General features: G+C 38.8%; 2 pseudogenes; one reads left to right on the forward strand and one right to left on the reverse strand.

Moving 5' to 3' along the window:
* Positions 1 to 33,872: 33,872 nt before the first annotated feature.
* On the reverse strand, positions 33,873 to 35,167 carry LOC143387764 (RNA polymerase II subunit A C-terminal domain phosphatase SSU72 pseudogene; annotated as a pseudogene).
* Positions 35,168 to 43,360: 8,193 nt separating this feature from the next.
* LOC143391220 (small ribosomal subunit protein eS24 pseudogene) lies at positions 43,361 to 43,751 on the forward strand (annotated as a pseudogene).
* The last annotated feature ends 28,338 nt before the right edge of the window (positions 43,752 to 72,089 follow it).

Raw genomic sequence — 72,089 nt, forward strand, 5'->3', positions numbered from 1 at the left:
TCTCAAAGTTCTTATGTTGAAATCTAATCCTTAATATGACAATGTTTGAAGGTAGGACTTTCAGGAGGTGATTAGGTGAATGTATCCAGCTTCATGGAGAGCAGCATATTTGTTTTGAGTACTGTATTTATCTATATGGTCTTAGTGCATTTAGGCTACTATAACAAAAATACCATGGACTGGTGGCTTATACAACTAGGAATTTTTTCCTCTCAGTTCTGAAGGTTGGGAAGTTTAAGATCAAGGTGCCAGGAGATTCAATGTCTGGTAGTATTCTACTTACTTGCCTATAAATCATCTTTTTGCTTTACCCTTACTTGACAGAAGGGGGTTATTATACTTTGGATATGAAGCATTCCCCAGAGGCTCCAGTGTTGAAGGCTTAGTCTACAGCATAGCAATGTTCAGAAGTTGGGCTTTTAGGAAGTGATTGGATGATGAGGCCTCTAACCTCAATGGTGGATTGATCCATTAATGGATTCCTAATTTGGTGGAATTATTAGGAAGTAGTGGAAACTTCAGGAGGCGGCACCTAGTTAGAGAAGGTAGGTCACTGGGCATGCCCTGGAAGAGTATATGTTATCCCTGGTCGCTTCCTTGCTCGTCTCTCTGCTTCTGGCTATCATGAGGAAAGCAGCTGTGCTCCACCACACCCTTCTGCCACGATGTTATACCTCACCACAAGCCCATAGCAACAGATGCAGTCAATCATAGACTGAAACCTCTGAAATCATGTGCTAAAATGAACTTTTACTGCTTTAAGATGATTTTCTTCAGTATTTTGCTACAGTGGCAAAAAGCTGACCAACACAGAGGGCAATGAGTTTTCTGGGGTCTTTTATAACAAATCTAATCTTACTCACCTAATCACCTCCCTAAAGTCCTACTTTCAAACGTTGACATATTAAGGATTAGATTTCAACATAAGAACTTTGGGACAAAAACATTCAGTCTGCAGCTCACATCTATATCATATACCAGTTTATCTATCGAAATGTTAATTTATCAACCTACCTATCCATTCACACTACCTGTGTCCCTGATACAATGTAGGCACTTACAGATTTCTTAAATGAACAGATGAATGGTTAGAAAAATGACACCCTACATGGACATGCATCTCATAACTTGCTCTCTCTCTCTCTCTGAGATGCAAAATCCCATGTGATTCTGACTATATTCATAAGTATGATGCTTGTTAGTAAGTATTTTTAGTCAGAGATCAAACATGGAACTTCCTTTCCCCCTTGCCCCACTTTCCCTAAGCAATGCCTCTGCCTTCCTAGTTTCACCTATTACTGGGTAGGTAAGTCAGACTGTGTCTAACTTGTAGGTTCATCTCTCTTTAATTCATGAAGAAAGTGAGCAGCCACATATTGGCCCCAAATGCCTGTTTGGTTCTCTACTCAACCTTTACTAGAAAGTCATGCATTTTGAAAATTACAGAGCAAGCCTCAGCAAAGGCCATCCTTTGATCCCCCTTGACACCTGGGTGTTTATGAATGTTGGTGGCAGTGGTTCAGATACTATATGAGATTGTGCTCTGTAAAAGAAAAGTCTTGTTAAATAAAAACGTGTCAGTCAGGGGCCTATGCTTCTCTGCTCTGGGACTATTCCCTGAGGTAGGTTGACACAAGAAAGGGAAGTGAGTTCTTTCACTGGGTGGAATAAAAAAAAAATCACCAGAAACCTAGATGGAGGCAACCCAGATGTTGGTGGTCTAGGAGAGGTTGGCAGGAGCACGGAGCACGGAGCATGGACTGTGGTACATCAGGGCACAGAACTCCAGGGAAGTGAGCCAGCAGGAGGCCCAGCACAAACAAACAACAGGGAGGAAATTCGGGGGTGACAGTTTCACAGAAGAGAGTTTCTCAGATGCTGTGAGCTCTGCTTCCATGTGAGGCAGTCAACTCACTCCTTCCCTAAAGGTTCTCGGAGGAAGCACAAACTTTTCTAGGCTCATGAACTTGTGGTGACCAAGGGACTTTCCAGCTGCTTCATGAAGGTCCCCTTAAAAAGACTCAGAAATATTTAAGGGTGGATACATCTGAAATAAACTGGACTATCCATGTGAACAGGTGTGAAGCCCAGAGCTAGTGAAATTTAAGAAACATTATTGTAAATGTTAATGCTTTTTCTCACCCACCAGCTGGTGAAGCTGGATAGATGTCAGTTGCACTCGCTGATTGACTGAGCTGTGATCCCATCATCGTGGCCACTGAACCATTCCATCTGGCATTTAGACTCGGTGATTGGGATTGTTTGGGAAGATGGCCAAAGTGATCATATCCCACTCACTGCAGTCTGCTTCAGCGGCTGCATGTAAACCCAGCCCATGCCCCAAAATATATTAATCCAGACAAAATAAATTTTATTTTGGGTTTGATTTAGAAAAGATAACATCAAAGATGGGAACATTTTCCATGAATGAGTGAACATAATCAGTGTGCTAAATTAGAAAGTTCAACTTATGCTATTTAATTGACGACTGTTTAAAATCATGGAAATTCCATATGGGATCATATCTCATGATTATCATACAAAAAAATATAAAACCAAATTACAATTCACACTAATAAATGCTGCATTAGGTAAAGACACTCCAAGGTCATGAAATTTAGCAATGTGTAAAACTTGCCAGGGCTAAGATGAGAGAGCGGATTTCTTTTGTTTCTTTTAAAAAAACAACTTTTACCGACCATGTCACCAAATGAGCAATTAATATGAAGACACATCATTAAACTCTGCTCTCAGGTAATTTATATGCCACAGTGTTCATTGTTCATAACCCAGGCTTTACTTAGTGAATCATAACATTGTCTTAATCATCACTGTTAATTGGTTCCCCCCCACTCTAGTCCAGGAATGAGTTTTAAACCAAGCCTTTGAACTGTTTTGCAAAGCATGTACCTTACTTAGATTTCACTTGGGTTGTCATCGTAGGAGCAAATTAACTCAAGTTTTCCCTCACAGTGTGCTAGGTAAAAGAGTCCCAAATGCCAGAAGCAACAATGAAAAAAAAAATTTCTTTTTCTACCACAATTACCACAAACTCTTCAGACACTCAGCAATCCACAGTTTTTTGTTCTGGATTTTGTAAAGAAATAATTCAAAGCTTAACATTGCTAGAACCCCGGGAGACACAGAGTCTCATGAATATGATCTGTGCTGGAATTGCTCTCCTAGACAAATAGGCTGCAACCGGTTTATGCAAGTCTGACTTTGTGCTAGGTTTGCTTTATTGTGATAGAGGGTAAGTTAGATGTGGAGTGTCCTTCTGGCCTGGCCTTAAAGAAGGATGCTGGCTGTAGCTATTCATACAACTACTGTGAATAAGGGAATTTCTTTTGAAATGTAGACTTTTTTTTCTTAAAAGAGTCCTTTGGTACGATCTTTTTATCAGGTAATTGGCCTACTTGAATTGGACATTTTCAACCAGTTGTTTTGTTATATAAACCCAGTCAGAGAGAAATAAATAAACTTTACCTTAGCTAATCCTTCCTCAGGGCTGTGGACAAAGGACTAACTACCATTTTTACACTGAATGGATATACTTGAAAGGTACCTGGGCAGAGAAGATGAATATAATCTAGGGCAATGCTTCTCAGACTTTAACGTGCATACAAATCACCTGTGACCAAGTTAAAATACAAATTCTGATATAGCAGATTTGGAGTGGGGCCTGGGATGCTTTATTTCTAGCAAATTTTCAGGTGATACTGATGGTGGCATCCAAGGACATAGACACAAGTTTAGTTATCCAGCTTAACTAGAACCCCACATGAACTTGAGACAGGTGAGAAACACTAGATAATAATTTGGAACACAAGTCAGTAGCTGAAAAGACCTAGGTTTAAATCGCAACTCACTACTCAATGACCAATAGACTTAAGTCACTTAAACCCTTGGAGTCCCATCTGCAACATGTGACTAATTATACCCATCCCAGAGGGCTACTGTTGTACAAATGAAATGTATAAATGGCATTTTATATTTCAAATGCATAGCTCAGAGCTTTGTATGGAGAAAGTGCTTAATAAATGCATATTGAGATTTTTACCCCTGTGATTTAACATGGTTATGATGGCCAAGATGTGACTGGGAGTCATCATCTACATTGTTTTAACCAGAGAGAGTTAACATTCAACCCCAAACCAACAATTTGTTCATTTTTTTTCAGTTTGAATATGTGAATGTTTAATATACTGCTTCTTATAATTTCCAGATACCAAAAAGTAAATGCAATCATAAAGTAAATGAACTTCAAGGGCATATTATATTGGCATATAACTAACATATATGCTCCTGTAATTTGTTTTTAGAAATTATGAGTTGCAATGATTTCTAAATATCATTCCATGGATACATTCATGGCCCCCAAAGTGATGAGATAATTTAAAGCCTCCATTGAGGGCAGTGCATTTGGAGGCCTGTATATCACATGCATAACTGAAAGCATCAGCTTTCATCTTGTTCTCAGCTGTGGCTGCTCCTGTACTCTGCACATTGCAGTCTCTTCTGCTGCTTCTGGCAGGACCCTGGTGGTGCCTCTGCTAATATTCCATGTCTATTGAGTCCCCTCGCTCTGTTGGCCCCTCTACCAATTCTCTGAGCTCTGATTGCTGCAGAACTCTTCAGTAGCAGAAGAAGGAAGGAAACTGGGTGGAGAGAGAATGGTGGCAGTCTCCCATGTATTGAAGGTGACACTGAGCACATCCATCTCCTGATGAATATAGAATTTAATGAAAAAGATGCTTTTTTTACAGGCCCTTTGTTCTAGATTCAGATATTTGGAAAACAAAACAAAACAAAACAAAATTGTGATCAGCATTTTCTATAACAGCCTTCCCCTTGGATGATGAACTTTGCCCAGAGTTGACTCAGCTCTTGCCTGATGCTGTTCAGTTTCACAAGTACCCCAGGTTGCTTGGCTGCATCCAATTTCAGTGGCACAAAGCTGACTTCTTTCTCAGAGGCTCCTCAGACCCTTTTACAGGCTTTATGATGGTAGTTGGCTAGCCTCATGGGCTGCTAGATGTTTGGAGACATGTCTGAGTATCCTTACTCAGCCCTACTTATTTTCATACTCCCAGTCTGAATATTTGTCAGTTAAAAAATTTTTTTTAAAAAATGAGGTTCTCAGATTTCCTGATGAGAAAACATTAAGGGAAAGAAAAGAAAAGAAAGCAACATGTATTCAATGTATTCATTACTTAATATATGAAGGCACAGGGTAATTTCTTTACATACAACTTTTATCTATACAACAATCAAATAAAGTACTTGGTTTTCTATCCCTATTTTGAAGCTGCAGAAATTAAAGATTAGAGGCATTAACTAACTTGTCCAAAGTAACCAAGTTAGTAAGTGTCCAAGTTGACATTTAAGCCCAATTTTGGCCTCAAAGAACATGCTATTTGTACTACACTGCAAAGAACTATAAATTAAGAACAGAAGTATCCACAGAAGGACAAACTACTAATGTGCTGAATGCTAATGAACATTAGTCAGTTGATGGACATTAGCTGTGACACATTTGTCAAGAATACGACCCTCTTTTTGCAAGGAGTCTTGTACTTACAGCTGTAAAATTGCTTAATCAAGTTCTGTCCGTATAATTTATTAATCACACTTTGGTACAGCATTGTTAATTTCTAAAATCTAATAGTGTACTATCCTATTTGCATGATGTCAAAGAACTGGTTAGAAAGTGAAATAATGATGTCATTTAAACTATTGTTTACCATATATGATATAATTAACAGATTGACCATTTCTGAATTTTTATAGAATTAACTGATTTTTTTAATTAAGTAGATGAAATCAACTGGTTGATTTAAACTCTGAAATTCCAAGAACCTAAGGTTTTATTAGTTTTTACAAATTTTTTAGTAAAAAAAACACACTAATACCTATTGTCCTTGACTCTTTTTTTTAATATTTAAATATTTTTCTTAATATTTATTTTTTAGTATTTGGCGGACACAACATCCTTGTTTGTATGTGGTGCTGAGGATTGAACTCAGGCCTCACGCATGCCAGGCAAGCGTGCTACTGCTTGAGCCACATCCCCAGCCCTGTCCTTGACTCTTATGGAGAAAAAAAGGATTGCTTAAATTTGTATTAAGAAAATCAAAATAATACAGTACAAGATGTTTAAAAAAAAACCACACAGTAGAAAGGCAAGGAAATGCAGAAAGGTGGGTCAAAGTGTAAGTAGCAGATACTCAGGACAGGATGAAGAAGTTAGGAGATCTAATGCCCAACATGAGGACCATAACTAGAAATATTGTCCTGATTGTACTCAGGAGTTTTGCTAAATGGGTAGATTTCAGGTTTTTTTTTTTTTAACCACACACACACACAAAAAAAATAAATATGTATGTGAAGTGATGAGTATATTAGTTATATATAATAAAATTTGTTTTTAATTGCTTAGAGAAGATCATAATGAGAACCAATAATTTTCCATGTCACTTTTTATAGTTACCAGTAAATTCGGTTTGAAATTTCAGAAATACAGTTAAAACTGGCTTTAAAAATTAAGAAGTACATTATCTCACATATTGAAGTCCATGTGCAGGACAGCCTCCAGGTGTGTCTCAGGATTTTGACTCCACCACCCTTGGTGATTTTGACTCCACCATCCTTGGAGCCTTGGTGGGCAGCCTTCTGTTCTCATTGGCACAGGATGGCTGCCAGTCATCCTCAGGGCAGTGGAAGGAAGAGCTCATCTCCCCAGTAAAGGAACTGGTTCCTTTCCTTCAGTTTGGTTAGGCCATCTTGGGTCACATCATGACTAACCATGGCCAATGAAATCTCAGGCATTGATTCTTCAGATAAATGATTCCCCTCCACTCTAATGGATCCAGTGATTTTTTTTAAACAAATTTTTAATACCCTGCTTTTTCCTAGTCTGATAAGATGTGATGGGCACTGTAACCCATCCACACACACAATTTCAGAAAGTACTTACATTTTCAAGGTTTTCTAGACAATCTCAGTTATGTCCAGACCTTTGGGCAAAATATAAATAAAGCACACTCCTCCCCAAGCCCACATCCATCGGGTGTACATATCCTATCTATTTCTTTCAATTCTCTCTTTGCTTTTTCTATTTTGAGTAACATGGGAGGTCTCTGGGGCCATCCTTGGGATTTGTTGTTGCCTAAGCCATAGCAGAGGAAATATCCTTTGGGGGCAAAAATCTTGAGGTGTTAGACTATTGTTTACCATACGGTATAGTTAACAGATTGACCATTTCTGAATTTTTATAGAAATTAACTCTCTTTTTCTGTTGGACTCTTTAGTACTAAATGACTCTGACCCATTTAACTTGGCACTTTGAGATAGCTTAAGGAATTGCTCTTCAAGTGAGTGAGCAATATGAGGAAACTCAGACTCAGGGAAGGAAATATACACAAATGTAGATGGAGATAACACAGTTCAACATTAGAGGTCTCAGGGTTTCAGATTTCCTAAAGTCAGTCTTTACCAGAGTCACATTTTCTCTACCTCACTCAAAGGGAGAAAGGGGAAGAGAATGAACATTCGGTAAGCTCCTGCTGTGTGTGACATGCTGTTCAGTGCTCACTAGACCATTTTGGGCAGCTGTTCCTACACTCACCCTACACCCAAGACTGAGTCTCTTATGGGCAGAGCTGGAGTATGAACTGAGACCTGTGTGAGTCCAAAGCCAGCCTCTTTGTAGACATCCATAAAGTCACTCTCACCTTGTTTGACATCTAGTTTTTTCTTTCTTTCCTTCTTAATTACAGAAAAATACAGCTACTATAGTCTCCAACTGTAACCTCCACATTCATCTTAAGTCCCATTGCCTTTGATCACCTCTCCCGGCTTAGACACATCAGTACTGGGAATTCCTCTGCCTTGGGGGCCACCTGACTCACCTTAAGATGCATTGATTGCTAGAAAGAAAACTCTCAACAGCTGTACCAGAATTTGCCTCTCCGAGGGTTGGCTTACTTGTACTAATTCTGATCTCTGAAGCCTCCTTAGAAAATGTGATTTTTATTTCACAAAGTGGCCCTACAAGTATTTGAACCAAAGTCCATTTGCTCTTTTTTGTAAGTGGACATTGAGTGGATCTACTTGAGGTTACTTTATTAGTATTTGAGATATTATTCCTTGGTGCTCAAGTCTCCCCATTTTCTATTCTTCTTCAGTGCTTTGTCTCATGTATCCCTTAAAAAATGGTTCTTATTTTCTAGCTTCCCCTAACTTCCCATTCTTATTCTGGCCTCTAACTATTTTTTCTCCTATATCTAGATCTTATTTTTTTCCCATTATTATTAAGCTTCAAAGTGTCCCTTGTGCATTTGCACACTTCCACTTATCAACATGAGCATTTCTTTGAGTATGTCAGAAGGGACATCTGACAATAAGGGAAAAAATCTACAAAAAAACAATTTGATTCTCTTTTCCTGCCATAAAGTTTACTTAGTAGAGACAATAGGAGAAAACTGTACTTTACAAATTAGTTTTTGAGTCTCAGAAATAGTGCAGAAGAGAGCAAAGAGAAAATTCATGGGATCACATTTGAGTTTAGATGTTATAAAACACTTGTTCTTGAGGTGTTTCCTGGACTAGCAGCATTAGTATTATATGGAAATTTGCTAAAATGCAAATTTTGAACCAGTCTTGGATCGACTGAATCAGAAACTCTGTAGTGGGGTCCAATAATCAGTGTCTTAACAAACTCTCTAAGTAATTCTGATGCACACTGAAATTTCAGAATTGCTTCAAACTAAGTAGATTTTTGTTCTTGATCTTAACACACACTCATATGCACTCTCACACACAATTAACGTCTTCAGCATTCTTTATTAATTTGCTAAGCACTATCCCATACATTATTCAGACTTTCTGGATTCTCATACCCTTTAATGAAAAATAATGAAGTTGAAGTACATCATGGATGGCAAATAAATTTATCAGTTATCAACTCTGACCTATTAGTAGTGATTATCTGGAGAATAATAGTTTCAGATTTTAAATGTCTGTTTCTTCATCTGTAAGGAACTACATTGCTGCCTACCTACACATATGCAGGCTCACTGGGGAAATGTGAATCATTTGGTGATGGCTGCCATGAGCAACAAAGAAGACCGGGGAGACACTCGGGCATGTAGCTGCTTATTCTGGAAAAAAGTGCTCCACTCAGCTCTAGCTATAATTCAGGGGAAGGAGTTTAAGGGAGTATATCCTTTATTTAAACAAAATTCATTCAGTGTTGAATAGAGAAGAGTTCCTTTAAAAATATGTCATTACATCATTGAGTTCCAAGAAGATATTGAACAAACTTGGGAAGAAAAAAAAATCTTCTTGTCTCAATACTCCTATTGGGAGCCAGATATTTAAAAGAAAGAAAGAAGGAAAGAGAGGAGGGGAGGGAGGGAGGAAGAAAGAAAATAAAAATATACAAACAGTTTAAAAGTTACCACTTTATTAAAATGCAATTTTCTGATCCTGAAATATTCTAAAAAATGAAGCAAAGAACTATCCAATGTCTTAAATATTATATTAAGACAAAATTATAATTCTAAAATGGTAACCATGGTCTAATCTAGAGATTGATGTAAATGCCCAGATGATTCTCTGGGGATTCTTTTCTTCCAGTTTCATATACATGTCCTGATATCATCTATCCCACATCTAAGGGCTGATTTACATAATATTTTATTCTTTTAGTAAAAACAACCCAAACTTGGGCTAGGGATGTAGCTCAAGCGGTAGTGCGCTCTCCTGGCATGCATGCCGCCCGGGTTCCATCCTCAGCACCACATACAAACAAAGATGTTGCATCCGCCAAAAACTAAAAAAGAAATATTAAAAAAATTCTCTCTCTCTCTCTCTCTCTCTCTCCCTCTCTTTCTCTTTAAACAAATAAACAAACAAACAAACTTAAATCCCCCTATATAAAACATTCCTCATTCATTTGGACCTTCCCTCTCAGTTTTGTTTTCTAGTTTAGCTCATTATTGACAAAATGAGGTGATGATTGATGTCTTTGAGTCCCAGTGGATAATTTAAGCTTTGCTGGGTCAGATAATCAGGCTATTGAATACCTGTTAAATAATTTAATAAATCCCTAAGTTACATATAAGTATATATAGCCTATATATACATACTGAGAATTTATTTTATAAAAGTCTACAAATTATACTTTCCCTGTATAATAATAGCTGAATCAATTAATAAAAATAGACCACAGAAATATAGTATATAGTAGGAGATTGGGCAGTTTCTAATTGGTCCTATCAGTCACTCTTCCAAGTAAGATACTGCAGAACATACTGGGAATTTTGAACATGCCCTTATTAAAGGACAATGAATATGCCATTTTCAATATAAAATTACCTAGTCCACAAGAGACCTCTGTGTGGACACAGCTTGAGTTTCCAAAGTAATAGGAGTGGAAGTTAAGTAATTAAGAAAAGAACATTGGATTGGGACTAGGAAGCCTGGACTTGACCCAGGATCAACCTTCAGTAATTTACTTAATTGCTTATAATCTCATTTTCCCTAAACCCTTCTCAAAGCTGCTAAAGCATGCTGCAGTTTAGACCACAAAACTCCATACAGATGATTATGCTCTCATATTGGGTGCTTCACTACAGATATAACTAAACCCCGAAATCATCTTTTGAACCATAGTTAGTATAATGACACTGTGGAATACCATGAGATTTGGATTTTTTTTATAGCTGTTATTCTATATTTTTGTTTGGTTTTTGTAATGTTCTAATCAAGCAGGAGGTTGGGTACTACAGCAATTTGCTGATGGATAGACAAGCATGGGAAATTCTACAAGAAGGACCTCTTTTCTAGATACCTCTCCCTTTAAGCCACAGATGTAACCCTGTAACCTGGGTATTTCTCCAGATCACTGGCAAACAATGAGTGTCCGAGCACTAGAATAGCCGGGGTATATGGGCAACTCCAGGCCAGAAAATCTTGGCTAGTGGAGCAGCTCCAGTTAATCTCACCTAAGCAGGAATTTATACTGTTGGGTGTTCAGCAGCATGTACAAAAGACTCACTGTGCAGAAAGCTAAAGATGCTGGAAGACATGACAGGCTCCTCTCATCTATTGGCCCCCTGCCCAGAGCATCAGGCTACTTACTGACTAAGTGATGTCACTTAAAAGGGGACAGGACAACCCACCTGTCTCTAAATATATCACCCACAGGGCTTGGCCCTTTGAAACTCATTACTCTAATGAGATAATGGCATAATGCACACAATATCCATGACATAATTTATATAGAACTCTTAGCATAGTGTCTGGCACATAATGAGAAGTCAATAAATTTAACACATAGGAATATTATGGTTAGTTGTCCATATGAGGTAAGTCTTAGGAGCTGCTTTAAACAAGGAGTAGCATTTTAACCATGAAGTCATTAATACTCCATTAAATACTGGCTCTTTAGATTCAATATTGACCCCAGGTAGGACCCTAGGAATAGGATATGGAGGAAGTGGGGTGGGACACTTGAGCGATATAAGAGGTTGATAGGGGCTGGCAGGATCAGATGGTCGTTGTAATAGAGAAAAGATGAAGGGTCCGGTTGGGAAAATAAGATTTGAAAGTGGAGGGGGGAAAATGAAATACATGGAGCAACAGAAAAATACCTGTTCAAAAAATCAGGAGACATAGAACTCATCTAAACTTAGGCCCTCGGTAGCTGATGACTTTTCCAAATCATTGAGCCTCTCTGGGTGTTAGTGTATTCCATATAAAGGGATACATGGAATTAGATTACTCCTGAGGACCTTTCCAGGAGTACAAAAGGCAAAGCTTTCCTAACCATTCTCTAAACAGTCTGTATATGTAATAAATTCATAGTATGGAAAGATTTTTTGAAAATTTCTGTAAATGTAAACACTCATAAGGTGACTTACAAACCAGTCAAGCTTAAAATATACATCATATAAAATCAAATACAGTATTTGTTGTCCCAAGGCTCCAATAAATCTTATCCATATCCTGTATTCTTTTGCAGCTTAAAACCTATAAAGATATCTTGTGAATGATATTTTTAAATAAATATGTTTTAGCCATTAATAAAGGACCATGTCAGAACATATGCAAGCCTTCAGTTTGAAATATATATATATATATATATATGTGTGTGTGTGTGTGTGTGTGTGTGTGTGTGTGTGTGTGTGTATTCTAACATTATATAGTTTGTTTTTATTCATGACACACTATTTTGAAATTTTAAATCATGTTAAAGAAGGGCATGAAATTATGCTTATAAAAATTAGAAGGTGAGTTATCATAAAGAAAAAAGAACTTCATGTTTAAGGCAAGGATATTTTTATTTTTCTTTTACTTTTTATTAAGGAAATTAAAAGCTTTCTATAAGCATCTGTGTTTTAATAAAATAATGTACTTAAAGTTTTGAAAAGTTCATATGAAAGTGAAATAAAAGAGTTCTAAAATTCTCCCAATCTGAACCCAATGATTTATACTGATAGATATGGGATTATGAGATTATGAGGCCCTTAGCTAGACTTCTGAGCCATTTCTAGAAAGTTGGAATGAAAGAAATGAGCAATCAATGAAACACTTGTATATAAATGAAATACCCTTGGAATCCACCTGAGCTTGAAAAAATAATAATCTCCTCCATCCCACATACACCACCACCATCATCAACCTACATGCAGGGGAGCTTTGGCATTGGGTACAATTTGATGTGTGCAGCATTCATCCAATTTTTTTACATAAGGAGGCCAATACTGTACTTCTATCCCTAGAGTATTTGCTTTGAGTTTGCTAACCTGGGTGATGGATGGGTTTGCAATCATCTATCCCCACTCCCTGATCCAGGAGCAAATGTATTTGATCATGAGCATAAATGTGAAGGCAGCTACTTAAGGTCAGAACTATGGTCTATGGTCCAGCCTCAGGGTAAGGCTCAAGTCTCTGCATGAGGATGCGTATAACCAACGTGGAGGTCAACAGTTCTTCTGATCATTCTTCTAAAACACCTCTTTGTTCCTTTTATTACCCTAGTCTTAAATCTCCCATGGTTACAAGATAACAGATCAATATGAAGGGAAGAGAGGAGGAATAGAAATAGGAAAGACAGGAGAATGAAGTGGACATAACTTGCCTATGTTCATATATAAATACACCACCAGTGAAACTCTACATCATGTACAACTACAGAATACGATCCTAATTAGACAAGTCATACTTCATGTGATATACAGTAATATATTGATATATGTATAATGTATTAACGCACACTGTACTGTCATGTATATCTAAAAAGAACCAATTTTTAAAAACAATCAATATGCAAAAGCAAAATTCATCCTGTATACAGCAGAGAATGATAAGCAGATGGAATTTAAGAACACCATTTAAAATAATATCAAAAAATCATGGAATAATTTGAGGAGAATTGGTATTAATTCTTCTTAGTAGGTCTTGTAGAACTCAGCTGAGAATCCATCTGGTCCCAGGCTTTTCTTGCTTGGTACACTTTTGATGGTGTCTTCTACTTTCTTACTTGAAATTGATCTGTTTAAATTGTGTAAGTCCTTCTGGTTCAATTTGGTCAGATCATATGCCTCTAGAAATTTGTCGGTGTCTTTGAAGCTTTCTATTTTACTGGAGTATAAATTTTCAAAATAGATTCTAATTTGTCTTCTGTATTTCAATAGTGTCTGTTGTGATATTTCCTTTTTCATCACAAAGTTTAGTAATTTGGATTTTCTCTCTGGATCTTTTCATTAGGGTGGGTAAGGGTTTGTCAATTTTACTTATTTTTTTCAAAGAACCGGCTTTTTGTTTTGTCAATTTTGTGAATTGTTTCTTTTGTTTCAATTTCATTTCGGCCCTGATTTTAATTATTTCCTGTCTTCTACTACTTTTGGTGTTTTTTTTTTTTTCTTTTTCTAGAGCTTTTAGTGTCAGGTCATTTATTTGTTGACTTTTTCTTCTTTTAATGAATGAGCTTAATGCAATGAGTATTCTAGAAATTTTGATATGTTGTATCAGAGTCCTCATTTACCTCTAAGAATTATTTTTATCTCCTTCTTCATGTCTTCTGTTATTAATGCATCATTCAATAGCATTCTATTTAATCTCCAGGTGTTGGAGTAGCATCTATTCTTTACTTTATCATTGATTTCTAATGCATTCCATTATGGTCAGATAGAATGCAGGATAGTATTCTATATTTTTTGTATTTGCTAAGACTTGCTTTGTGGAGTCTATTTTGGAGAAGGATCCATGTGCTGCCAAGGAAAAGGTCTATCACTCATTGATGGATAGAATAGGATATATATCCATTAAGTGTAGATTATGGATTGTTTTATTGAGTTCCATAGTTTCTTTGCTTAGTTTTTATTTGGAAGATCTATCCAGTGGTAAGAAAGGTGTGTTAAAGTCACCCAGTATCATTGTCTAAAGCTTCTTCTCAGCAAAAGAAACAATGAGGTGAAAAGAGAGCCTACAATTTGAGAGCAAATTTTTGCCATATGCATGTTGCCATATGCTAATCTCCAGGATATATAAAGTACTCAAAAAACTTAACACCAAAAAAACCAACAACCCAATTAATAAATGGGAAGGAACTAAACAGACATTTCTCAGAAGAAGATATACAATTGATTAACAAATATATAAAAAAATGTTCAACATCTCTAACAATTAGAGAAATCCAAATCAAAACTTCTCTCAGATTTCATCTCACTCCATTCAGAATGGCAGTTACCAAGAATACAAGCAAAAAATAAGTGTTGGCGAGGATGTGGAGAAAAAGTCACGCTCATACATTGCTAGTGGAATTGCAAATTGGTGCAACCACTCTGGAAAGCAGTGTGGAGATTCCTCAGAAAAATTGGAATGGAATGACCATTTGACCCAGCTAATCCACTCTTTGGTCTATACCCAAAGGACTTAAAAACAGCATCCTGCAGTGACACAGCCCTATTAATGTTTATAGCAGCACAATTTGCAATAGCCAAACTGTGGAACCAACCTAGATGCCCTTCAATGAATGAATGTATAAAGAAACTGTGGCATATATACGCAATGGAATATTACTTAGCATTAAAAGAGAATAAAATTATGGCATTTTTAGGTAAATTGATGGAGTTAGAGAATATTGTGCTAAGCGAAGTAAACCAATTCCCCAAAACCAGAGGCTGAATGTTTTCTCTGATAAGTGGATACTAATCCACAATGGAGAGAGGGACTTTGGATGGGCCAAGGGGGAAGGATGGGAGGGAAGGGGGCATGGGACCAGGAAAGATGGTGGAATGAGACAGACATCATTACCCTAGGTACATGTATGATTACACAAATGGTATGATCCTACTTTGTATACAAACAGAGAAGTGAAAAATTGTGCTTCATTTGTGTACAATGAATCGAAGAGCATTCTGCTATCATGTATAACTGATTAGAATAAATAAATAAATAAATAAAAATCAAATACTTGGGAATAAACTTTTTTGAAAAGATATTCAAGTCCTGAAAATTATAAAATATTGCTATGAGAAATTAAAGAGAAACAAAATATGTGGAATGATGTATCATCTTTTGAATTAGAAGATTCAGTATTACATTACAAAGTTATCAGTTCTCTCCAAACTGATCCACAGATTTAATGCAATTCCAATAAAAATTCAGGGTTGATTCCAAAGTAAATATAAAAATGTAATAAGCCTCAGCAGACAAAATAATTTTTGTAGATAAATGGCAAGTTTGGGGACTCATGCTACCTGAATCCAAAATGAATTTCAGTGCTGTAGAAATCAAGCCAATTTGAAAGTGGTATAAAGCTAGACAAACATATCAATGGGATAAACTTAAAAATATAGAAATAGAACAAAACATACATTGTTAATTGACTTGTAAAAAATCTACCAGTAATTCAATGCAGGAAGAAACATCTTCTTAACAAATAATGCTGTAACAAATGGAGATCCTGTAGGAAGAAAAACAATAACAAACAATAAACTTCTACCCTTCTTTTACACCCCACACAAAAGTCAGGTTTAGGTGAATCATAAATGTAAATATAAAAGCTAAAAATAAAAAATTTCCAAAAGAAAACCTAGGAGAATATCTCTGAACTTTGGAATAGGTGAAGATTAGACAGGATCCAAAGAGCTATTCCCATACAAAATAATATTGAACTTTCAAAGACACTATTAAGAATATTAAGAGACAAGCAACAAATTGTTCAATGCTATGTTCACTACATATCTAATAAAGAATTTTAAATCAGAAGAATTTCTATAATTCAATTAGAAAAAAGACTAATAGCCCAATAAAAATAGGTGAGCGTCAAAATGCTTGAATGTTTAACAATAACAACAAAAGAATCTATGTGAACGATTACTAAGCCATGAAAAGGTACTTGCTATCATTAATCATGAGAAGAATTAAAATTAAAAGCATGTTCAGATAGCACTTTACACCCACTGATGGGTGTAAACATCATAAAGACTGATAAGATGTAATGTTAGCAAGGATGGAAAGCAATGAGAGCTCTCATACTGATGCTGGGAATGTAGGAGTTCAACCCCTTCAGAAAAATAGCAGCTTCTTGTAAGTGCACAACAGCTAATGTTTAATCAGTAATTCCATTCTTGAGTTACATACTCAAGAGAAATAAAAGCACATGTTCACAAGAAAACTTGTACAAAAATGTTTATGCCAGTTTTATAAGTAACAGCTCCAAACTAGAAACAACTAAATGTTCATCAACAGGGAGAAGGGATAAATAAACCATGGTATATTCTTACAATGAAAAACTAGTCAATAAAAAGAACAAACTATTGAGACATATGCCAAACATGGATGAACTTCAAAACATTGTGCTGGATGAAAAAGGGCGGACAGGAAAGAACATTTCCTGTAGGGTTTCAATTACATGAATGAAGTTCCAGAACTGACAAATCGATACATGTCGAAGAAAATCCTCGCACTGGATGCCTACTGGGAGGGGCACATTGTCTGGAATGAAGACTGATGGGAAAACGCCCCGTTTTGTTTAAAGAGTTGATTATGTGGTGTATACGTTTGTCAGAAGTCATAGAATTTTACACGAAAAGTTTATGCATTTCACTGGATACAAATTTTACTTCTTGTTAAGATCATGAAAAAAAAATCATGGTTTTTCAAATCAGACAGATCTGAGTTCAAATCCCAAATCTGTCATTAAGTAGCTGAATGTTCCTGGATGACCCTCTTATCCTCTCTGAGTGTTAGTTTTCTCACCTGTACAATGGAAATGGTAATAACAATTTCACAGGGCAAACAGGAGTATAAAAATAAGATTATTTTTAAAGCAATAAAAATGTGGCCATGCAATAGATTCCAAGGCTATTTTTATACATTAAAAAAGAAAACTTTCAACTTTACAGTCAAGACCTTCATATATTGGTAGATAGATAGATAGATAGAAAGATATATATATATATATATATATATCTTTCCATTTTTTTCTCCAAGTACCCTTCTAACATCTGTGCATTTTGTTCATAACCATGATACTAGAAGATAGAATGCATTCCCCCTCCCTAATGTTCCCAACTCCTGCTTTCTCCTCTTTATTTGTATAACCCCAGAAAAGTCATTTAAACTCTCTGAATTTCAGAGGCCCCATTTTTAAATTGGGATCATAAAATCCACCCTATAGGGTTGTTTTCAGGATTAAAGAAAGTACATATATTTCAAACAAACCTAGCAGAACGTATGAAACACGATACTGAAATACAGAATGTGCTCCTTAGGGGGACATTCTCTCTGTTCTCCCTCCTCACTACCTATCTAGCTCTGGATCCCTCACTATAGATACAGTGTGTCCCCTATGGTGTCTTAATGCATACCTGTTGAGTGGATAAAATGGCTCAGAATTAGGAGAAAGGATGTTAAGGGCTCCTGGAGAAGCATTTAGTGACATAGGTGACAAGCTATGGTTAGAAACTCAGCTCACTAGGTTGAGTCCCTAAGCAAATTAGGGAGGCCCTGTTTCTAAATAAAGAATAAAAAGGATAGGGATGTGGCTCAGTGATTAAGCAACCCTGGGTTCAACCCCTGTTACCAAAATAAGTTTATTAATGCACATATCTGTGTATATATATATCCCCCCCCCCCAATAAAGAACATATATCACTTGGGCAAAACTGAAAGACTTTTCCATCTCTGAAAGAAATCAACTTTTTGTTTGAAAAAAAAAACAAAAACAAAAAACAGAGCTGTCTAGGTACTTTGACTTAATAGTAATTTGTGTACCAAGAGAATACAAACTAAACATTTTGTTCAAAAACAATAAGAACAATTTAGATTTTTCTGAAAGTAGCAAGCTTAGCAGAAAGAACACTGGTGGGAAGTTCAGAAACACTTTTCAGTATCCTGGCACCATTGCTAACTGGTAATGGTAACTTATACAAGAAATTCATTATCTCCAGACCTGAGTTCCTTTAGAAGTCACACTAATTGATCTTCTGCCTTCAACATTTCCATGATAGAACTTCTATTCTACTTGTGAACTAGAAAAGCTACCCAATCTTGTTACTGATAACAATAAGTACTGAAGGGAAGATGTAATTTAGACCAAGTTCCTTGAGCATAATACAATTAAGAAAGCACAAAAGGTGGCTAGAAAAAGTCTGTACATTTGTAAATTAAGAAATGTATAGGTCAATGTTTACAGCAGCACAATTCACAATAGCTAAACTGTGGAGCCAACCTAGATGCCCTTCAGTGGATGAATGGATAAAAAATGTGGCATATATACACATTGAATTTTTACTCAGCAATAAAAGAGAATAAAATCATGGCATTTGCAGGTAAATAGATGGTGTTGGAGAAGATAATGCTAAGTGAAGTTAGCCAATCCCCAAAAAACAAATGTGAAATGTTTTCTCTGATATAAGGAGCTGGCTCATAGTGGGGTAGGGAGGGGGAGCATAGGAGGAATAGATGAACTCTAGATAGGGCAGAGGGGTGTTAGGGAAAGGGAGGGGGCAGGGGATTAGTAAGGATGGTAGAATGTGATAGATATCATTATCCAAAGTACATGCATGAAGACACAAATTGGTGTCAAACATACTTTATATGCAACCAGAGTTATGAAAAATGGTGCTGTATATGTGTAATAAGAATTATAATACATTCTGCTGTCATTTATTTTTCAAAAAATCAATTAGAAAAGAAAAAAAGAAATGTATAGATCAAAGAAGAAATAAAGATATAATTTTAAAAAGGATTTATAATTAAGCATTAATGAAAATATTATTTTTCAGAACAAATAGATGTAGATAAAGAGATTTGGGTGAAATAATTTGTAGACTAAATTTCACAAATGAAGTACAATATTTGAAAATTAATGAATTAAGCATCAAAATTAAGAATTATAAAAAAAATAGAACAAACATAAAGATGATAGAAAAAGTAATAAAGATCAGAAATAAAGAGAAGACCTACAAAGCAAAAATTTACTTATTGGATAATAAAAACCACAAATCATTGGCAAGACTGAGAAATAAAATAAAATAAAGAAGGTAAATGTTAAAGGCATCACACCACAGACTTGGAAAAAATTTTTTAAATAGGATAAAAAGAACTGTGTGCCAAAAATGGGAAGGGTTAAATAAAAAGGAAAAACCCCTAAGAAAAACTAATTTACCTAAAGAGAAAAAAAAAAAAAAATGAGACTATAACCACTAAAAGCCATTTAAAAAAAATCTTCCCATACAGATAATGCTGGAAAAGTTTTACCAAACATTAAAAAGGAGAAGTAATTAGAAACATATGCAATCTAGTGTCTTTTTTTTGAGGCCTGCTAAATCTTCAGTTAAACTGATGACATGATAAAAAAAAAATTATGGGTCAGTCTCATTCATGCAATCAGTTTTAAGAAATCCAAAGTAAACTTCTGGCAAACTAAACTTAGCCTTGTATCACAATGCCTAAAATGATAATATATTAAGGCTCTTTGGTTTTGAGTTCTTCCTATTTATTGGTTAAGGATGGCTAATTTCTATAAAAATTCTAAAATGTATACTGACTCACATGATAAAAGTTTAATTTTTGCTCATGAAAGTCCCCAAATGGGCAATTTCCTTCTACAGAGAGATGGAGAGTCCAGATGCAGTTCATTTTCTGTCTCTGTTATCTTCAGTAAGTGGCTTCTGATTTCCCATGCTCAGGCACGTCAATGTGTGGAAGAGCAAGAAGGGATGAGGGAAATTGAGGATAGTTAAGTCCAGGTCTGGAAGGGATGCCTATCACTCACAATCCACTGCACTGAACTCAGTCACACATACTACATGACTGCAAGAATGACCAGGAAGTATAGTTTAGCTGTGTGCCCTGGGAAAAGAGGAAATGGGTTGGCTAGCCTGCATCTACAACATCCCAATGACACACTATAATTTTTCACATTATGCTTGTAAAAGGAGCAAATCCATATAATCATCAAAACACAAGCAGAAAATAGATATGAGCAATTTATCATGGTTTATGAAAAAACGTATCAAACTAGGAAAAAAAAATAACTCTCTCTTTGACATAGAGTCTCTGCAAAAAGGATAACTGCAAACATGCTGAAATTTCCCAGTAGGATCAAGAGAACTAAGATCAAGGTAAGGATTCTTATGGTCACACATTTATTTTCCATGCTATATTGTAGATCATGAGTGACACAGAAATAATACAAAAATATATAAATAATATGTGCAAGATTGGAAAACAAGTAAGAAAACTAAGATTTTCACATATGATCAGCTACATAAAATATGCAAGGGATACACACAAAAACATAATAAGATAATTTAGCAGGTTTTGTGGATTAAAAAAACTAATAAAAAATCAGTTGCATTTTACATACCAACTATATAGATAAAAAACAAACAATAAAATGCCAAAAGTATACAACACACAGGAATAAATCAAATCAGGAATGTGATAACTCCATGGGAAAATGATAGATTTTATTAAAAAAAGAAAAATGAATAGATAAGGAAGACATTATGGCAAGGATGTCAATTGCCTTAGGGAATCTGTAGATTTAATGCAACTCCAATTAAAATCCCATAAAGGTTTTCATGGACCTTGACAAGATGGTTGTAAAAAGTAAATGGAAAAACAAAGGGTCAAGAGGTTAAAAATCCTATAGGAGAATATGTCATCGAGAAGGATAATCTTACCAGGTACCAAGAGTTATTATAAAAGTATAAAATTTAAGAGGGTGATTTTGGCCTGTTCAAAGTAGAGATCCCAAAATTAGCTTGCGTGTGTAGGTCCTTCTTATCTATAACAGAATGGTCATGGCCATTCAGTGTAGGAAAGGAGACATGGTCAATAAATCCTGCAATTATTCTGATGAAAAAGGTTGAAAATGAATTCCTACCCAACCAATTTAATTCTGAATGGCTTAGGACATAAAGGTAAAAGACAAAATATGAAATTTTCAAATAATATATAGGAGAATAAATCTATGACTTCAGTTTAAGAAGGGATTTCTTATAATACATACCAACCATCAAGAAAAATTGATAAATTAAACTATATTAGAGAAGTTTTTCACTAATAAACAGAATGTCTTTTCTATTTGTAAAAAGGCAACATAAAGAAAATAAAAAGGAAATCCACAAACTAGAATAATTATCTGCAATACGTCACCAATAAAGAATTATCATTCATACAAAATATAAAGAACTCCTAAGTTCCTCAAATTAGAATAAAACAGATTACCCAATAAGAAATGGGTAAGTGTATATCAGAAGAGGAAATAAATTGTAAACAAATATGTGAAAATATGCTTATCCTCATTAACAGAACCACAGTGAGGTACCAATTGGAACATACTGAGAAGCCTGACAGAACACAATTGACAACTGGAAAGAGGGAAGAACAACAGCTGCATTTATAAGCTGTTGGTAGTTTAAATTGGCAGAATCACCCGGGAACACTGTCTGGTATTATTTGGTAAACTTGAATATGTCATACACTGAAGACTGGCAATTTCATGAGTTGGATTAAAATCTAAGAAAAACTCCTGCTCATATGCATCAGAAGATATGGATAAGAAGGTTCAAAACAGCATTGTTTTGTGGTAAAATGAAAAAACAATCCCAATTTTCACCAATCTGAGAATGATAACACAACTCTGGTGTGTTCACATAATGCAATGTTACACAGGATTGAAAATGTCCACAGCAGGTTACATTCACCCATATGGATAAATCCCACAAGTGTAAATTGAACCGAACAAGCAGATTAGAATAACACACTCAGCATGAGTTCACTTATAACAAATCAAGGGATAGTATCATATGTGGTTTTTAAAAAGGCCCTGGAGAGATAAACACAATATTCACCATAAGGTAAGCACTATGGAGAGGGAGAGATTGCACTACAAAAGCTTACTGGGCCTTTAAATGTCTTGATTGGTAATCATCTCTTTCCTGCTGTGAGTGTACAGATGTTCATTTTTGTCTTTTTCTTAATACTTTACTCATATGCTATAAATATTCTTTTGTATATTAAATATATGAGAGCTTTTTAAAATTCTCTAATTTTCTTTGCTTATCAAATGCTAGAGATTTAAGACTTCACACCTGCCAATAGTGTGACAATAAACAGAATATTCCTTTCATCCTATCTTCCTGGTAATTTGATTTTTCCTTGTCCTCCTTTCTTTGATAAAGGATAAAATAAATGTCCTTTAGGGAAAACAAGATCACTCTAAATGTTACCTCTGCATTTCAAGACACATTTGCTCTTTATTTAAAAGACAAAAAGTCATCTATTGGGCATCACTCCAAACTAAAAGCAGGTAGATTGCAAATGGAGTCCCAATTATGAAAACACAAGACCAGCCATAACACGTCTCTTACTTTTTCAAGTGTTTTTACACCATTCGGATAACTGCTATTAGACACGATTTACCAGTGAAGTCCATGAGTAACAGAGAAGTAAGAAGTAAGAATTAACAGCTTTTCATGAGAGAATTGAGGCAGGGATTCAATTTTCTGATTCCTAGTCTTGCATCCTTTTTAGGAAAAAACCACATTAATTTGTATATGACGGATAAATTCACCAACAGTAAGAAAAATTTTAGGCATCTGAGAGACCTATAAGATATTTTTGGCTGAAGAATATTTGCCAATCCCACCCATATGTAATCATTCCCATTTTTCTCTCTCTTTCTCTCCTTCTCCCTTCCTCCTACCTCTTTTTTCTCCATCTATTTCTCTTTCTCTTACACACACACACAAACGGCATCTCTCTATTTGCACATCATTGTACCATTAAAAAATGGAATTTTAAGCTCAGCAACGTTGGTGGTTTTAATTTTGGGGACTAAACGATCGGCTTAACCTGACCTATGAGGACCTGCACCACCACGGCCTGCCAGTCTCTGTTGTGAGAAAGCCAGATGCATTTTATCTCCCCAGCCCTTTCCAAAACAGCATCAGAATCTCTTCTGTCCAGGCTAATGATATTTTCCTCTCTGTCCTTGGAAAGTGATTTAATGTGATCCTCATTTTCATCTCCTGGAAAATAAAAAAATGTTATCTACTACTATCACAAGTTTGTTAAGAATGTTACAGGATGTTGAGTGTCCCTGTAGGGACATTTAGAGGTCATGAAGGGAAAGGGGAAAAAAAAAAAAAAAACTAAAGAGATTGGGATGTGGGTCAAGAGATTTGTGTGTGGGGAGTAGATGTTCTATATCTTGATTATGGTGATGGTTCCATAGGGTCCGTTTGGTTGCATATAAATCACACCTAAGTGAAGTTGACCAAAAGTGTGCATCTCAAATAATTGGAACAATTCACCACCCCTTCTCCCTCAACCTCCAACTCTGAGAGTCAGTAAAACTTGGCCTTAGGAAGCTCCAGGCATGAAAACCATATCTCTTCCCCCTCCTTGGTCCACACACAAAGAGAACTGGGAGGAAAGGAAGAAGAAGGAGGGGGATGATCGGATTGGAGTTGATGTCTGTAGCCCATGTGTGCTAAGTGACAGGAAAGGGTAGAGGTATCCTCCCCACAAAGACGAGGGTTTGTATGAACATTCTAGTAGAACCACTTCTAGACATGGGAGTTCTTTCTGAACTATTTCTGAGATGCATAATCTGCTGTTCCTTCTAAATTAAGCATGTGAGGAAGTCCTTGGAAGGATCTGTCATATCTACCCTCAAGTTCTGAGATGTAAATAAATACGGAGACTAGTACGACTTCTTTCTGGAGATTTCTGAAGGAGGAAGGCTTGCTGGAGAACTTGCCCCAGCAGAGTAAGGAAGATCTATGATTTACAGTAATTGAGAAGAAGATAGAGGAAGCCATCAATCTGTCCAACCCCCAGGGCCTTTGGAGTGTGAGAAAGATGACATTAATGGTTTTCAGATTTAACTGGAAGGAGTCTGTGTTTTAGAAAAGAAAGCACGAGTTATGTCATAGCCCATAAGACAAAGTCTTACATGGAGAAAGGGGTAGGAATGTGGGCACACTGGTAGGGCAGATAGGAAGCATGAGTGTCCCCCCTGAAGAGTCCTCAATGATAAAGAGAGTCAAGGAGAAATATTTGCACTGCTCCCTCTCTCTCTCTCTCGGGAAAGTATATTGTTACCCTGTAAGAGAGCAAGCAGAAGCAGACAGAACTTGACCAGAAGAACATCATGGAACTTGGGACATTTGGTCATTATTCTATGACCAGGTACTGAAGAAGATTATTCCTCCATTCCCCTTTTCTTCTGCCTAAATTCCTATCAGAAGGACTAGCCCTTGAGAAAGAGGAGGTGAAGAAGCATCTCAAAGCCTGGACTTGCCTGATGGCCAACACCTTTTCCCCAAGCACCCTATGCTGGATGGAAAGGAGAAAGTAAGCTTCCAACTAAAGATTTAAAGTAGAGCTTTTGATAACAGAGTGACCCAAAATAGCTTATGATCCAAATATCAAGACAATGGAAAAGATGATCAACAGAGCTGTTCTGGTCAGCTGTTTCACTATTGTGACTAAAAGGCCCAACCAGCACAATTGTAGAGAGGAAAAGTTTAGGGCTGGGGTTGTGGCTCAGTGGTAGAGTGCTCACCTAGCATGAGTGAGGCACTGGGTTCCATCCTCAGCACCGCGTAAAAGTGAGATAAAGATATTGTGTGTCCACCTACAACTAAAACATAAATATGTTTTAAAAAAAGAGAGAGAGGAAAAGTTTACTTGAGAGCTCACGGTTTCAGAGTTTTTTTTTTTTTTTTTTTAAAGAGAGAGTGTGTGAGAGAGAGAGAGAGAGTGAGAATTTTTTTTAATATTTATTTTTTAGTTATCGGCAGGCACAACATCTTTGTTTGTATGTGGTGCTGAGGATCAAACCCGGGCCGCACGCATGCCAGGCGAGCGCGCTACCGCTTGAGCCACATCCCCAGCCAGGTTTCAGAGTTTTGATACACAGATAGCATGGTCCATTTCTCAGGGCTTGAGGTGAAACAGAACATCATAGTGAAAGAGTATAGTAGAGGGAAGCAGCTCATATGATGATCAGAAAACAGAGATACAAATACACTTGCCGGATACAAATATACCCCAAAGCTGCGCCCCAATTCCTACTTCCTCCAGCCACACCATACCACTTCAGTTATCATTCAGTTAATCCCTATCAGGGGATTAATTCACTGATTGGTTTAAGACTCTCTCAACCCGACCATTTCTCCTCTGAACCTTCTTGCTTGTCTCACATGTGAGCACTTGGGGGATCCCTCACATCCAAACATCCTCACATCCGTAACAGTAGCTCTGTTAGAAATGGTTCTTTGAAAATAATGAACTCATTTCATGATTATAGCCTACCAAGATGAGATAGTTACATAAGGAAATACTTGGCAAATAAAATATGTGTTAAGTCGGTAACCAAACACCTGGCATGTAGATGAAAATGATTATTAACCCGGGCATACAAGACTCATTAAAAATGCTTATTTTAGTATTTAATAATTCCTGAAATGTTTATTATTTTTCTTATCTGTTCATGAATTCAAAACTTATTTGTTCTTCCATTTATTTATCAACTATTTATTGAGCCCCAGTAGATTCTGGGGCAATAAATAAGAGAATATAGGTCTTGCTCATGAAGCATGCCGTGTGCCTGACCCATAAGGACTCAGGCTGTCAACTGTCAACCGCATCATCTGCACTCTGGTTGCACTTCTTAGAACCTTAACGTCCCTCTTCCTATCCCACCTTTGGGCCTCTTTCTAATCTGCCTTTTTTTGCCTAATAAAAATCTACTTTTTGCAAGTAAAATGAATCATCCTATTTAAAACAATGCTTTAGAAACATAAATATCCCCCAATATACTTGAAAGGGCACATTATTTCAAGCCAGACTGGGTTCTGAGTGGGGACTCTGAGTTCCTATCCCAGCTCCATCCCTTTGCAGCTGGATAGCAGACACCTCCCCTCTGAACCTCAGTGTTCCTGGGAGAATAACATCTCCTCTGCATAAGGAAGCTGTAAGAATTACAAGAGATAATGTATATAAGCTCTCAAGCACTCTGTAAATGATACTTATTATTATCATAATACAGGTGAATTTGAGCAAATCACTTAACCTCACTGAACCTTAGTGCCCTTGCCTTTAAAACAGAGTTATTAATAACAGACTTGTCTACTTCATGAGGTTGATGTCAGACCCATTGAGATAACAGATGTGAAAGACATTTTATATATTATAAAGAGCTATTCAACAGCAAGCTATTGTTAGCATTTTCAATAATACACCGAGCTGAAAGCTTCATTTTAAAAAGACTCAAAAGAAAAATGAAAAAGAGGGAATATAGCTGTGGTGTTGCTACTGCCTTTCTCTGACATTTATAAGCAATCTGGAAACCATCCAACACCATGAGTTAATTTGATTCTGCTTTGAATCACACAACTGCGGATTGGCACCATCTAGCTTGCCCTTCTCTTCCTTAGTCCTTTCTTAACATGCCCAGAGTCAATTGAAAGGACGCCAAGTTTGGGATGGACTGGAGCCTCTCTATCCATGCTTTGCAGCAGGGCCTCTGCTAGCTTTCTTTGGACCTCACCCTGGAAGGTTCCATCTCCTTCCAAGTGTTTTGAATCCTCTCATGGGAGAAACCCTAGCTCCCATGAAACGAGGCCAGAGCATAGCATTGTTGTACTGGATGCAGGAAATGGCTCCACATAGCAGACTCGGTACTCTTGGGCTGGGAATTGCCATGCTGTTGATGGCTCTAGAGAGAAGTGATTATCTGCCCTGGGAAACACTCTTCCTTCCCTGGCTGGGACCCCTATCCAATGGAAACATGTTTCAGGAGCTGGGAGGAGGAACTCAGTTTATATTACATTCCTGAAAGCACAGAGAAATGAAGCTCCTGATGCTTATTTATCTACCACTGCTAAGGCCTAAACTTGGTTCCTAGCACAGCAGACCAACTCAGGCTCTCAAGTTCCAGGGGATATGGCAGTAAGACTTGTCACATGGGTTACCAGGTTGTTTTAGTCAGCCTTTTCACTACTGTGACCAAAAATATCTGACAAGAACAACTAAAGGAGGAAAAGTTTATTTGGGAGCTCACAGTTTCCGAGATCTCAGTCTATAGATGGCTCAAGGTGAGGCAGAACTTCATGGCAGAAGTGTGTGATAGAGGAAAGCAGTTCATAATGTGGCAACTATGAAACAGAGACACACAGACAGAGACAGACAGACACAGTTCAGCTTACAAAATACATATCCTAAAGGCATATCCCCAATGACCTACTTCCTCTAACCCTACCTACCTGCCTAAAATTACCACTTAGTTAAATCCCTACCAGGAGATTAATGCATTCATTAGGTTAAGATTCTCATAACCCAAACATTTAACCTCTAAACTTTCTTGCATTGTCTCCCACATGAGATTTTGGGGGAAGCCTCATATCTAAACTATAACACAGATGTAGTGTGAAAATATGAATAAATTGATTTTAACAATTCCTGATGCAGAGTGAGAGCTCTCCATAGATAGGGTGGCCAAATAGTTTATCATCTATTTCAGTTTATCAGGACATTCTTTCGAGAGAAAGGAGCATTTCTCCAATTGAATGATGAAGCAAAAAGTATCATCAGGACTGTCATAAGCAAATCAGGAAATCATGCAGTAAGGACATGAGATTAGCTTCTATTGGTCATGGGTTGGGTATGCAGACATCAGTGGTGCAGAATTGGTTGCTCTTTGTGTACTGGGACTGGCTCCCTGTGTGACTAGAGTCACTAAGAACTTCCTGAGCAGGTGAAGGTGGGTCTCCCTGCTGATCTTCCTGGTCTTATAGGGACAGTGGGAAAAACAACAATTCTCAAGTGTGGGGTCTTCCTGGGTTTGAAGGAGAGTTATCCTGCTTCATCTGGCCTCCATCACAAGCATACCTAAGAACTGTGGCTAAGAAAGCCTCAGTAACCCAGGGTCCCTCTTTCCTCTGTTGATATACCCCAAGAACATACCAGGAAAAAGCCCTCCTCTTCTGCCCAGCCCATTTGTGAACTTGTTGGAGAGAGGAAAAGAAATAAATGAGCCCTGATTCAGATGTGGAATCTTTCCTTACTCTGCCAAATTGGGAGGTTGATACAAGGAGTACACGAAAAACTCGCCATCTTTGTCCCCAAAGCCACCATCTATCATGGTAGCCGTTCAAATGGGCACTAACGCATTTGGTATAAATGTCTTCTCTGGCAATCTACTGCCCTTCCACCTTGCACATTCATTTGCTCATTTATTCATTCATTTAGCAAGTTGTTATTTAAAATTCCTATATGCCAGGCTCTATTCTAAGCAGCAAGGATACAGTAGTGAGTAAGACACAAAAGTCCTTACTCTGTGGAACTTATAGTCTAGAGTTGTGCTATCCAGTATTATAGCTACTAGCCACATGTGGTTATTTAAATTTAAAGTAACTTAAAGTAAATAATATTGAAAGTTCAATTTTCTCAGTTACCATATCCACATTCCAGGTGCTTGATAATTATATGTGGCTAAGGCTACTGTATTGGGGAGCTCAGAAATACAAATTTCCATCATTAAAGAAGTCTCCATTAAATGTCACTCTTCTACAGGTAGAAGAGTAAAAAAAAGTAATAAACAAATACCTAGACAAATATATTATGAGTCTGTTATGGTTGGATATGAGGTATCCCCTGAAAGTTCGTGTATGTGATAATGCAGTCATGCTTAGAGGTGAAATAATTAGTCCATGAGAGTTACAATCCAATCAATGGATTGATTCATTTGATGGGTTTATAATTTGAATGGTTGGTAACTGCAGGCAGATTAGGCATGACTAGAGGAAGTAGGTCACTGAGGGTGTGCCTTTGGGGATTATATTATCCCTAGCTCCTTGCACTCAAATGGTTTCTGCTCCTTAGTTACTATGAGCTGAGCAATTGTTCTCTCCCATGATGTTCTGTGTCACCATGGGCTCAGTCCATGGAGTTGACTGACCATGGACTGAAGCTCTGAAACTATGAGCCAGAATAAAGTTTTTTTCCTCTTTGTTGTTCTTGTCAGATAATTTGGTCCCAGCAATGCAAAACAAACAAACACAAAGTCAGATGATAATAAAAGTGATTGAGAAAAATATTAAGTAAAACAAGAAACATAGAGAATAAATCATAAGGGAGATGGAGGATGGAGTGATGGGAGATCAAAACTGATGACCATACTTGTTAAAATATTAAATGATTTCCTTATTAATTCTTAAATAAGCATGTCTTGAAGCCCCTCTACTGTTGCCCTCTTCACCAAGTTGGCTGCCCAGGCCCCTCTCTTATAATACTCCACCCAATTCAGTTATTAGAAGATGAATTCCTGGCTCAGTAGAGGATAACCCAGACCTTAATCCTGCTCTGGACCATTGATTATCATAACTGGACAGTCCTCACATGGTAATGTTTAAAAGATTCTTTGCATATTATTCCTGCTAAGGTATCATTTTAGCAGGTCCCAATGAGGGGAGTGGCTCTAGGGATATGGAGAGAAAATTATTCCAGGCATAGTAAATAGCAAATGCAAAGGCCCTTTAAATTTAAAGTAACTAAAAGTAAATAATATTGAAAGTTCAATTTTCTCAGTTGAGACTAGATCATACTAGATCAAGTGTGAGATTAGACCATACTTGGTATATTTCAGTAAAAGCAAGGAAGCCACTAGCTGGAACACAGTGGCTAAGTCTTCAAGAAGTGGTAGAAAATTATGTCAGAGATGTAAAGGAAGTTGTGGATCATATAGGACCTATTAGGCCATTTATATTAGTTATGTTGCCTAAAACAAAAACAAAAAAAAAAAAAAAACACTCAAATCCAGCATCAAGAATTTATGGTTCCTCTGGGCTCTAATGGTCTTGACTGGTCTTGGCATTTACAGATAGACATGTTCACTCAGGGTCAGGTGTTGGCTTGGCTAAAGGCTAGCCAGCCTGGGATGGCCTCATTCTCACGTCTGACTGTGGACTGGCTTCCTGCTGGGGAACAGGGGTGACAACCACATGTCTCTCATCACCCTGCAGGCTAGCCCAGGCTTGTTCATATGGATACAGCAGTATTCCAAGAGAGGCCAAGCTCAGAAATGGTACACTGTCATTCATGTTGCATTCTGCAGGCCAGAGCAAATCACAGGGCCATCCCAGATTCAAGGGGTTGGGAAACATTCACTTCTTGTTGGGAGGAGCTGAGAGACCAGTTAAGAAATGTCGCAACAAATTAAGAAATAATGCTGCTGTGGGAAATGATACTAGTTCAGAATATAACATAAATGATGACGGTTGGCCACTTCTGGGCCTGGACCTTGGTAAGGAGTGGCAGATAATGGATTAGACTGAAGTTCAGACAACGATTAGATGTGAATTAGAGAGGTGTCAAGGATGGCTCTAGGTTGTTGATCTGAGCAGCTGAAAAAGTGAAGTTATCATCAACTGAAATAGATAAAACTATAAGAAATAGTAAGAGTTTCTGTTGAACATATTAAGCTTGATATATCTGTTAAACATCAAAGTAGCTATGTTGATTACACAATTAGACACACTACCCTGGGTTTAGGATGGAGAAATAAATGTGGGAGTTGTTGGTATATAGGTGGTGTTTAAGGGCATGAGAGTAAATGAAATCACCAAGGAAGAGAGGATGGTTGGGAAAGAAAGGAAAACAAAGGACTGCGGCTAGGAACCCTCTAATATAAAGAGAAGGAAGCTTCAAGGAAGCCTGAGAAGGAACAACCAATAAGGTTGAGGAAAAGCCGGGAGGCAGGCATTCTAGAAGTCACGCATGGCAAACATATAATAGAGGAGGAAATGGATTATCTGGGTTGCCACCACATCTACCTTCCATTTGAGAAATTCTTAGAAGATGAAGGGCTTTGGAGCATTTTTCTGGAATGAAGATGTCTTCCCTTAGTCTTTGTCTGAGGGCATCAGTGAACAGGTTGACCTGCTACAGAGACCCTTGAACATCCTGTTGCTAGAATTCTCCAAGAGGCTATCTCTTGCTCCTAGGTTAGAAACAACAGTCCCAAAGGTATGAAGGGTCCCCGCTCTTCCACAAAGAGCCAAAGAAAGAGAAGCACCATTGCTTGGAATATTGTAGACACTAAAAAAAAAAAAAAAAAAAAAAAAATGGACAGAAAAGTGAGAAAGTGAATGAGTTAAGAAAGAGTAGCTCTGGCCAGAAGGTAAGAGAAAATGAAAGTAAACATGCAAATACTGAAGCCTGAGGAAGAAAAAAAAATGTGGGTAACTTAAACCAAGACATTTCCTGTAAGATCTGCATTGTTCACAGCCCTGACTCTTACCTCCTCAGGTCCTCTTACCTTGTCCCCCACCCCCAGAGACCCAGAGCCCTACCCCCCTTATTCAAAAGTTCCTGGCTTTTCTTGAGAGGTACATAGACTCTGGACATGGAGTCAAACAACCTAAATTTAAGGTCTAGTACTACTGGGTATTAACGTAATCAATAGGATTGTTCATGAAAATTTTTCTATAATGAAATTTATGAAAACATCTTGTAAACTATAAAGTATTATGCAAATGTAAGAATGTGTATTTTTCAAAGGTGAACTTGGGACATACTCACTGTCAATAGTATCAAAGGGGAAAAATGAGTTAAAAATAGCTTCACACTGAAGGAAGTGTGGGAAGTGGAAGCACACTTTATGTGTGAAAGGTATCAAAGGAAAACTAGTTTCAAGATGGCAGCCAGAACTTGTGTTAGGATCCTGCTCCCCCAACTCTTAAATGACCTTGCTGCATTTGTGAGATTCTTGACATAAGTGGATTTTATGTCCCCTCAAGGAAACCACTAACTTTGAGATGGATGATGTGGGACAGAGGAGGCCACACAGTTTCAGGAGTGGAAACACTGAGTATTCTAAGGAATTCATTATGTTGGAAGATGCTGACAATATGGCTAATGGTTTTGGATGCGTGGAATTCAGGAGAAAGATTAACTAACTTTCCAAGGGGATGGCAAGCTGGGGTAGCATTAAAGACACATCCATATGCAATGTGAGGTGGATTATTTGGTACAATAAATGTTGCAAGACCTCAAATGATAAAGCTGAAATAATCTTGAAGAGATTTATTTAGAAAACACTTGCTCCCATTTATTTTACTTTCTCTCTTACCTTCTTGAATCTATTGCTATCTTTTAAAATTGAAATTAAATTTATTTTTATTCAAAACATGTTCATTAGTATATATTAATTATAAATTCTGGGCATATTTGTACAAGTGTACATAAAAAATTCTTTGATAAATCACAACCCCATTGACTTCACTTATCTTCCTTTCCCCCTCCTCTTGATCCTCTTTCTCTTCTCAAATAGTATCCCTCCTACTTTCATGTTATTATTTTGCCCCAGATTTCACATATGAGAGAAAACATGTGATTCTTATCTTTCTGAACCCGGCTTATTTCGCTTAACATGATGATCTCCAGTGCAATCATTCTCCTGCAAATGACATGATTTCATCCTTCTTTATTACTGAACAATACTCCATTGTGAATATATGCCACATTTTATTTATCCATTCATCCACTGATGGGCACCTGGGTTGATTTCATAACTTGTCTATTGTGAATTGTGCTGTGGTAAACCTGGCTGTTCAGGTATTTCCACAGTATAATTTAATTCCTTTGGGTAAATACTGGGGAGTGGGATAGCTGAATCATACAGAAGTTCTAGTTTCTGTTTTTTGAGGAACCTCCATACTGATTGACATAGTGGCTACACTAATTTACATACCCACCAACAGTGTATAAAGATTCCTTTTACCCTGCATCCTCACCAGCATTTATTTATTTATTGTTTTTGTATTCTTGATGATAGCCATTCTGACTGGGGTGAGATTGAATTTCATTGTAGTTTTGATTTGCATTTCCCTGATGGTAAAGAATGTCAAACTTTTTTTTTTCATATAATTAATGGCCATTTGTACTTGTTTTGAGAAATATCTATCCAGTTTATTTGCCCATTCACTAATTGGGTCATTTTATTTTTGCTTTCTGTTTGTTTCTTTATTTTACAACCAGCACATCTATATTGATTGGGCAATTCCAGGTTCTTTCCTAGTAAGATACAGCTTGTTGCTTTATTCAGATATTTGTTTGGTCCGGCAATGGGGGGAGAAGAGGGCAAGACAGACCAACAATAGGCACATGCGGGGGCAGCAGGCGGTAACGGTCTTTTTCTCTTGGTAAAGAGAAGTGGTGCTGAGAATGGTCTTTCATCTGGAGTTTCTGTGTACCTTTTCATCCCATAGGCACAGTTTATATACCACTCACCCAGAACCCCTGGGAGTACAGTTGTGTTGGGAGGAGGAGCATTAAGGAGGCACAGCTGAGTAGAAGCAGATGGTGTGCAGGAAGGCCCAGCAGCTCCCCTGGAACTCCTGCAGTAGCTCGTCCATCTCATTCTCCATGTCCTTTGTGTGCTGGATACACTGACAGAGCTCACAGATGAGGAAGGCTCCCAGGATGGCCTCTTCCTGGTTGTCCTGGATGTCCACATTGACCGCTGTGCACTGTCTGGCAGGTCTCTTGCTCTCTGGAGTTCAGATCTTCCACCACCTGGTCATAGACTCGCTCTTCACAAGCGAGGATTAGGTCAAACAGGTCCTTACCATTCTGGAACCTTCTTGGCTGAGCCTTGGTTCTCTTATTTCTGTCCAACATACACAAAATGCTATTCTGCATAGAGAGTTCTTTTGTCTTTCCTGAGAAGATCATTGTGCATATGGTCATGTGTGGTTCTGAAATCACGGATATTGGGCTTGTCAAGTGCTGGTCCTGGGAGCTTCACATGGGTTTCTGTTGGGAAATGCTGAATCCCTGCTTGCTGAGGACAACATGCTCCTCCTTTCTTCGCTTCTGGTTACTGGAGCTATGAGAACCTCACGGAGGAGGCGCACGCTGTCTGCCGCACCCCCTCCAGGGCTCCTACCCAGCCAGTGGCTTCCGCATGAACAAGATGGCCTCTGTTTATGTTTTTTGATGTTAAGCTTTTTGAGTACTTTACATATTCTGGATATTAATCCTCTGTCAAAAGAGGAGCTGGCAAAGATATTCTCTTAGAATATGCTGTTTCTTCATTCTGTTGTTTCCTTTGCTATGCAGAAGCTTTTATATTTGATGCAATCCTATTTATCAATTTTTAAAATATTTTTATTTGTGGGTGGACAATATGTATGTATGTATGTATGTATGTATGTATGTATATGGTGCTGAGGGTCAAACCGAGTGCCTCACACGTGCCGGGCAAGTGCTGTACTATTGAGCCACAACCCTAACCCCACCCTTGTGCCATTTGTCAATTCTTGCTAATATTTCCTGAGCTTTTGGAGTTCTATTCAAGAAGCTGTTGCCTGTCCTTATATCTTGAGGTGTTTCCCCTGTTTTCTACTAGTAATTTTAAAGATCCAGGTATTTCATTGAGATCTTTGATTCATTTTGAGTGGATTTTTGTCCAGGGTGAGAGATAAGGATCTAGTTTCAATATTCTACATGTGGATCCCTAGTTTTTTCAGTACCATTTGTTAAAGAGACTGTCTTTTCTCCAACCTAGGTTTTTGCCACCCTTGTCAAGAATCACATGGCTGTAGCTGCATAGGTTTTTCTCCATGTCCTCTGTTTTATTCTGTTGGCCTACATGGATGCTTTTGTGCCAGTACTATGCTGGTTTTGTTACAGGGCTCTGTAGTATTTTTGGAAATTGGATACTGTGATATATCTAACATTGCTCTTTTTATTCCAAATTGCTTTGGCTATTCTGGGTCTTTTGTGTTTCCATTTGAATCTCTAGGATTTTTTTCTAGTTCTGTAAAGAATGTCATTGGTATTTTGATGGGGATTACATAGAATCTGTGGTTTGCTTTCAGTAATGTGCCCATTTTAACTATATTAATCCTCCCTGTTCATGAACACGAGAGGTGTTTTTATCTTCTAGTGTCTTCTTCAGTTTCTTTCTTCAGTATTCTGTAATTTTCATTGTAGAGGTCTTTCACCTCCTTGGTTAGGTTTCTTCCCAGGTATTTTACTTACTTTTTAAAAGCTATTGTGAATTGAATTATTTACTTGATTTCCTTCTCAGTGGTTTTATTATTGGCATAGAGAAAAGTTATCAATTTTAGTATGCCAGTTTTGTTTCTATAAGCTTCTTTTTTAACTGACACAAAAACATAAAAAATTGCACATATTAATGGAGTAACAACCTGATGTTTTGATACATATATGCATTGTGTGATGCTAACAGAACTAAATATGATACAATTACCACAACTGGGTAAAATTTAAAGGAAATTAAAACATATGTCAAAAAGAGCTGGGCTTGGTGGCTCACACCTGTAATCCCAACAGCTAGGGGAGCTGAGGCAGGAGGATCACAAATGAGGATCATGAGTTCAAAGCAGCCTCAGCAACTTAGCAAGGCCCTAAGCAACTTAGTGAGACCCTCTCTCTAAACAATATTAAAAAAGCCTGGGGATATGGCTCAGTGGTTATGCACACCAGTACCCCCCCAAAAAAAAAGACATTTATCCTCCCATGTTTACTGCAGCATCACTCACAATATCCAATAAATGCAACAACTTAAGTGCCCATCAAAAGATGGATAAAGAAATTACAGTATACATGCAATGAAATATTATATAGCTATCAAAAAGAATGAAATCCTGTCATTGAGACAACATAAAGGAAATTGGAGACTGTTATGTAAATGAAATAAGCCAGGCACAAAAAGACAATTGCCATATGATGTCATCATCTGAGGAATCTAAAAAAGTTGATGTCATAGAAGCTAAGAGAAGCGTGGTGCTTTCCAGAGGCTAAGGAGATTAGGAGGGGAAAGGGCATAGGGAAAGGTTGATAGAAATGTTTAACCTGGTTTAAATAACCATGTTCTTTTATTTTTCTTTCTTTCCCTCTCCCCAGCCCTCCCCTGCCCATGCCTGAGGGTGGTCTAACAGTTTTGATAATTGAATCTAAACAATTGTCTCACCAATACCCTCACTGGCTCCCTCCCTCATCTGCCCCAATAGCAGTGATGTTGCTGGGAAAAGAGCCTCCACTTATAAGGCAGACTGCCCTGACTTGTGCATGACCCTTTCCCCACCCCATTTCCTGCCACGCCATTCACCCTGTCAGACAAAAAGAAAAAATGCTGGCACCATGAGGATAACCCAGAACAATGTACACAGTTTCCAACATAAACTCTGCAGCTCAGGGCTCCCACCCTGCAGAGCATCCAACAACTTCTGCTGAGCCATCCAAGCCCAAGGAAAAATAACCGACTCTGAAAGAACAAAGGTGGCCCTAGCCCAGGCCTGTAGCTGCCAGTCAGGAGAGGCAGGCGACAGCACCTCGGGGCAGGCATGGTCCTTGGAGGGCTGCCAAGCCTGCTGTCCTGAGCATGACAAGGCAAGGGAGGGGCCCGACAGGCCTCAGTCAATGAGAAACAGATCTTCCCTAAAAATAATGATGAATGAAAAGGCACAGTTACAAAGCCTTGCCTCTGAGCTGGTTTGGCACATAATCAGACCTAATGATATGTTCAGAAGGAAAAATTCATGGTTTTGGATCTGGAGTCCTTTGAGCCAACAAGTCATCTGCAAACAAGTCCAAGGAACTTCTGTTGGTTTTACCAGCAGGCATTCTAAGACAGAGCTCTGGAGCCTGACAGCTGTCCTCCTTCAACAGGCTTGGTTCTTGTCAGTATAGCAATGACCATGAGGTAGGCTGCTTGGGAGCAGGGGGATGCATTAGATGAACCCACGAGGTCATATGGTTCCAAGTCAAACAGGCAGTTAATGAGATGGGAACCTGTGATCCAGGAAAAAACTATTGGTAAGAGAATGGAAGCAAAGATCGTTAAGAAGCAGGTCAGAGGAGGAGTGTCCTTCTCAGTTCTCAGTATCCATAGCACTCTCCTGGAAAGACCAGCACAGTGGGGGAAGGTACACAAATAACAGGAACCATCTTACCCTCAGGGTGCTTTTTGTATTATACATCTGAAAGTGGCTTTAGAAGCAGGAGTGGTGGCATATGCCTGTAATCCCAGCAACTGGGGAGACTGAGGCAGGAGGGTCCCAAGTTTGTGGCCAGCCTCAGCAACTTAGTGAGGCCCTAAACAACTAAATGAAGCCCTGTCTCAATATAAAAATATTAAAAAGTCGGGGGATGTGGCTTAGCGGCCAAGCACCTCTGGGTTCAATCCCCAGCACCAAAAAATAAAATAAAATAAAATAAAAGTGGCTTTAAAAATAAATTTCTGAGATTACAGATACATGCCTATCATTTCAGTGACTTAGGAGGCGGAGGCAGGAGGATCACAAGTTCAAAGCTAACCTTAGCAACTTATTGAGGCCCTAAACAACTTAGTGAGACCTTGTTTCAAACTAAAAATAAAATAAAAATTTAGAAAAGAGGCTGAGGATGTAGCTCTGTGTTAGAGAGCCCAGGGTTCAATCCCAAGGACTGCAAAACAAAGTAAATAAGTAAATAATCAGTGTATAGGGGTAAGAGATTATTACGTTGTTATCAAAAATGCCTGGAGATCGTCAAATTATTGTACCAACTCTGATTAATTGGTAGAGCTGCCTAAAAGTCTGTATTGAGAAAATTCACGAAGGTTTGCATGGCTTCACATCCAGCAAAAATGAGGACCTCGCTATGTGGATGTTGCTTGTAATGATGGAAAGGAATGCTGTATATTCAAAGACCTGAGTGTTTTTCTAACTTGGCCTATTTTACACATAAGAAAGCAGAGTGCCAAGATGGAGAGGTAGTAAAGTTGAACAGAACTAGCAGTAGATTGTCACAAGTGAGCTTTTGCTTATCATTCCCTGGGAAAGCAGAACAGACATAAGAGCATGCTCCAGAAGGAGACCGGGCACACAATCCTAGGGACTAAGAGACAAAGGAAGGGAGGGGCTGGGAAGGGCAAGAAGCTGCAACCTAGAAACACATATTGGATTTTCAGGAAGCAAAACCCCTCTATACCCTCCTTCTCTTCCCTTGACCAAGGTGAGGTTGCTAGAAACAAGGCAAAACTTTCCCATAGATCTCCCCCAGGTTAGACTCTGAAGGAGTTTTATTGGTTTCTTGAGAAGGGAGGTGTCACAGGCCACAACATGTGATGATTAGGTGAGAGAGCACACTCTGAAAAAGAACACACTGTCGTTAGTTGTAGGTCAGCATCTCTCTGGGAGATTGAAGATTCTATCTCTGTATCCCCCAGCACCTAGTAAAACTATAAATAGCAGGCATTCAGTGAAGGTGTGTGGATTAGATAAATGGTTGAATAAAAGATTCATTTCTTTTTAGGAAATCCGGAAATTAGGAGTCAATCTTCCAGTGAGCAGAAAGAACAAAATGTACTTATACTCGACTTATTTAAGTATGATTGACTTGGAGCTGCTCATTCAGCCATTGCAGCCAGTGAGGAGATAATGATAATACTGGCCAACATTTACTGAGGAATTACGGGGTGATTTATGAAAATAAGTATTTCAGGACAGATTGATTATCTTAACAGTTCTAGAGTCTCAGTAATTTTAACCATAATCTATAGCAAATTGGACAGGGAGAGGGGTCTTGAAGAGTGCTAATGCTCTACGTATTCAGGAACCCAGGCTCCTTCCACATAGAGGCTCTGCCTTCCCCGGGGCCTGGAGTTCTCTCCTGACTCCTATGTGTCCACCCAACAGATGTGAAAAGAGGGTGTAGTGGGTCACAAGGGAGATTTTAGGGATAATTCTTATAGTATGCAAAATATATTAGTTCCACCTACATTCCATTGACCAGAACTCAATCACAGAGTCTTATCTAGATTCCAGGAGGCTGAGAAATGTTGATATGCTCCTCCCCCCCCCAACAAAGAAGAGAACAAATTTGTGACGTATCTAGCAAGTTTCTGCCACAGTGTATTAACTCATTGAATTCTCAGAACAACCTGATAAAGCAGATACTATTATCCCATCTCATAGATGAGAAAACTGAGGTCAAAGATTAAAGCAATTCCCAATGTCAAACACTTAGTAGATGACGGAATTGGGTGTTCTAGACTAACTAAGCTATGCCTTTTCAAAATTGAAGTTCAATATGTTGCCCCATTCCTGTTAATTTCACCACAGAGGTCCTGTGGTGAAAAAAGCCCAATTTTGCCTTTCCTTGATCTAAATACTGTTTATAATACTTAGCCATTTGGCATCCTAGTATAGATTATCTTATCTATTCCTCATTGCACTCCCACGTGGTAGGTATTATTAGCTCCACTTTACCAAAGAGGAAATTGAGATTAGATATGTTAGATAATTTGGCCACAATCAACAGCTAATGAGAGGCACATTTAAATACAGTTGAACATTATACTGCAAATTGCTCTCTGGCCTGGAACTTTGGAAGACCTTTTCCTAAATTTTTAAAAAGTGACACACACACACACACACACAAACACACACACACACACACACACAAACACACACACACACACATTTTAAAAAATGCAACAAACGCTTTTCCCATGGAACATCCTAGAGTGCTTGGTATCAGAAGGTCATTGTCCTCAATATGTGGTCACCAAGTTCAGACTGGCTCCTTACATTTCAGGGGTGATCAAGAACATTTAGCAGCCTCTGACCTCATTAACTATGATTAGATTGTCTTATTAATGTTTGAAGAAGTTCTTCCCAGCTGAAACAATCCAGAAAATGAAGAATCAGAGAAATAATAAGACATGCAAAGCTAGAGAAAAACTCCAGACTCAACTAAGGGTGGTCTCTCCAGGCCAAGAGCATTCTTCATGGTTGGATCATGGGGTGGGGACATGGAAGCAGCAGCTGAAGCAGGCTTTGTATGCTGGGCTGTTTCTTTCCTCTCTCACACTTCTCCCCAGTGTGACCTGGCCCTGTTTCCCCCTGAGACATTAGCTCAGGGAGCTTGTTCCTTTATCCCACCCTCACCAGGCCCTCAGGTGCCATCAAAGAGCAGGCACTGGTCCCTGAGGAGAGAAAACAGAAAGGGAATCTAACTAAAACTGCTGCATTGTAAAGAAAGATCATAACAGCAATGTGATCTGAGGACTTGGGAAAATTGGGGAAATAAAAGGAAAAAATAGTAAATTGCAAATTTGGGGGCTTTTGACTTTATATCTTTAGTTATCAAACTGCACAGGTCATGGAAGCACATTCTAGAGTTAGAGCCCGAGGGACGCCAGCTCCTTGCCTTCCCTACTATCCAAGACTGGATTTCTTTCTCTTAACCATAGGTTCAGATCCTCCTTCCTGAGGAATCCTGCACCCACATCATACAACCTCATGAAATAGGGCCAACCTTCACGAAATCAACTGCCAATCACTGTGATGGTCGATGACAGTGTAAACAGTCTTTCCCGTTGGAACATTTAAGATGATCTACTCTCATACCCAGTGCATTTGTTCTTTATCCATTGCTATAACAAAATACGGAGGCTAGATACTTTATAAGAACAGAAGAGATTCAAGTCCAAACAGCATTGCACCAGCCCTGATGAGGGCCCTTCTGTTTCACATCATAGTGGATGTGTCATGAAGAGGTCACATGCTGAGGCGGGGGAGTCAGTCTTGCTCTCTTATAATGACCCTCTCATGAGAATAAGCTGGAATCCCACAAGAACTACAGTAATCCTGTTGGGGGATTAATGGCCTCCACTAGGCTCTGCCTGTAAAAGTTTCCACCATCACTCACATTGCCACCCTGGGGACCAAGCTTCCAACACATGAGCCTTTAGGGAACACATTCAGACCATATCCAAACCCTAACATCCAGTGAAGTCCCTGAGGCCAGACGGGACACAGTACCAGTTAGTGAAGACCCAGGTCTCTAGCCTTCAAGCTTGAGAGTCTAATAGGACATATTTGTATGCAATGCCATCTGTGTGAACTTGTTACAGATCCGCCCTAATCTTTATAAAACAAAATTAAAATCCTACTAAGATGTCTAGGTCAAGCCCCTACCCCATACTACCCCTCACTAGGGCCCTGAGAAGCTGGTGCTGCCTTTCTCTGTACCTAAGGTGGACTACAGTCTTTGCTCTCTCTCTCCACTCTTCCAGGACTCTGGGCTTTGTAATTCCCCACTTCTCTCAGTCTGAACTGAGCTTATGTGCCACCCACCCAAGGAGTCTGTCTTGGGTCCTAATTCCCATAGCAATGAACTCAGCTTCCTCTCCTCCTCTGGATCTTCCTCATGCTCTGCCGAGGATCTAAGATTCCTGTGTTTACTGGCCTTCTGTGGCCTTTCCCCATTTTAAATCCTCCTAATGGAGACAGAAAAATATCCTTGATCCACACCATGAAAAGTTTTCAGAATAAGAATGGGTCACAGATGACCCCACCAGCCAGCCTCCCTGCCCTCTTCCCCTTCTATTCTGCCCTCTTCACCCTCACTGGGTTCTGTTTTGTTCTTTAGAAAACACTAATTTCTCTCTTGCCTTGTGGTCTTTGACATGCCATTTCCTCTGACAGAATCTTACTCTACAACGCGATCTTTCACTCCCACTAGCTCCTGGTAAACTCCACTTTATCCTTCAAAATTCAGTTTAGGCATTACTTCCTCTAGGTGACTTTCCCTGATCCCCCTAATCAGGTTAGATCCCTGCACTCAATGCTCTCAGGTAACCCTGTACTTTCCTTTTGTATCCATTATCATACCTGTGATCATACGATTATTTTAAAAATGGTAACTATTGTCCATGTCCTAAATAGACTCCAGGTTGCCTGAGTCCACAAGCCAGGGACGGAAGCTGCATACACAGACACTCTAAATGCTGCTCTCCAGACAGTCAGCTCATACTACCTTGTCATGAAATTATTAGCATATATGTGGAAGCACACACCAGGAACCTAAATCCCATTATGCTAGACCCCCTGCAGTGATGGACTTATAATAAATGTTCATAGAATGAATGCATAGAGAGATGGATGTCAATGAACTCTCATAAAAAGGAGAGGTGTCAGCTTGGCAGTAAATTTTTGAGAACAGATATAAAACATAGCAAGTGTGGAAGGGTACAGCTATCTATTATTTCCCTCACTTCTGTGTTTTTGTTTCTCCTTCCCAGGAGGCACTATATTAGTGCATCCTCTTATAGCTACTAAAAACTGTGTTCGTTTTCTATTGCTGTGTAACAGATTCCCACAGGGAGCCTAAAACAATACACATTTATTATCTCACAGCTTTTGAGAGCCAGGAGTGTGGGCACAGCTTAGCTGGGTCTTCTGCTGAATGGTGTAATCCAAGCATTACCAAGAGTGGGGTCTTGTTAGAGTCTTGGCTGGGGAAGGATCTGTTTTCACACTTCCTCAGACTGTTGTCAGTAGTTATTTCCTTGCAGAGGTAGGTTTCATGGTAGCTTAACTTTTCAAAGTAAGATTTGAGAGGGGAGAGGAAAGGAGAAAGAGGTTCTAGCCAGCTGATTGCTATACTCTCTTATAATTACATGCACATAATTGTGGGAAGAACTTCATCCTTTCCACATTTCATTGATTAGATATTCACACAAAGGTGTGAATATCAGAAGTCAGTGATCATGGGTTTCTTAAAAATCTATGTACCACAGACCACAACCTTGTAAGACAAGAGGAGATAGATAGATAGATAGATAGATAGATAGATAGATAGATAGATATCTCCCATGGAGGAGACTATTTACTGATACCATAACTTTTCAACCAAGGTTCATCAACTGGTACCATTCTCCAAAGCTAAACTGAAGTCCAAGATTCATTCAGTAAGAAAGATAGTTTTTTTCTCCCTGGGTTTCTGAGGATCTGCCGCCATCATGAATGACATAGTAATTATCTGGACCAGGAAGTTCATAACCACCCAGTTACTTCAGAGGAAATAAATGGTCATTGATGTTCTTCACCCTGGGAAAGCAATAGTACCTAAGACAGAAATTCGAGAAAAGTTAGCCAACATGTACAAGACCACACCAGATGTCATATTTGTGTTTGGATTCAGAACCCATTTTGGAGATGGCTTTGGCATGATTTACAATTCCTTGGATCATTGCAAAGAAAAATGAACCCAAACATAGTCTGGCAAGACACGGCCTGTATGAAAAGAAAAAGACCTCAAGAAAACAGCAAAAGGAACACAAGAACACAATGAAGAAAGTCAGTGGGACTGCGAAGGCAAATGTTGGGGCTGGCAAAAAGCCAAAGGAGTAAAGATTCTGCAATGACTTTATCTGCGGAGATTGTGTAAATCCTTCATGAAGATTAATAAACTGTAAAAGCTGTAAAGAAAAGAAAGAAGGATTACATATATAACATATACATATGTCAGCATTTGTATGTGTTGTGTCAAAGCAGCTAGTAAGGGTGCAAGCAATGGGCAGGAGGAGAGACATTTAAATCAAAGCAAAGAAACCAGAGATTACTCAAAGAGGAAGAGGGATTCTCAGGGACGAAGCAAAGAAAAGGCAGTTCCCAGCAGAGAGGAGCCAGTCAGAGCTCTCACGTCACACCCTGGTGCTGTTCAGGGTTCCCCCTGATCCTTAGCTCTGATATTATCCCTATCCCAAAAAAGCTTTAAATGAAGCCTTTCCCCATGCTTACATTAAAAACATATTCAACCTGGTTTGCACCCTGTCACTGTCCACTATCCCCAGATTACTTTAGAGTCCCATCCCCATCTTGACCCAAGTAATTCAGAGTACTTGCCAGTAGCCCACTCAGGCCCATGCCTTCATTTCCACAAAGAACACCCTCTGCATCATGGGTGCTGTCTCCTCCCTGACCAAGAAGGTTGGACTCCAATCGCCTCCAGAACTACCAGCAATATGATCTCCAGAGAATGGCTCAGAGTTAAGAGTGGCAATGGGACATTCAGCGGAAGGAAGCCCAGAATTCTCCTTCAGACTTGGGGAAACTATATTTGTTTTTCTCACGGTACGTGACTTAAAAAACTTATCACAAACCTAATGGATAAAACCAAAGGTCAGATGTAGCCTGGACCAATGCTTCCTCCTCACAGCTGACATTCAGTTTTGTATTTCTAAATCTCACTCTTTTAGTACTTAGTTGAGACTGGTAACTATTTCTAAAAGCAGACTTTGAACTACCACTACTGCCCATAAAATGTCTCCACTCCATTTTCATTTTTTATTTTGATATACAGGTTTTGGTTTACATGTCTAAACTCCTACACTGGATGATATGCTTCTTGAGAACAGGGCTCTCCTCTAATAAATCCTTCTCTCTCCCCAAACTCACTGGCTGATCAAATACCCTGTGTCTCTGCGAATTGTATGAAATTAGATAAGACATTAAAACTTTACGATCCCTCAGTTTCCTCATTATCTTCAACATGATTTCTAAGTTCATTCTAGACCTTGGATTCCAAGAAGAGCTTTTGCTAAGCCAATTAAGAGTGCAAACAAAAGGGGAAATGTTTTCTAACCTATTTTAAGAGAACAAAATGCTTTCAAGTGCTTTAGAGGTATCTATTTTTACACAGATGGAGTCATTAAAATATCAGTGGAACCAGCTGCCACCCGGCAAGTGCTTGGATGTTCTCACTGCAAGCCCTTCTTACCCACCACACTTAGAAAGCCCCTTCTCTCGTGCACAGAGCTCCCCTTGAAGTAGGTAACTTCAAAGAGGCAACATGGTGTACTGGCAAGCCCTCAGATCTCTTATCTGAAAAACCAGTAAATGAATCTGATGACATTCAGGAAGTATAAAATAATAGCAGAAGCAGCTCCCACTCAACCGGGCCTTCGATATTGTGATTGATCTCTAAAGAACATTGCAGTTCTAGTGGGTATGATGGGGAACATCAGTGCTAGCCTTTGGGTTTCAGTCTTTCTTTCCTCTGTTACTTTCTCTCCTTCAGCTTCTGCCTAGATCTGCCCCTCCACCCTGACAATCACGTTGTAGAGAGCAAATGAGGACAGGAGGACATGAGGCAGGCAAGCTCTGTGAGCTGTAAAGAGGTGTGCAGATGTTAGCTCTATATTTTAAAGTATCCCATCAATCATATTGTGATTTAAAGAGCACATATACAGGCCCAAGTCCCACAAGCCAGTAGTCATAAGGAATTTGGTTAAATTGTGTTAGCACAATTACAAAGTCAAATACATGAGCCATTACTGGATTCTCATGCATGCGCTTTGTGAAACAATCTGGTATAATGTTAATAGTATGCCACTAGAGGTAGACAGATCTGAATTTGAATCCCAATTTTATAATTTATTAGGAGTTTGGTAAAAAAATATTTTACCTCTTCTAATCTCAGTTTCCTAATTTGTAAAACATTAAATATGAAAAAAATACGGAATATCTGTGTCCCCTCAAAAATAATACATTCAAGTCCTGTCTCCCAATGTGATGTAGAGATGGAATCTTTGAGAGGATTAGATGAGGGCCTGAGGGTGGGGCCTCCTGATAGGATTAGTGCCCTTATGAGAATGACACCAGAGCACTTGCTCTTTTTCTCTATCTTGTGAGGACACAGCAAGCAGGAAGCTGTACTCAAGCCAAGAAGAGAGTCCTCACCAGAATCCTATGATGATGGCACACCTATCTGGACATCCAGTCTCCAGACTTGTGAGAAAATAAACTTCTATGGTTAAGCCACGATAGCCTGAGCAGACTAAGACAGCTTACTAGAGTACAAACTGAACAAAAATGTAGGAAACACCATAATTATTAAAAACCGGAGACTTTAAAACATGAAAATAATTATACACATGCAAGAGGTGGTAAAAGACCAGATGAGACAGTGAGGCCAGTCAGAAATTAACAATGGTGGGATTGCTTCTACCCCAAGACTACAAGGACAAAAGAAGGAAGTATAGTTACAAGAACCAGAGGCCAGGTCACCCATCAGAGTCTAAAACCACATCAGACACGTAGAGGGAAGCAGGAGATTTAGAGGAGATGCAGCTCTAATTGTAAACAGAAAGAAAAAGAGAGAAATGTGCTTACTTCTCCTTTACTCCTAGCCTTCAGACTCCTATCCCCATCTTTCAAATTCTACAACCGACAAGTTCAGGTGATATTGAAATCTGGGACTTACAGACCCCTAATGATGACACCTTGTGTACAGACCAGAGCAGGAAGGTGAGGAATGGGTGGGATAGCAAACAGGACAGGACTAGCACACCCATCTTCCTGCTTTAAATATTAATTAATTGAGAATTAATATTAATTATGAGATAGTCTATTTCACAAAGTAACTACCATAACACTGACTTATAACATGGTTCAATTAGTGACAGATCTTATTATATTAGATACCTTGGGTGTCGTTAGACACTTTCATTTATATAATTTTATTTAATTCCAAATAATTTATGATATTCTCTGTTTTTCTTCTATCTGCTCAGGAATCTTGCCCCTAGCACGTGAGGGGCACCAGCATGTTGACCAAGCTCAGAACTTCGGCCCTTTATCGTGTAGCTAACCTAGCTGCCAGGGGAATGTCTGCCATTTGTCCAGCAGGAGCCCTATGCTGCAATGAGAGAAACACCTATCAGTCCCTAGAGTGTCCACCCTTTAATGCTTCTTAGAGATTGTCCTGCTGTCCTTGACTGAGGACAGCATTTGAAGATAAGCTCATTATCATCTCCTTTGTGAAGACTAGAAGCCCATTCACTGGCAGAATTAAGTATTTCTTCCTCCAAGTCCGTAACATGCCTTTGGGGCCTAAGATCTAGATTCATCTGTCTGCATATCAGTACAGCACCGTCCTTTTTACCTGCTAGACCACCAGTTGGAAGAAGAGGCTTTACCCAGTGTGGTACAAGAGTCTTGGAGCCTGAGAAACTTAAACCCCAGTCTGATCTCTTCCAGTTCCTAGCTGGATATTTGTATAAGCAGATTCATCTTTGATTCTCAGTTTTCTCTATGGCTAAAATAGAGATTATAAATTAAAAACATCTCTTGATGTTATTTTAAGAATTAAATTAGATAAACCATGTAAAGGTTGCGGGGCAATAGCAGGTTGTTACCACAGGCTGATGTCCCTTCTCTTTCTCTCCTATAACTGCCCTAGATCAGTGAGGCCCAGGGGTCATGCCAGACCTGGTGTAACAGAGAAGGGCTAGAAAGTAAACATTTAAAGCTTTTTGAGGCAAAATGTGTCTCTGTCATCCATTCTTCTTTTTCTTTCATTTTTAATAACCCTCTAAAAATGTAAAAACTATTGAGCAACTTTAAAACTGGTCATTGGGTCATATCTGATCCACTGGCTGCTGATCTCTGTTCTGGTATCATACTTAAAGAGACCACAGGGACTTGCTTGGCCTTTGCCTGTTACTGTTCCCTTCCTCCTTTATTACTTTTCTTCTTTTTTCTTTCCTTTCATTTTGTCCATGTTCTCTAAATGTTAGAGTTAAGAATCCAAATGTGAAATCAGAGGGACCTGGTACAAACTTTGGCCTCACGGCCAAATGGTTTGGCAACCATGGGCAAGTTTCTTAGCATCTCATAACCTCTGTTGCAACACCTTGAACACGACTCTATTAAAACCTGCTAGGACCCTGGGGAAGTTAACGAGGACACACATTCGGTGTGTGTCCAGAGTCTTCTGAGTACTGATTGTTAATTTCTCAGGAAATTTACAAACCAGCTCTGGAACCATTGGTCACTCAAAATCAGCCTCAGAAACTGGACATCATGGCGACTCAACCCTCCTCCTATTCCTGAGCTGGTTGGTAAATGTTTACAATTCACCACCAAACTGAGCACCCACCCCCATTTCCACTTGCCTCCTTGGGATCTTCCTGCTTCCAGTGTCACACTGCAAGGAATTAATGATATAGCAGGGGAAATCCTGAGACAAGAAAACATGCAGACCTCCCAGAAATTCTCACCAACAATATGGTTCACTGGGCATGCGTGTACTTTGCCACTGTCACGTTTCTCGGGTTCTAATTGGCTACCCACTCGGTTAACACCAGAAAATGTTGAAAAGCATCTGATTTCCACAAGGAGGAATCTAGCTATTCCCGCAAATGGCAATAGGAAAAGAGGTGGGTTGCTCTGTGACTTCCAGAAGTGCTAAATGCAGACAGCAGAGCAGTGGCGTTGTGAAATTGACAGATTCTGCTAATGAACCCAAGAGGATAAAATGATTCTTGAAAGGGAAACATGGAACTGAAATGAATGGGCATTTCAACCCAGGAGTCTCCTGGGAGATATTATTCTTCCTGAGTAGGACATTAACGTTTTAATTATTTTTTATGGTTGAATAAAAAAATTATTTTTCTTGACTCACGTTTTGAGTTCACTATTTGACCCATAAATAAAGATGCCAGATTTAAATTTGTTTCAGAAAATCCTTTGTTTTGTTTTATTTTTGTTTTTTTTTCATTCTGTTTAACAAACTATTGAATCCTCTATCAGAGGGAATTGTGCTTGGCTTCTAGCCACAGGGACCAGAAAGGACAGTGGCTTTAAAACTTGCATAAGAAGTCTAGAGTTAGGCAGCCTAGTATTAACATCTCCACTTCTGTTTTGCTCTAATCATAGCACAGGGCCTTCATCCCCATTGTTCCCCCTTGGCCCAAGATATGTATCAAAGTTTTATTTACCAAATCCACATTCTAGGCAGGAAGTAGTAGGTGGGGGCAGAGCTGCTTTTGCCTCTTCAGAGACTGTGGGATTCCCAACTAGCAACTTTGGCTTGGTCTTCCGACCACCCGGAGCTTCCAGGGAAACTGGGAAAAAGCCCTGAAACTAAACACCCCACCCCCAAATAAAATCAGAGCATGATCACTAAACAAAAAGGAAATATAGAGGTTTTGAGTTATCCAAGCAACAGTGAATATCTACCACAGTGGTGTTTTTTTTTCTTTTTAGATATACATGACAGTAGAGTATATTTTGATATATTATACATACATGGAGTATAATTTATTCTAATTAGGATTCCACTACCACAGTGTTCTTTATTCAAATGACTGTATATGAAAAAGAGAATCAGAGTTTTTATGTTTGGAAATATGTGCCAGAGATTAAGATGTATTGCAACCTCAGAGAATGTGCAGCCTAGTCAACAAAACTCACATTCAAGCATACACACACTCACACTGAAGCCTATAAAAGATGAAGTCAATAAATGAATTAAAGAAGGAAAAAGAGCCACAGAAACCCTGTATTAATTCCTGTTGCCAGTATTCCAGAGCGGGGCAGGGGTGGGCCGAGAGGGATTGAAAGTAAAATGTATTGAGGGGCAGATGAATGGATAAAAAAAATGTGGCATTTATACACAATGGAGTACTATGCAGCACTAAGAAATGACAAAATCATGGAATTTGCAGGGAAATGGATGGCACTAGAGCAGATTATGCTAAGTGAAGCTAGCCAATCCCTAAAAAACAAATGCCAAATGTCTTCTTTGATATAATGAGAGCAACCAAGAACAGAGCAGGGAGGAAGAGCAGGAGGAAAAGATTAACATTAAGCAGAGTCATGAAGTGGGAGGGAAAGGGAGAGAAAAGGGAAATTGCTTGGAAATGGAAGGAGACCCTCATTGTTATACAAAATTACATATAAGAGTTTGTGAGGGAAATGGGAAAAAAATAAGAAGAGAAATGAATTACAGTAGATGGGGTAGAGAGAGAAGATGGTAGGGGAGGGGAGGGGGGATAGTAGAGGATAGGAAAGGTAGCAGAATACAACAGTTACTATTATGGTATTATGTAAAAATGTGGATGTGTAACAGATGTGATTCTGAAATCTTTGTAATGTTTTGAATAAAAAAAAAGAGGAAAAAAAATAAAAATAAAAAAAATAAAAAAATAAAAAAAAGCAATTCCTAGAAAGATAAAAAAAAAAAAAAAGAAAGTAAAATGTAGAAATCTTCTCAACTTATTTCTACTCTCATTCATATTCTGCTATGTGGAATTATGGGGAAAAAAATCATAGCAATGTCATTATCTGTATATGTATTATAAATGTATTATTTTTGGTGTGTCCTTTAAAAACAAGGATTTAAGATCTACAGAGAGAGTTATAAAAAGCTATTTTTTAAAAATTGAGAAATAAGACCAGGTATGGTAGTACATGTTTGTAATCTCAGCAGCTTGGGTAGCTGAGGCAGGAGGATTACAAGTTTGAGGCTAGCCTTAGCAACTTAGTGAGACTCTGTCTCAAAAATAAAAGGACTGGAGATATAGCTCTAATAAAGGGCCTCTGGATTCAATCCCTAGTATCAAAAAATAAAAATTTAAAAGTCAGGAAATAAGAGTAAAAAGAAAATCCTTGGTGGAAAAAAGGCAATGAAGAAAACAATTAAGAGATTAAATGTCATGACTTTGTTCCAGTGGAACTACCTAGTTCCCCTCCTTATTAGCTACAGAACTTTGGAGAAATAATTTGATGCTTCTGTGCTTTAATTACCCCAAATGTAGGATGGAGATTACAAAAATACCTACCTCAGCTAGAAAAATGAGTTTGTGTAGAGAAAATTTAGATCTGTACCTAGCATACAATAAGAGACAAAGGGATTTTCATTATTGTTGTTACTACAGTAAAATAAGTTAAATTCAAGATAGGAACAAAAATCAGAAGATATACCATTAAGTCTTGTTGTAATGTCCTCCTTGTCACGGCAGCTCTGTCACTAAATTCCACTTTCCATTCATCTTTCTGAATGTCAGCAAAATTGGGGTAACATTGCCTACTCTACAGATTGGTGATGAGGGTCAATGGGACAGTGTCTACCAACCCAGAAATACTCATTGCCTACTACCTCTGGTGCAGGACCAGTTCTCTCTTTTACCCTGAACCTCACAGGCATTTCTAGCACAGGTCAGGAAGCCTCAGGCCCAGACTTCGTGGGATTCATCTTTGTCCACATCAAGCCCAACACCTTGACACCTCACAGGAGCCTGGTGGTAGTTGAATGAGTGTACATTTACATTTTTAAAATTTTTTCTCATATTTTTATAGGTGCATTGTAGGTGTAGATAATGGTGGGATTCACTGTTACATATTCATACATGGTTAATATTCCCAAGTATTTCCCCTATTCCTCCCCTCCTTTCTCCCCCTGGTTCCTTGCCTCTTATCCCTTTAGTTTTTATGAGATTTCATCCCTCCCTTTAACAACTTCCTTTTCCTGTTTCCTCTTTAGCTTCCACATCTGATAGAAAACATATGACCCTTGACTTTCTGAGCTTGGCTTATTTCCTTTAGCACAACATTCTCAAGATCTATCCATTTTCCTGCAAATTATATAATTTCATTCTTCTTTATTCCTGAATAAAACTCCATTGCATACACACACACACACACACACACACACACACACACACATACATATATATATATATTTTTTTTTTCATTCCACATTTTCTTCATTCTGAGTGAGTATACACTTGATAAAGACAAAGCTACTTTAGAAGAACAATGTGTCCAGGTAAGAACAGGATTAGAAAGGAGTTATTGCACAGAGTTCAGGTTTTTACCATGGTTTATCTCATTTCACGTGTCTTTTACAAAAAGTGGGAGTCAGACACCGCTTTCTACATGCTTGACAAAAGAAGCCTGATTTGAGAAATGCTAGCTCTTCACTTTTGAGTATAATGCTTAGGTTGTATGTCAGCAAAGGATTTTAAGAAAATGGTCCCTTTGAACTTTTTGCCAAGAGAAAACTCAACAATTCAGTCATCAAGTTTACCTTTTTGCTGTTTGGAGCCCAAATAATACCTGGAGAGAGGTTCTTTGTGGTTGTAGTTTCCACTAGCATGTGCTCACAAAGTGGCAGAGGGGCCAGATTTCCCCTTCTCCCGTCAGCACAGGAGGTGAAAAGCTCCTGAAGCTCTGGGATTAGGAGAGCCCAGCATGGAGCTATTAGCACCTCCCCCAGAAACTGTTAGCCTTGACCAGAAATGTGATTCATGGCCAGAGTGTCATAGTAATGACAATAACAATAGTTAGTCACTGAGAATTTACCCTACTCCTGACATGGGGTCAAACAACTTACATACCATCTCATTGAGTCCTCCCAATAGCTATAAGAAGTAGGCAATGTTATTATCGTCATTTTGCAAACAGCAAAAGAGACTGAGTCTCCTACCCAAGTTCACAGCTAGTTAACTGCCAGAATAGGATTTGGATTTAGGATAGGATTCATTTCATTGCCTGTTGCCTGAATGCCATCTCCTATAGATTCTTTTTGAGTGGACAGAATGTATATGGGGAACTCATCAGCTTGCCATGGACGTAACTTTCAGAGGAAAACAGTGAACAGTGGCTCAAAGTCCAGGGTGTCCTGGAGTGAGGCAAGTATGGATGGCAAATGGGACAAGCTGAGGACCCTGAGGTCAGGGAGAATGTGGAAGCCACCAGGCAGGCCATGGTGTAGGACGGAGAGGTGCAGGCATTCATTCATTTTGGCAATCCACAAATGTGGTCTATAAATATTGGAGGTGTTGGGGGAAATGGTGAGCTGGAGGGCAACACATTGCCTCTGCTTGAAAACTTACAGTTGAGTGCTCAGAGACACACTTTTTATGGATCCCTATGAATAACTATGGGATTATAGCTGTGACAATTGAGGGCTTCAATGGGAATAAACACAAGGACATGACATACACATTATGAAGGACTTCGAACTCTGGGCTTTATGTCTTAGCCATTCAACAGTCCCCACCCGTCATTTTCAAAAGTTTCAGAAGTAAATGTCATTTACTGGGACTTTTTGGTAATATAAAAACTCCAGGAAAACTATATAAGTCATCACTTCCGGAAAGAGAGAAAAAGAGTTCTGCATACAGGGTTGTGGGCTGTGTAAACTCTTCACGAATGCAGGCACAAGTTGAAGTCATAAGGAGATACTCATAGACCCCTTACAAGAGAAATTCTTAAGAAACCAATGCTAGGAACAACCATGCCCCTAAAGGGAGCTGAGCATTTGTCCCATTGACCTGATCTCTTCTTACATGTTTTTGGAAGCAAGCAGAAGTGTAGCAATGGCCAGAAATCACATAAATTTGCCTGACCTTGCCTCTGCTGGGTAGATTGTCCAATTCCAAAACACCTACATCCAAATTATTTCAGGCTGTTGCTGTCTGAAAATAGAATTCCGGAGATAAATTGTGTACAACCCCACGATTTAAAATCCTATCAAGAAAGAGGCCTGGAAAAATTACATTGAGTAGCACAAATGGTTTGGGAATCTAGGTCAATCTGTGGATGGAGTGTTTACGGAGCTACTGAAGTGCAGAAAGCTTGAGCCTCCAGGCCACCCATAATCCCCCAGCTTTCATCCCTGGGCATCTCTGTAGATCCATGCATCTGACCCTCTCCCTTATCAGAAAATGACCCTGTATTCTTCAACTTCTCTGAATTTCCCCTTTCTGCTGTGCCTGTGTCACACATCTTGGGAAGGTACCATCATATTACCTCCCATGTAAGTGGTATCCTCTGACACTGGACAGTGCCTCCCTCAGTGACCTTAATCCTGGCTCTTAGAAGTGGAGGCTTTTTCCCCCCACTCTTCAAAGCTGTTTTTTTATTCTGCTCTCCTCAAATTTCATGCACCTGTGCCCTTGCACCTTTGACTTTGTATTATATTTCACTAAGAAAATTCAAGTAGACACTAAACAAAGAACTCCCTCTTCTTCCTATCTCCAAAATCCTAACCTGTCTGCACCAGGGGTGCCATTTCCCCTCATCTTAGTTTGAGAAGAAGCTCCCTGCTCCTAGTAAAGGTAATACCAGTTTTTGCCCTGGATCTGAGCCTCTCTCTTCTCCTGGAAACTTCCCTTTTCTTTTCTGCAGTATGGGTGTTTCCCTCTCTGCAAATTTATTACAATCAGTGTATATGCAGGCTCTAGTATCCCTATCTCAAAACAAATAACAACAGCAAAAAAAAAAAAAAAAAAAAAAAAAAAAAAACCCAATCTCACATTCCCTCCTTTGTACAGCAAACTTCCTCAAAGAGCAGATCCTTGTTACTGTTCCTAGTGCTCCCCACACACTGAATCTTGTCCATTGCAATAGGGCTTCAATCCTACCACTCTGCTAAGCCTGCTCTTATGGAGATCAACAATGATCTCCATGTTGCTGAACCCACAGATTACTTGTCTATTTTTATTTGACTCTCCACATCAGAAATATTTGGCATAGTTGGCCACTATCTTCTTCTTGAAATACTTTCTTCTCTTGGCTTCTATGACTCTACCCTCAATAGATACTCCTCTCCTGGCTTTTACTGTGCTTAATTTCTAAATATATATTGTGTCTTAGAATACTTAATGGGTTTTGTTCTCCATGCTTGTACTTTCCAATATGGTAACCAAGAGCCAAGGGTAGTTACTGAATACTTGAAATGTAGTTACCCCATATTGATATGTGCTGTATACACACACACACACACACACACACACACACACACAGAGAGAGAGAGAGAGAGAGAGAGAGAGAGCGATTTCAAGATTTCAAAGTCTTAGAAAAAATATAAATGGTTTTATATTGTTACATGTTGAAATTATTATATATGAACATTTAAGTTAGATATAACATATTATTAAAATTAACTTATCTTTCTTCTTTTTACTTTCTTACTTCCTTTTTACTACCTTTTCTTCTTATAGCTACTAGAAATCTAAATTTGCATGTGGCTCACATGTGTGGTTTGTATTATATTTCTATTGAACAGCACTAATCTGCCCAGTTAACCCTATGACTCTGTAGTCCCACATCTTTAAAGATTCTAAATATCATCTATGTGGATATAGATGCCACTTAATCTTGGTATACTCAGCTGTTGTCTTTTCTCAGAACTCCATGCTACTATATCCCATTGTCTATTCAGTAGCTTCATGTAGATGTTTATAAGAGATCTGAAAAAAAAATTAAGGCCAAAAAAAAAAAAAACCATTGTACATTCTCCAACCCAAACTGGATCCTCTTCCAATTTTTCCTATCTAAGTAAATAGCAATTTTGATAGTTATAGCTAGAAATCTAGATGCTATCTTTGATTCTTTCAATGTCTTCTCTCCCTTCCTCAAAGTTACCAGGAAATTTCACTGATCTACCTATAAAACTCACCCTGAATCCATCCATGTCTCTCCTTCTTTCCTGCTACTAATCTAAATTCAAGCCACCTTATCTCTCTCAGATACAGTTGAAACTCATTACTCTGCTTCCATTTTTACACTTTTGCATTCTGCCCACTTTAGCTAAAGTGATGTTTTGTAAACATAAATGGTATCATGTGTCTCCCTGCTTAGAGCTCTCCAGAAGCCTTTAATTAAACTCAGAAACTAACATCAAGCTGTTCACCTTGGCTTCGTGAGCTCTGGGTGTTCTGAGCCCTGCCTCCCTCTCTGACTTCATTTAATTCCTTCCTCCCCTCACCCACCAAGAAGCAACTACTCCATCTTTAACTCCTCTCACTGGCCAAATTTGCTCCTTCCTGAAAATCTTTGCTCCAGCTGGTTTTCTGGGTTTCTCATACCCCATTTGCATGACTTGTTCCTGTCATTCACAATTTAAATGTCAATTCCTTGGGAAATCTTTTTTGCCATTCAAATTAAACTATTTGCTGCATTTTCACTTGGGTTCCCTAAGTATAACTTACTACTCCCTGATAATTTCTCTAGAAATGTATTTATTCCAGTATTGTCTGTCTCTTCTCTGACAAGTATCAGAAGAGGAGGGATTTGTGTTGTTCTCCCCTATACTACCAGCACCTAGAATGGTGCTAGCTCTTAATAGATTTTATCATGAAATATGTACCAATTAGGGAGGCTAAGGAAGGAAGATCACAAGTTCAAAGTCAGTCTCAGTAACTTAGTGAGACCCTAAGCAACTTAGTGAGAAGCTGTCCCAAAATAAAAAAAAAATTAAAAAAATTTAAAAAAGGGCTGGGAATGTGGCTCAGTGGTTAAACACCCCTGGGTTCAATACCCAGTACCAAAAAAACAAAAACAAAACAAAAACCACCAATTGAATTCTAGTGAATACTTGGCACTATGATTAGGTGTTGTATGGAGAGATGTGTTAGTCTGTTTTCGTCACTGTGACCAAAATATCTGACAACAACTTAGCAGGAGAAAAGTTTATTTTGGCTCATGGTTTTAAAGAGGTTCAGTCATTGGTCAGCTAACTCCATTGCTCTGGATCCAAGGTGAGGCAAAGCATCATGGCAGAAGGGTATGGTGGAGGAGCACTGTTCTGCTCATAACAGCCAGGAAGAAGAAAGGGGAAGGGGAAGGAGCTGCAGGGAAGATGCACCACCTATAGCATGCTCCTTAGTGACCCATCTCCTCCCTCCATGCCCCATCTGCCTACATTTCCACCCAGTCAGTCCATTCAAAGGAAGGTAGACTTATCAAATGACGCTCTCATTATTTAATCATTTTAGTTCTGAACATTCCTACTTAACATAGGAGCTTTGGGGGGATACCTCATATCCAAACCACAATAGGAGGATATAACAGAAGCCCCTTTCGAAGCTTATATTCTAATCCCAAACTCTCCTCAGAAATCCTATACTTCTCAGTACAGGCTTTCTAAAAGGGAGACCGCGCCTTTGTTTCTTATTTCACATAACACTCCCCATGCTACTAAGCTTATAGCTGATGATCAGCATTATTATTTGTTGATTGTGCAGCTTAAAATAATTATGAAATGATGAAAAGCAATGTTTCACGCTTGGCCTATTCGAAACCATATAGCTGGAACAAAGTAGCTACCAAGAAGTAGACAAAAAGGAACCCTGTAAACACAGAAGTGATATGACAAGTGTCATGTTCTAAAACATGCAAATTACAAATTTCAGGTTCTGAATTTCACCTTGGAAACCAGCAACAGTTTGAAAGATTATAAACTTTTTCTCATATATTTTTTACTTCTTTATATTTATTTATAAAATAAAATGTAAAATATATTTTATAACAAAATATATAATAAAGAAAACAAAAGACTTATACAATTTCTACTACTCTTCTCTGTTCTGCCATTTGTATTATTATATAATTACATATTACTTTATGCATTTTTAAATACTTAGACTTTCCAAGGCACAATAGCACACATCTACTCATTGGGAGGCTGAGGCAAGAGAATCTCTTTACTCAGAGCCCTCTGATTTTTCTTTCATGAAAAGCATAACAAGTTCAGTTGATTTCCAAATTAGTCTAATACTGCCATTAATTCAGTAAGTATTGAGTTACTTCACTGTAGTAGACATTGAGTGGAATTTAATGATGAAGAATACAATCGTCTTTGTCCCCTTGAAGGCTGTAATCTAGTGGAGAAGGCAGATACAAGTTTTTTGAGGGTTTTGTTTGTTTGAGCTTAGGGATGTTCTACCACTGAGCTACATCCCCAGCCCTTTCTATTTTTAATTTTGAGACAGAACCTCATGAAATTGCCCAGGTTGGCCTTGAACTTGTGATCCTCGTGCCTCAGCCTCCTGAGCCATTGGGATTATAGCTGTGTACCACTGTACATGGTTAGTTTATACATTTTAAAATATTTTTACCTTCAATAGCATATTATTTAGTCGCCAGGAGTTGAAGTAACTTTTATTTTTCATTTTGTCATTGATTTGTAATTTCATCCCATCGTGGGACATGGGAGGAATAAAGGAATTTTAGATAGGGCAAAGGGGAGGAAGGGGAAAGAAGGGGACAAGAGGTAGGAATGATGGTGAAATGACTTAAATATCATTATCCTAAGTACATGTATGAAGAAACAAATGGTGTGAAAATATTTTGTGTACAGTAACTTGAAAAATTGTGCTCTATATGTGTAATATGAAATGAAATGCATCTGCCACCACGCATAACAAATTAGAATAAATAAATAATTTAATTTTAAAAATAATAACAAAGATATTAAGTGTTCAATGTACATTTGACATTCAAATTACTGAGTGGCTATACATATCAATACTGTAAGAATAAAAAAGATATCTATTAAAAATATATATTTTTATCTGGTTGGACCTGGAGGCACATGCCTGTCAACCCAGCTATTCAGGAGGTTGAGGCAGGAAGATTTCAAGTTCAAAGCCAGACTCAGAAGCTCAGTGAGACCCTGTCTCAAAATTAAAAAAAAAAAAAAGGAGGGGGGGCTGGCAATGTGGCTCAGTAGTTAAGTGCCCCTGGGTTAAATTCCTAATATATAAAAAAGCATAAATTAATATGTAATTATAAAATAATACAAATATCATAGCAGAAAAAACAGGGTAGAAAATGTATTAATTTTGATTTCTTTATTATAAGTTTTATCATAATATAGGTAATAAAACTATTTGTTGTGAGAAGAAAATTTAAGAGAAAAAAGTATATAATCTCTCAAGCCCTTGGCATCCAGGTAAAGTTCAGAACCCAAGATAGAATTATAAGAAGTAGTAGCCGGCATTCTAATGATAAAGAGGAATTTCAAAAATCAGCTATAGAAAGTAACACAAAACAGTCAAAAGGAAATAAAACAAAATGCCTCAGTCTCTGATTATTTTTATCAAAGGATCCTATAATATCTAATATCTAAAAAATTCCAAGGGACAGCATTAGTACTTTATCTAAGGTCTGTGATGAGGATCATGAGGCATCCCCCAAAAGTAAAATATACCATAACTTGGATTACACTTAAAAAGGAAGTAATATACTCTAAAAAAATACTCATCTAAAAAAATTTAAAGTTTTGAACTTATATTTTTTGTGTTCTATTAAAACCTGTATCATTAAGGCAATAAAGTTATTATCCAAGAACCCCAAAAGTTTTCTTTATTTTTTGGGGGGGTGGTCTAAGGATTGAACTCAGGAGCACTTGACCACTGAGCCACATCCCCAGCCCTACTTTGTATTTTATTTAGAGACAGGGTTTCACTGAGTTGCTTAGAGACTCACAGTTGCTGAGGCTGGCTTTGAACTCGTGATCCTCCTGTCTCTGCTTCCCAAACTGCTGGGATTATAGGGGTTCACGCCTGTGCCTGGCTCAATAGTTTTTCTTTTAGGTTCATGTTTGTGACCCTCCACAAATCAATTTTTGTGGGTGGAGTAATGAAGTTAATGAATTTAACTCATCACATCAGTGAAATTTTTTTAGATCCCACTTTGCTATAGGTGCTCTGTTTTCAAAACTTACTGTCTTGTCATAACAGATACATTATTTAGTTTTTGTTTCATCAGGTTTAGAAAATCCATTGTTCTAGTCTTGTAAGTCATAGTTTTGTTGGAATTATAGAAACATTAACATTCTTTATTAATATTTTATTAAAATTTAATAGAACTTTTAAACTTTGTCTCTCATCTCCAAAGATGACTGCGGCGTCTTTGGAGATGAGAGACAAAGTGTGCATACTTTACGTCTTCTCCTGAGGACGTTTGGTTAACATACCTTCTTTGAACACAATGTTAAACCGATTTTCAATTTGGTTATAGTGTGTGGCCACTGGCACTCTTGTTTTGTTCAATTCTCTTTCTACTTGATTTTTAGGAGTATCCACCAATGCTGATCAGTCCCTCCTCTTCTCCATATAGTTCCTACCTTTATTTGGTGTACGGACAAGGGACTCAGTTCTCTTTGCACAAAGAGAACAAACCTCTTGTCTATTGTTTTGGTCAGTTTTTTTTTTTTTTTTTTTTTTGCTGTTGTAACCAAAAGACCCGACAAGAACAACACAGAGGAGGAAAAGGTTTTTGGGGGGCTCATGGCTTCAGAGGCCTCAGACCATAAATGACCAACTCCATTCCTTGGGGACTGAGGTGAGGCAGAACATCATGCAGAAGTGTGTGGTGGAGGAAAGCAGCTGAGAACATGGCACCAGGAAGCATACAGAGCTCTGCTCAACAAGATAAACCCCATAGGTAGGTCCCCAGGGATTTATCTCTTCCAGCCACACTCTTCCTGCCTTCAGTTACCACTTAGTTAATCCCTATCAGGAGATTAATTCACTGACTGGGTTAAAGCTCTCATAACCCAACCCTTTTCTCTCTGAACCCTCTCATATTGACTCACACGTGAGGTTTTGGGGGACACCTCACAGACAAACCATAGCACCTATACTTTAGGAATATCCATAGATTTAACTGAGGATATATATATTTACTTATAAGTGGCTCCCTTTGAAATTTGAATACCAATCCTGACAACTTTAATAAATATTCTCGCATGGTTTGGTAGAACACAGCTGTGATCCAGAAAACTTAGGATGTCATTTGCTAATTGGTGTGATCTTTACTAAGCTTATAGCTTCTTATCTGTAAATCAAGAATATAAAAAAAAGTAAAACCTCCTTCCAAGGATATTGTAAGGAAGGCAAGTAAATTGTCCTAATTCTCCAAACATAAAGCCAAAGAATAGCATAGATGGGAATTCTCATGATGAAATTCCTTTGCATAAAACTTCCTAAATGGGTGAGTGGCATCAAGAAAAGCACTCAAACATGGTGGACATGAAGGCTAAAATTCAATCAACTAGATCCATGTGCTCCTTTTTTTGTTTTTAACATTTTTTATTTGTTATTTTTAGATATACATGACAACAGAGTATATTTTGGCACATTATATATACATGGAGTATAATTTATTCTAATTGTGACCCCATTCTTGTGGTTGTACAATATGTCGAGTTTTGTTGGTTAAGTATTCATATATGAACATAGAAAAGTTATGCCTGATTTATTCCACTGTCTTTTCTATTCCCATCACCTCTCCCTTCCCTTCATTCCACTTTGTCTAATCCAATGACAATGTATGTTAGCATCCATATATCAGAGAGAACATTTTTTCCCTTTGGTTTTTGAGCTATTGGCGTATTTCACTTAGCATGATAGTCTCCAGTTCCATCCATTCACCAGCAAATGCCATAATTTCATTCTTCTTTAAGGCTGAGTAATATTCCATTGTGTATATATACTACAATTTTTTATCTGTTCATTTGTTGAAGAGCACCTAGGTTGGTTTACATAGCTTAGCTATTGTGAATTGAGCTGCTGTCAACATTGATGTGGCTGCATCACTCTACTGTGCTGATTTTAACTTCTTTGGATATATACTAAGGAGTGGGGTAACTGGGTCAAATGGTGGTTCCATTCCAGGTTTTCTGAGGAATCTCCATACTGCTTTTCAGAGTGGTCACACCAATTTGCAGTCCCACCAGCAATGTATGAATGCATCTTTCCCCCCACATTCTTGATAGAATCTCAGTGTAGTTTTAATTTGCATTCCTCTAATTGCTAGAGATGTTGAATGATTTTTCACATATTTGTTGATTATTCGTATTTTTTTTTTTTTTTGTGAAGTGACTATTTGGTTCCTTTGCCCATTTATTAGTTGGGTAATTTATTTTTTGTTAAGTTTTTCTTTTCAAATCTTAAAGCAGTTTTATTTAAATTAATAAGACCTGAATCAATTTTTATTTATCCCAAAATAATGCATTCCTGCTGGTTTTTAATAGCTCACTTAGTTTCAGATTGATGGAACCAGCACCGCTATGGGTGGTAAAAAGGTCTCTTTAGTTGGGCTCCTTATTTAACTACCCAATTCTTTGGAGTGTTCTACAGATGAGGGTGATAGTGGCTTTTCATACAGCAATTTCTATTTAGACACCATGGTATTAAGTTTTTTGAGTTATTAACGTGTACAGGAGATTAATACTCTGAGGTGCAGGTGGCAAAAAATTTCTCCCATTCTGTAAACTGTCTCTTCATATTCTTGATTGTTTCCTTTGCTATGAAGAAGCTTTTTAATTTGACACCATCCCATTTATTGCTTCTTGATTTTACTTCTTACACTTTCAGTCTTGTTGAGGAAGTCAGTTCCTAAACCAACTCTATGGAAAGTTGGGCCTACATTTTCTCCCAGGGTCTCTGGTCTAAAGTCTCGGTCCTTGATCCACTTTGAGTTGAGTTTTGTGCAGGGTGAGAGATAGGGGTTAAATTTCATCCACCTACATACAGCAAATCCGTGTGTTCTTAACAGGGAAAAGGCTGTGTTTGCTTTTCCTCCACGTCCAAGGCTGGACTACCTGAGAGAGCTTCTATTTTCACCCTAGCTGAGTCCAGAACCTAGAATAATGCAGGTCTGCCCCAGAAAGAGCATCAACTGACTTCACCAGAGAAACCTGCCCACATCAGGAAGAGTAAAAACCATAGTAGGTCCGAGGTCTTACAGGACCTACCACTTCACACTGGGCCTCTGGTGCCCTCTGGCCTCAGTTCTTCTCTATCCCTTAACCTCTGGGCTCCAGCCACTTTGGCCTCCTTGTGGCCCCACAGATGCTTCAGGCATGCTGCAAGCATAGGTTCTGGGCCTTGCTAGTCCCTCTTCCTGGAATGCTTCCCTCCAGGTGGCCACAGGTTTTGAGTCTTTGCACAAACATTATCTCAATAAATACATCTTGGCCACCCAAAGGAAAACTGAAACAAGGCTCCTGCCTTTCCACATTCCCAATCTCCTCTGCTGGAGCAGATGCTGTTGGTATCCTGCCTGTGACCCCTCAGCCATCTTTGTACCTAACCTGCAGCTGTGGTGGGCAGTAACTCACAAGTTGTCAGCTTTCCCCATTAGGCATCTTACATTTCTGTTTCACTTCCTGAGGGTTTTTTCCAACCCTGAAGTTTGCTGAGCCTGCTGGGGACAACCCTGAAGGGTGGAGGATTTAATGCCCTCAGGGGTACTTCTCAACTAATGAGGGACAGAGTTGGTGGATAAATAACCCAGATTTCCCAGCCCTCAGGGGAACAATGCTGAGATGCATTTTACTGATTTCTCAGCGAGTCTGCAGCAGAACTGAGCTCTCTGCCCAATACAACTTTAAACTGCTAATTAACCAACAGTTCCTTGGCTCTCCTCCCTTCCCTGACTCTGTTTCTCTTCTCCCTCACTATCCTTTCTGGGATTATCTCCTAAAAAGCTTATTTCACCAAAGCTCTTGTCTTGGGGTCTTCTTTTAGATGGACCCAAACTGAGACACTGTTCTACATTTTTCTTTCTTTTTTTTTATGGCACTTATCAACCTCTAATATAGTATCTAATTGACTCATTTACTTCTTTATTCTCTGTCCTCCCCTTCTAAAATGTAAACTCCATTGTGATATTGCTATATAACAATAATAATACACATTTGGTCTTCATTCTGAGTTTCTGACACAAGAGTTTCTAAGACTCTGGGCATCTCTGGAGTGATGAGTGTCTTTTTCTAATGACATGACTAATAGCTGTAGGTCCCTAGACCGCTTCAGAATGAGATCTGATTGCCATAAAGACCAAAACACAATTAGAGGTTAGAAACTTTCAGCCCCATTTACTGAATCCAGATGAGGGACAAAGGCTAGATATTGAGTTAATCGCTAATGGTCAGTAATTCAATCAATCATGACTACATAATGTAGCCTCCACTAAAATACTAAATGATGGTGTTTAGAAGGCCTTCTAACATGGAAAGCTTGTATATGTCCACCTCCACAAAGACAAGAGCTCCCATACACAGGACCCTTCCAGACCTCTTCTGGGTGTTTATTTGTATCTTTTATAATATATTATATAATAAACCAGCAAACATAAGCATTTACACGAGTTCTGTGAGCACATATACTAAATTGTTAAGGAGGGGGTTGTAGAAACCCCCAGTTGGTAGCCAACTTAGAAGTGGGCACCCATTACATATGATTGGTCTCTAAAGTGGTAGACAATTTATGAGACTGGGCACTTACTCTGTCGGGTCGCACTTGCTCCAGATTGTTAGTGTCCGAATTGAATTATATTGTAAGATACCCAGTCTATAGTGAATTGGAGAATTGCTTGGTGCAGACAATTCACATAGGTGGTATGCGAAGTATTGTGAATAGAGGAACAGTTTAATTCTGCCATGCACCAGGGACCTTTATTCTTTCATTTATTGATATATCCAAGTGTATAAATGTAACAGGACAGTGCCTATGACATTGTAGGTGCTCGAAAAATTATTAACAGAATTAATGAGGGAATGAGACTTCTTGTCTTTGTTCATTCAGGTTTCTACACACAATACCATAATCAGGGACCTCTATAAACATTAGATTACTTCTCCCAGTTTTGGGGGTCTGAAAAGTCATGGTACCATCAAACTGGGTGTCTGTGAGGGCCTGTGACCTCACATGCTGGAAGGGACCATGGGTCGTCCTGGGGCCTCTTTGAGATGAGCACTAATCCCACTCACGAGTGCCCAACTTCTGTGACCTAATAATTTTCCCCAGATCCCACCTCACAATGCCGTCACCTTGAGAGTTAGGATTTTGACAACACGCATAAATCAAAGGCATTCCTGTATATCAGAGACAAATCTTCTGAAATGGAAATGAGGACAACCACCCCATTCACAATATCCTCAAAAAAAAAAATAAAATACTTGGGAATCAATCTAACAAAAGAGGTGAAAGACTTATACAATGAAAACTACAGAACCCTAAAGAGAGAAATAGAAGAAGACCTTAGAAGATGGGAAAATATATCCTGTTCATGGATAGGCAGAACTAACATCATCAAAATGGCGATATTACCAAAAGTTCTCTATAGGTTTAATGCAATTCCAATCAAAATCCCAAGGGCATTTCTTGTAGAAATAGATAAAGCAATCATGAAATTCATATGGAAAAATAAAAGACCCAGAATAGCAAAAGCAATTCTAAGCAGGAAGTGTGAATCAGGAGGTATAGCGATACCAGATTTCAAACTGTACTACAAAGCAATAGTAACAAAAACAGCATGGTACTGGTACCAAAACAGGCGGGTGGACCAATGGTACAGAATAGAGGACACAGAGACCAATCCACAAAATTACAACTTTCTTATATTTGATAAAGGGGCTAAAAGCATGCAATGGAGGAAGGATAGCATCTTCAACAAATGGTGCTGGGAAAACTGGAGATCCATATGCAACAAAATGAAACTGAATCCCCTCCTCTTGCCATGCACAAAAGTTAATTGAAAATAGATCAAAGAGCTTGATATCAAATCAGAGACTCTGCACCTGATAGAAGAAAAAGTTGGCTCTGATCTACATATTGTGGGGTCGGGTTCCAAATTCTTTAATAGGACACCCATAGCACAGAGTTAATAACTAGAATCAATAAATGGGACTTACTCAAACTAAAAAGTTTTTTCTCAGCAAGAGAAACAATAAGAGAGGTAAATAGGGAGCCTACATCCTGGGAACAAATTTTTACTCCTCACACTTCAGATAGAGCCCTAATATCCAGAGTATACAAAGAACTCAAATAACCCATCAACAAATGGGCCAAAGACCTGAACAGACACTTCTCAGAGGACCACATACAATCAATCAACAAGTACATGAAAAAATGCTCACCATCTCTAGCAGTCAGAGAAATGCAATTCAAAACCACCCTAAGATATCATCTCACTCCAGTAAGATTGGCAGCCATTATGAAGTCAAACAACAACAAGTGCTGGAGAGGATGTGGGGAAAGGGGTACTCTTGTATATTGCTGGTGGGACTGCAGATTGGTGCGGACAATTTGGAAAGCAGTATGGAGATTCCTGGGAAAGCTGGGAATGGAACCACCATTTGACCCAGCTATTGCCCTTCTCGGACTATTCCCTGAAGACCTTAAAAGAGCGTACTACAGGGATACTGCCACATCGATGTTCATAGCAGCACAATTCACAATAGCTAGACTGTGGAACCAACCCAGATGCCCTTCAATAGATGAATGGATAAAAAAAAAATGGCATTTATACACAATGGAGTATTACGCAGCACTAAAAAGTGACAAAATCACGGAATTTGCAGGGAAATGGATGGTATTAGAGCAGAATATGCTAAGTGAAGCTAGTCAATTCCTAAAAAACAAATGCCAAATGTCTTCTTTGATATAATGAGAGCAACTAAGAACAGAGCAGGGAGGAAGAGCAGGAGGAAAAAGATTAACATTAAACAGAGACATGAGGTGGGAGGGAAAGGGAGAGAAAAGGGAAACTGCATGGAAATGGAAGGAGACCCTCATTGTTATACAAAATTACATATAAGAGGTTGTGAGGGGAAAGGGGAAAAAAACGAGAGAATTAAATTACAGCAGATGGGGTAGAGAGAGAAGATGGAAGGGGAGGGGAGGGGGGATAGTAGAGGATAGGAAAGGTAGCAGAATACAATAGTTACTAATATGGCATTATGTAAAAATGTGGATGTGTAATCGATGTGATTCTGCAATTTGTATTTGGGGTAAAAATGGGAGTTCATAACCCACTTGAATTGAATGTATGAAATATGATATGTCAAGAGCTTTGTAATGTTTTGAATAACCAATAAAAAAAAGAGAGAGAGTTAGGATTTTGACATATGAATTTTGCTGGAAAAAACATTGAGACCATAACACTTGCTTAAATCCATTCTTTAAAAAGTATCTGCGTCACTTAGATGACTTTAACTGGAAATAATAGAAAACACAATTCAGAACAACTTAAAGCTTACAATTCCTCTTTTCACAAAATCGGAAATGAGTCAAGTGCAGTGGAGCAGGCTTGCAATCCCAGTGGCTCTGGAGCCTGAGGTAGGAGGGTTGCAAGTTCAAAGCCAGCCTCAGCAACTTAGTGAGGCCCTAAGCAACTTAGTAAGACCCTGTCTTTACCTTAAAATTTTTCAAAAAGGGGCTGGGAATATGGCTCAGTGGCAAACACCCCTGGGTTCAATCCCTGAGATCAAAAAACAAAACAAAACAAAAACAAACCTGGAAACCTTAAGTTGGTATGAGCTCAGGAAGGAGGAAGGAGGACAAAGATGCTGGGTGGGAAATCGGAAGTTATCCATGAATGTCTTAGGGCCATAGTGTCTTCCCCACAGGCACTTGGAGGAAAAGTAAATAACACTGCCCTTAGATCATTTAAATTAGTTTGGCTAACTTAGATTTACTAAGAGACAGAATATATCTCTGGCCAAATACAAATTTGGTATAAGCTGTCAGTAAAAAATGTAAGCGCACTGAAGACAGGTTGTATCATCAGAAGAGAGAGCAGTCAGTGATGGAAGAAACTGGAGTCCAGCTGTGCCCCAGGGAGTCTCTGAATCTACACTGCAAAAGCCCAAGCCTCCATGGACTCTCAGAACTGCCCATCTCCCTATCTTCTCACTCCTGCTTACCAAATAACTTCCTGAACCCTGACTCAGCTCCTGAGATACCTCACTGCTGCTAAAGATCACTGGCATTCTGGTCACTGGGAAGTTAAATAAATGAGCCATGCATCTTACTCAGCATCTCTTGTGAGTTCTATAATTCTTGTCCTTCACCAAAAGACTAATCATCTGAGTGCATTAATCACTCCAATTTTGGGTTCTACAAAGAGGAGTAGTATTGCCTAGTAATTAAACACACTAGCTTTGGAGTCAGAAGGACTCCAAAAAAGTTTGATTGGTCTCTAAAGTGTAGACGATTTATGTCTACCAGTATTAGCTATGGACTGTGAAGCAAGTTACTTGACCTTCTGCGTTTCAGGTAATTATAATACTAAAATTTTGCAAGTTTGTTGTGGGGTTGAAATAAAATAGCATGTGAAAGTTCTTGGCACATAGCCTGGCATGGGTTAGAAGATGCTAAATGAAACAGAGCTCTCCTAATCAAGACTGAGAACTAGAATCTTAGTCTGTTATAAAGCCACTGTCTTGCCAGACTTTGGTAGCCAGGCAGCCAACAATTCTTCCCCTGACAGTTTCTCTACCCCACTGAATGGCATCCCTTTAACTAACTTCAGCCTCCAGATGAAATAGCCCATTGAGGGATGATTGGGCCAATGGAGTGTGTTAGTACTCCAATGCCCTATTTGTCCTGATGACTAATTACATATCACAGCAGCAATTTCTGTGCCCATCTCTTTCATTCATCATGTCTACATGCGCAAACACACACACGTTCACAACCAAAATAGCCCCCTATCCAGGCAAACAATCCATGCAGCCTCCCAGAAGACAAAGACCTATTTGGCACCATCGTGAGAGATGAGCTCTTGACCGCAAACAAACGAGATTGGCTTCATTCCAGCCTCCTGTTGCCTCTATACTGATTCTGAATAAAGAAGAAGTTGCTCATAAACTCTCTGGCATTTGAAGAAAGAATGTATCATCATTCTACAGTAGCCTATAATATCATACTGAGCAAGTGACAGTTTCCATGGAAATTTTAGACAATTTGATAAAGTATGAACAGTTCTAGGAAAAAAAAAAAATTCTGCCTCACACTATCTTCACCGCTTCATCACTGACAGGTAGCAGGAAGAAGAAGGGAGGCAGGTGGGAAGAGAAAGGCCACAAGATTTCTCCCCTCTATTTCTGTGAGTTCCAGTTCAAGTACCTATAGTTCCAAACTCAAGTTTGAAGTTGGCAAATCCACTGTTTTTGTAATGTTATAACTAAGAAATTCTGTCAAAAAGAGTGTCACCTTTGTGGCAATTCTCTGGGTAAAATAATGAAATATAGGCACACCCTCAAGCAGCAGTTGATCTGTTCTTCCCTCCTTTGATCTGTCAGAGAATCTCCAGAGCGCAGAATGATCTGTGGCCTCCTCTTCTCTCCTTTCAGTCTTTCTTCCATTGTGTTTAATCTGTCTCCCAAGATCCTAAGTCGACAGAGGGACTCTCCTTATCTTTCTCAGGACTGGACTTCTCTGCCTACACTTGAACTTTGTCTTTAAACAAGTCTTTAGTTGGCAAGATCAGCCTTTCTGACCAGATCCTCTGGCTTCAGGAGCTGAAAAAGGACTTTCCAGCTGTCAGGGAAGGTCCAGGAGAGCAATATAGCTCTATAACCTGGCTACACCAACAGCTGATAAGGACCAGAGGCCTGGGCTCAGGGAGGCAAATGGCAACCTGAGTCCAAAGGCCGAGGATGAGACCAGAGGATTTGTTGAGAATAGTGAAGTTAATTACAGCTTCATACAGAACCAGGAGCTGAATTCAAAGATTGAAGTGAAACTGAAAATGGGGAGAATAAGAAATAACATAGTATCCTGGAGGGTATAGAAGGCAAACAATTGGGAGGGAGATGGGTAGATGCTGGCTGCTCCGTTTATGGGGTGCACTTGGCTAGAGTGTCTCAGGAAGCTTCAAGAAGCCAGGTAAGGCAGAAACAACATATCTGTAAAATGGTTTCTTCAACAGAACTTTAAAAGCACTGGTCTCTGTACTCCTCCCAGGGAAGTCAGGGCTCTTTGGTAGGCCTAGTATGACATTTCACACCTTGATGTGGGGTATGTTCTCTGAGGCTAGATGGAGGTGGAGTGAAGGCACCTCAAATCCCAGAAGGTTTGCAAATCTGTCAGGCAAACAGGGTGTGAGCCCCATATACACAAAACTAAATGTGAGCAACTCTCCAAAGTAAAGGGCCAGAAGTAAACATGAGAAACCTATGAACAATGGCCCCCCAAAGGAGCAAATAGCAGAGTTTGGTCCCCATGACTATTTAAGTTACCTGGGCAGAAGCAGTGGATGGGGAGAGTTTCCAGGGGTGTAAATAAGTCTGGAGAGTCCAAATTAAAAGAGGGTGCAGATCATTCCTCCTCATTCTGCAGCCTGTTTTGTAGAAACGGAAACAGGCTTAAGAAGGGAGGCCAAGTGATCTCTAGGACCCTGAGGTTTGAGGAGAAGCCAGATAGTCTTTAATAGGTAGCTACTTAAATACCTCTGACCCCCCAAACTAAGAAAATCTCTTTGTTCGTGTTTGATGTTACTTGCAAAAATAGTAACCATGAAAACACTAACACTGAGTCTGAAGTTTTAGGGGGCATGGTCATTCAAGTGGTCATTTAAGTTGTTTCCACAGAAGGGCAGGACAGTGGAATCGGCTGTTTTCCCCTCCACAGCTGCAAGGGCTCTATTTTGTTCTTTGGAGTGCTGGGAGGGGACAGTCAACCTGATTGTCATTAAAGAGCAGCAATCCTGACTGCAGAGAACTCTGGGCCAGTACACAACCCATAATGGAGCTCTCTAAACAAACCATTCTTTCAACACAGGTATTCACCAAGAACCGATTATGTCCCAGAAGGAGGCTGAGTATTGAAGTATGGTTCTCTAACTTTGAGACCTTCAACACACACAGTTGAAACAAAGAACAGCCTTTCCTTCTACAGTTAGGAAGTGGCTACAAACACAATAGTTCAAAGAAGGGGAAGACAGTGTGGGCTAGTCTCTGTCTTCCTTTCTTTCTTCAACCGTTTCTTTGAAGAGCCAGTGCCAGGTACTGGGATACTCAGTAAACAAGGCAGACAGGACTCTGCCCTCATAGAGCTTCAAAATCTGGTCTTAAGGACTGGGGATGTGGTTCAAGCGGTAGCACGCTCGCCTGGAATGCGTGCGGCCCGGGTTCGATCCTCAGCACCACATACAGACAAAGATGTTGTGTCCGCCAAATACTAAAAAATAAATATTAAAATTCTCTCTCTCTCTCCCTCTTTCTCACTCTCTCTCACTCTTTCTTTAAAAAAAAAAAATCTGGTCTTAAAAGTTCATAGCCTTGAGAATTAAGAGGTTTTAAAGGTCTAAAGGGAGGAGATATGGCAGTATAGCAGAGTCAACTAGAAGATTACAGTCAAGAGCAGGGGACAGGGCTGGAGGAAGGTAAATACTCTTGGCAACGTTACTCTAGGACAAGGAGGCCAAGTCCAAAGACCAGTTTAAGTTCATCCATCCTCTTATCTTTTTTTTTTTTTTTTTTTTTTTTCTGTCTGAATTTCTATGTTCCTCAAAGAGAATGCTTTCTTTTCTGTGGATTCAAATTTCCAGCTTGGTTTTTACCTTCCTTACCCTATCTGATTCATGCTAACTGCTGACAGTAAACCATTGTCGTCCAGGATGCAGCCAGTCACAGTGGAAAGAGCCCAGCCTGGGAACTGGTTGACCCAGACACATGTCAGTGAGTGGGGGAATATGGAAACCCAGGGAGAAGAGTCACTTCGGCACTCTGATCCTAACCAGTTGGTACTGCAGCCAGGCGTCTTTTCAACCAGATAATTGGTAAGTGATAACTCAGCACAGATACTGCTAGGCATGTTACTAGGAAATTACCATCATCTGGCCCAACTCTCCATCTTTGTATATTGTAAGCATCCACAAGGATACAACAGAACAACAACAACAATAATAATACTGTTCTAGAATCTAGAGTGTCTGTGTAGAAGTTGAGTAAGGAAAGATCAACTGAACAACTTAGAGAAGTGAGGAAGAAGGAAGGGGACCTGGGTTAGACTGACATCTGCACTAGTCTGCGTCTGTAGCCATCTTTGGGCACACTGTTCACCTAAGCAGCATTCAAACTGGGCTACCTGCTGGGTGTAGCTAGCTTGCATAGATGCTAGGTGCCTTACACATGTAAACCAAATATCAGTTGGGGTCACCTAACCACTTAAGGCCTAGATGAAATCAATACAGATAAACATTCCACATCTTGTGGAAATTCAAGGCCTTTTTTTTATTTTTAAATATTTCTGCTGACTCTTCGGGGAATTGTTACCTCTTAAGTGCTGTCTTTGTTTCAAACTGAAGTAACTAGAAAACAAACTTAATTCCTTTCTTTTATTTAGAAGACAAAATCAAAAGAAAGTAAACCCC

This window comes from Callospermophilus lateralis, chromosome 2, assembly GCF_048772815.1.
Source record: "Callospermophilus lateralis isolate mCalLat2 chromosome 2, mCalLat2.hap1, whole genome shotgun sequence".
NCBI classification, from domain to species: domain Eukaryota; kingdom Metazoa; phylum Chordata; class Mammalia; order Rodentia; family Sciuridae; genus Callospermophilus; species Callospermophilus lateralis.